This window comes from Epinephelus moara, chromosome 6 (genome assembly GCF_006386435.1).
Source record: "Epinephelus moara isolate mb chromosome 6, YSFRI_EMoa_1.0, whole genome shotgun sequence".
Taxonomy (NCBI): domain Eukaryota; kingdom Metazoa; phylum Chordata; class Actinopteri; order Perciformes; family Serranidae; genus Epinephelus; species Epinephelus moara.
In genome coordinates this window covers 36,659,141-36,731,229 of record NC_065511.1, presented here as the reverse complement: position 1 = coordinate 36,731,229, position 72,089 = coordinate 36,659,141, and the positions used below count along the sequence as shown (strand labels likewise).

Genomic DNA, 72,089 nt, shown 5'->3' with positions numbered 1-72,089 from the left:
ATGTTTGAATGTAGTGCTTTGTGGGAAAATTGCATTTTTGAATACTTTTAGTTTGAAATCCATTATTAAGCTCTTAGCAAAACTAGAGCATTTTATTAATAATAACTGAGTGTTTTTAACTGAAGAAATAAACTAGGTTCCACTCACATTTGTGACGTACTAAACCTACATTGAATATTTATGACAGAGCATATACTATGTACAATAAAATAAGATTCATAGGTCCAGAAGAGACACCTGAATCCGAGTTTTACCACAGAACATTTTTCAAAAGATATTATGCCACATTTTGTCCCCTAACTTTTACAATACTAATGACACTTTTGCAGGGTCTTACATCATTCCTAAATTTTCCAAGGTCTCCCGTAAAGGCCTGTGGGGGTGTACAACCCTTCAGGCTAAAACGATTGATATGCACACCAGACGTGGGCTGTAAAGTTACTGAAAATTGTTCTTTTTTAATGTGCTTGAAGATCTGAGGTTTTTGCCTCAGCGACAAATGTTGAGGTCATTTTCAAGTTACTCCTCTGTGACTGAAACTATCTGAAATGTCTTGACGATGTAACCCCAAATGGTTTGACACTCCAGAGAGAATAATTTACAAATGTTAAACTGTGAATGTGAACTCAGACTAAGCACGGCCGGGTGTTTTAAGAGACACAATTTCAGCCATTTACACCCAAGTGCTGACCTGTGCAATAGCAGTCTTTGCAGGGGGAATTCATTTTCCCTAACCTCACAGTTAAACACAGTGGACTTCCAGAAACAAGCCGCCTCCCACAAAGCTAAACCTCCATTACTCCCCCAATTTCACATTAGTCTTTACTTCGGCTCTACTTACCCTATTGAGATATTTGTTGTTGATCCTGTTGTCAAGGTTGGCGAACTTTGATGTGCCCTCCTGCAACACAAAAGCAAACAAATTGGAAGGTTTTAAGTTCATTCTTGAGGCGCTGTCATTGAGGAAACAGTTTTGCACACCAGGTCCATTCACTGTAGTAACTGTTCTGGAGCTTTTGATCATATTACATGATCCTCATCAGGTGAAGTTCACTAACATTTGTCAAGCTTGGACTTTAGAACTCCACTTTTAAACCAAAGTGGATGAGAAGTCTTTGAAGTGCTCAGAAAATTTGAACATGTACACTTCTATGACAGCTGGGCAAACTCTAACTCATCATCACGCATGCATCAGCATCATGCAATGTGATCGAACCTCCAGAACAGCTCAATGACTGTCTATAAAGATGGACGGCATGACGGCTCCCCAAAAATGAAGCCAAAACATCTCAATCAGTGTCAGTCCAGTAGTCAGTCCCTGATCTGGTTTCCACCCACTCCAGTGGGACACATCTGGCTCTTAAGCTGCTAAATGCTTCACTATGTTCACCAGCTAAGTGCTAACTTTACCTGTCTGCCCTTTAGTGCTTAGCAGGTAGTATACAGTTGGTTTGTTAAGTTGTTTTGCTGAAAACAGCTGCCTGCTGTGGCCAAGAATGCAGCTGATGAGAGCGGTGAAGGTGAACCACAACAGTAAAGCTGTGGGCCATTTTCATACATTTATAAGTATTTATTCAGCCCTTTGTAACTTCCAATTCATCAAATACCGCAGATGCAACTGTATGAAACACACCAGCCAGCAGCAGATTGTTAATAACACTGGCAACTACTGTAGTATAAAGAGCGAGAAAGTCCATATAGGGTGGGTAGGAGGGGAGGTGGATGGGTCAAACAAACCGCAGACTTTCACCTGGGAACCCGCTGCTCGTTTCCCGTGTGAAACCAAAAGTCAATGGAATCATTGTAATAACAAAGTGTGCTAGTATGTGTAGCATGCTACAGTGGTGATGTATTCCACATGATGTATGTCACATGACAACAAACGTACAAATTTGAAGCAAAACCATGATGTTTTTTTTCTAAACCTAACCATAGACTTTTGTTGACTAAACTAAAGGAAGAAAATAAACCTAAAAACAAAGTGTTTCACCTATGTTGTAAGTTTATTTTGAAAAAGACAGTATGCATGTAACGAGCAGAAACTGTACATTTCCTGTGAAAACAGAAGTGTATGTTGAAAAGAAACACAGCACATCATATTTTGACATTAAAGTCCATTGACAAAGTGGCGGTTTTTGACGAGTTGGGATGAGAATGTGATGATTTAGTTATGTTTACTTAAACCTTTTCTTTGATAAATAATAAAAACTCAGGGTGAGAAAGAGCACATGTGCAATAATAAAAAAAATCAAAAGACCATAAATGTACCATTAAACTAGAGCAAACCTAAATCCGTCATGACAACTGGTATGACCATGAATTAACTTTCATGACATTAATAATGTTACTTTTGATGCTCAGTCTCCAGATCTGTCGTGACAACCTGACACTGGCCAAAAAGACAAAAAGCCTGTTATAATCATACCATATAATAAAGTGTTATTACACTGTCAGATGCTTCAATGACAGTGTTGTGAATAATTCCTTTCCCCAAACTTTTAGTAAGTCTTTTATTAGTCTGAATCATTCATCTAACACTCTGTCTGCTAGTCGTAGTCATTTTTAGACAAGCTGGGAGATGAAGGGAAGCAAGTAACTGTGCTGAAAAAAATCAAAGGGCAACAGAAGGCGATGGTGTTTTTCTGGCATCAAAGCTCAGAGTGAAGCTTTCAAAATGAAAGCAAATGTTTGGATGAATTCCTTTGGGGGTATCATGTGTAAAATCGCAGCTAATGCAAAGGTATTGATGCCTGCACTGCGCGGTAACAGCGAATCACAACACAGCTAATCCTGTCAACTTCCCCAACTCTCTGACACAGTGCAAACTAAATATAATGTACGTCTTCAGATGGGTGTCTCACACTGAAGTAAAAGTGTTGACAGAATAAGGGCAGTTCTACTCAACCAGATTAGACTGGTTTCTGCTCTTTTAAAGCATCATAAATCTCTTCCACTGAATGTTGTTTTCAGCTGAGGAGAAGGCTCGGCTTCAGTCTGTGCAGATAGGAACTTAACAAATGTGGTCCAGTAGTGATTCTTGACAGACACATTAATATCTCATACTGCTGTTCGAATTATGGGATGCTCGTCACTAGGATGTGAGATATAGCTGCAGAGGAGTCACATGGTATTTCAGAGCTGCAGTCTGAGGCCTGACAGGCATGCTGGTTGTGTGGGTCTACAGATAGTAGTGTCAGTCGGTTGGTCAGTCCACCACTTTGACCCAGACTGACACATCTTAACATCTATTGGAATGCTCAGATGTAATATGGTGCAGACATTAATTGTCCTCAGAGGATGTATCAGTTCAATTTGTCCCAATATTCTGGTTTATGACCAAATACCAATGACTGCAATAAAAGATGGACAACACGTCTCCACTTCCTCCCACTGTATCAAAATGAAGCCAAAACATCCCGGATATGGGCACTAGTATCTTGTGCTTTTGGAGCCAGAGTTTGCGCAGTAGTGATAAGGAAGTGGAGCTGCAGTATCAAGTTCCCGCCATACACCTGTCTGACTCAGTCGCGAGCAGCGCCATCAAACAGAAGCACACTGATTGGCACAGAGGGCTGTCAATCACACCCCCTTGTTGTGGATTAAGTAACTAATTAAAACCAAATTTAGCAGAAAATTAACACTTAAACATACAGCGTGATAAGAACTAGCTAAAATGACAGACTTGTACGTGTACTTTTATTGTTTTGTTTGGCCCATGTCCCGTCTGCTAACATGGAGGAGGCGGGGTTTATGACCTATACTGCAACCAGCCACTAGGGGGCAATCAAAATGTTTTGGCTTCACTTTTAGGGAGCTGTCATACTGCCCATCTTTATATAAAGTTTGTGCCAAATACCTGCAAAACGAATGACATTCCCATCAACCTCTGCTGTACTTTGTGCTCCATGCATCCTTATGCATACATATATTGTATGATATCTTACGAAAATGCATACAACACAGAACATTTCCAGAAATGTTGATTAATGTGTATTGTCCTTATAATTAAAATAAATGAAATGAAATGAAGCCAATTTTTGTAGGGGCCAGACAGTGGTACTGCAGTGACTCCATGGTCTGTCACGTGAAACCATGTGGCCCAAAAAGACTTTTTCCCATTGACTTAAATTGGGAAAGAGACGTCTGTAAATCAATGGATAAATTTTTTTGAGCAAGCCCCATTAAATGGTTCATTTCATGATCAGGATTTAACCCATTTGGTCTGATAACATTCCAAAAATCTAGAAATGCCACAAGATTAAATCATTTTATCCCCATTCAAGTTAGCGGAGCGCTTCACTGGAAGTTGGCCGTTTGGCCAGCAGAAGTAAGACGCTGGGCTGCACTTGGTCGTGCTCAGCCGCTGTTAGTCTCTAGTGTGCCTGCTCTATGGGCCATGCAATGCCAAAGCAATGCTGATCAGTCAGGGAATTTTATAAGCGGCAGTTGAGCCATTTTGGCCTCACGTGCCACTGAGCAACTCTCATAGGAATAAATGGGGCCCTGCCACCAATGCTGTATCCAGTTCTCCTAATACAGCCATGGGTTATGCAAACATTACTAGCTCATGATTACGTCAGTTATATTTGTGGTATAACTGTGGTGCATTTCTCTTCGTAGGTATGCATCTGAACAGTGCATGAGAACAGCCTGTTGTGCAAATTAGCACACTATAGCATGCTAACATGCTAAAGATTAGTGTGCTAGGTTTACTAAGATTAGTGCACTGAGATGTTGAGCACAGCATACATTATACCTTTTAAACATCAACATGGTAGCATTGTGAGCATGTCAGCATGCTGATGTAAGTATTTAGCTTAACGCCTATAAGTACAGCCTCACAGAGCTTCTTCTTCGCCTGTTTTTCACATGGATTAACTCATACTATAAACAGTCATTTCTAAAATCAGGTCCAAAATTGATTGCAGAAGTAATTCAGTCCAAAACCAGGACCTGTGTACAGTAAACAGTTTCTTTCTGGATGCAGAGCTTCAGGAGTTTACATTGTACACACAGATGTAGACTCAAACTGCTGGCAGTGATGGGGAGAATGAGTCTTTCAAGATTTTTTTAGCAAGGTCCCTAAAAAGATAAGCAGAGAAAAGCATCTGAGAGCAGCCATGAGCGACAGAGATCTGAGTAAAAATAGGCCTCAAACAAGACATCAGAGAAGAGTTGCTGACTCCAGACCAAATCTGCACTCCAACACTACAGTCCTGTGAGTGTTCAAACTGGCAGCTTTCCAGCACAAGAAACTGCCTCTCCAGCCTCTAAGCAACCACTAAGTTACCCAACAAACAAGTGGTCAAATGACAAGCTGTCGAGAAAACACGCCATTCAGGCTCGAAGCGTTTGCTTTACAAACAAAACCGGTTCAGTGCTGCGTCGTGACTCGGGTAGAAAACCAGCCTCTGCATGCGATAAATAAAAGATTACATTTCTCACTGAACTTGTTCTGTTAACACTGTACGAGTAGATTATGTGTCTGAAAATGTACAGAGTGTTTCATTTCCACTGTCATTGTGTTTTTTGACAGGAACTTACCTCCTTCAGGAGTTCTCTGCTCTGTGAGTAGTTGTCCTTCTCTGAGAATATCTCTGACAGCTCCTCATATCTCCTCACTGCCTCTCTGTCAGTGACCAAAACAGTGAGCAAGTTATCATTCAGATTTCAATATTATCAAACTAATGAAATGTAATGATGATATTTTGTACAAGCTGAATTCAAAGAGTCTACAAACACAAAAACATGCACTGTATTTGGATACTAAGGTTTGAGAAACAATGACTCTAAAGACTGTTTAATATCACTCACAGAATAATGCTGATTCAGAGACGATGGCATGACTGAAAATGGATTGGCTTTATGTTGAGGGTACAACACTGCTGAAGTGGCACTTTCTGGTTTTAGTTTAGGGAAATCATTTTTCCTTCTACTTCTTCTTTATGAGGTTTACTTCGGAGTTATTTACAAGGTCGCCTTGGTATGTAATAAATAAAGTGTACTGTGAGTAACAGTTTCTGTAGTTGTTTAATGCTATGGAGAATCTGCTCTCCTGGTCCTCATTTACTTTTGAAACTATTTAAGCATAATTCAATTTATTGGAGCTGCAAATAATTATTATTTTCATATCAATAAATCTGCTGATTATTTTCTTGTTTAATCACAAAAAGTGGAGAATTACTTTTAAAATTATCCAAGATGTCCTCAAGTGTCTTGTTCTGTCTGATTAACAGTCCAAAGACACACAAAAATATTGATTTTCTTTCATATAATTGGAAGAAAATCAACAAATCTTCAAAATAAAGAAGTTGAAACTAGGGATTATTGGTGTTTTTGCATAAAAAAATCACTGAAACAATTAATCAATTACTAAGAAAGTTGCTGGTTATTTTTTAATCGATCCGCTAACTGATTAGTTCATTAATCGTTTCAGCTCTACACTACATCAAGTCAAAAAAAGTAATGTATACATAGACACCCTCCTCCCCTCCTACTCATAATAATTAGATGGAATCATGAGATATTGCAGTGCATTAAGCCTGAGAGGATCAGATTCTCTCTGAGGGGATCCCTTAAGACGTTGCACAAAATTTGGCATTCAGCAATACTGTTTTCCTCTGTGTGAAAACTAATAAAGAGAGTTGGGGAGAAAAAAAATACTGTAAAAATTTTATTTCACAGTTGACTGCTCTTACAGTGCGTTACAGCTGTATGTGTTCCTGTGCTGCTGTCCCTTTCCCCCTCTCCTGCAGCTCTGCCCAGGTGTGCTGCATTGCCTAACGAGGTGCAGTGCTCAGCGAGGTGCACCTGGCCCGGCAAGAAGGTGGTTCCTGTTCCAGCAGCAGAGCATGTCTGTTGCTAATAAATCCCATGGATTTGATTGTTTAAAAGGTGTCTTATGTGTTTGATTTGGGGCAATGGCCCCATAGGGCTGCCTAAGGGTGGGATGTGACAGAGTGTATGTTCACCAAAAAGATAATACATTAAATTGAGACAACAAAAAAAGAATTTGCTGCAGGAAAAGTCCCGAATGGTCCAAATGCTGATTAACAATTTCCACCTGTATGTTAGTGAAATCTCAACTGTTGCCTTTTGACCTGTGTGGGCACTTTGACATGCCACAGCAGCATTAATTTACAGCTCTGCTGCATTTACAGTGGGAGTGACACTCAGCCAGCGTGCACAATAACATATCATTATTCAAGGGAAAGATCCTCTATTTTGAGAATGAGGTGTCATTAATTCTTTCTGTTTCAAGTGACTATAATGTGAGCTGAAGACCTGAAGTGCCACTGCTGCAGTTCCTTGGTCACCAGCAGGGGTCAATAAAAGTCCTGAAGTACTAATACTGCAATACCTGCTGTGGTCATTCATCCCACTATTTTACACCTGAGTTATGATGCTGATTTCTCTAACTGTTGTCATTTAAATAAAATATTTACATGTAAACTTTTCAGTATTTGTTTGAGGGCACTCAAAAAGACAAGAAACTATGAATTTCATTGTTCAGTGAAAATCGTTCTTTGTGAATATGACAATAAATTCCTTTAAAAAAAAATAACTGAGAGTTGTTCCCCTGCAGACCTGTCAGTGTCCTGCCACGTCTTCCTCAGCCGATGGATGGGATTACTCTGCAGGGCAGACACGATGGCATACAGCGAGGAGAAGTTCTTCCTGGCTCGGCACTCCTGTTGAAAGCACACACACAGATGAACGCGCTCATTTGCATGCACACACACACACATAGTCACACTGTAACTGAGAACACCTGTGGGTGTGGGTCTGGCTGGAATTGAGTTACAGTGTCAGCCTAAAGCACTGAATAATGCATACTGCTAAAGAGGTTTGTCCCAAAAGAAACATCAGGTGGGCTTGGGACGGCGCTTTGGCAGCAAACCAGCGATACCTCGCTTTGCCAAAGAGGATGTTGGAGTGTGTGTGTGTGTGATGAAAAATGCAGCTCCATATAGGAGTGCTGGAGAGAAGCTGCGTTCTATTTACACATAAAGAGGCTCGGAAAGGAATAAAACTGCTCATGTGACCATAACAGCTGAGGATATGTTTACATATATATATATATATATATATATATACGTGTGTGTGTGTATCTGTTTGAGCCTATAACTAATATTGTAGAAGATTATTGTGCACAATAACCACAACACTGTCACAGGACTCTGTTAATCCACATTTCTCTTTTATAATACTGACGTTCTTTAAGCAGATTCAAAGCTTTACTTTTTGCCCTCAGGTTGTACATCACATTTTCCGACTCAGCACATTTCTAGTATGTACTGTTCATGCAGAGTACATTTCCTATTTCATTTCCTAAAGGTGTGCTGGAACTTCCAGCGTGAAACTATGCTAATTTTTAACAATCTGTCTTCTTATTTTCTGCCAAAAGTGCTCGACCACCAAATGCACTCAAGTAGAGTTGAGCACAATTTAGTGATTTGTTGCTGCTCTGTCCAGAAGAGAACCATAAATCAAGACTTCATTATTTTATTTTGCTCCCAGCTATTGATTAAAGTAGAATTACTACAACAGTCACAGCAGAAACCACGCAGACTGTGAATTTGTGATGGTATGTGCACAGTCAGAGCTGAGAATAGGATTATGGTTAGGGGATTAATGGGGGTTTATTGTAGAAAAATGCACAGTTGAGGATTTTGGAAGACTCGAAACCTCAATTGACATACCGTTAAGTATTTCATTTGTTGTTGTGTTTTTTTTCCCACATCAAATCCTGCATTTTTAAAGCTGTGACCTTTCATGTTTGCATACTGACCTCTGCCACGCTGATCCATTTCCCCAGCAGCCGGGCTCTCTGCTGGCTGCGCAGATTCGTAGGCCAAAGGCATGATGCTAAAACTGCATTGGCCAACTTGTTGAACTGTCGTACGGTGGCCCGGACAGACCAGCAAACGTCTTCCCTCCCTTTCTTATCCCTCTGGGACCACAGTGAGCCGAGGCAGTGGTACGGGACCAGACGGACAAACAGCTCCTGATAAGTGACAGCATATACATCTATAAATATCAACCGCTGTCTACTGGCGGCTCATGTTACTGTAAGAACCACTTTACTTCAGTGTAGTCTAAACAAACCACAGCAAAAAACAACAAATATATAAATGCATCCATATGAAAATGTCACATGTAAGCAAAAGGGACAGGTTATGATGGTGGAAAGCAGACTGTTCCTGAACGCATCTACAGAGTCAACACTGACTTCAAAGCAGAGGTACAGACAGTAGCATGCAAACATACTCTGTAAATGTCAGAACCAAATGACAATAGCTTTGCATTGACTGAACTGTAATTAAATCTCAGAATCACTGGTCAACATTTTGCTCCATGCCACCATTAAAAAACATGAGAACTCACTGTCTCTATTTTGGTGAGCTGCTCAGCGATGAGCGCTGCAGGGAATCCAAGGACGCTGGTGGGTTCAAACTTGGAGGCGTCAGGAGGAGGGCTGTTGATACCGGTGTGATCTGCAAAGGGTGAAGCTGTTTGTGGATTTAGAATATAAGAAACACTTTTGTTTACAGGCCCAATTTACCTTTACTATCCTTAAGTTGCAGGAATCAGTTTCTCTCAGAGCTGCACACTTCTCTGTGCACGCTGTAATAATGAAGTTGCTCTGCTCCAAAGAATCGTGGCTTCCTCAAGATAACAGTAGTTATCGCAGGAAAACCCCAGGAAACTGGTTAAATAATAATGCCCAATCTAATCTTAATGAGAAAATTACTTTGATATCTCAAGATACTGAAATATTTCACTCATGACCTCATGATTACAGGATGAGAAAAAACAAAATTAAGAGTCGATGCAGATCTGAAGCTGTAGTAAGACACAAAGGGGCTTTGAGCTAAACGGCAAAGCTAGCATGGCAACAGGTTCTCAATGACAACGCTAACATGCTGATGTTTAGCAGGTATTTTATAATTCTTACCATCATATTAGCATGTTAGCATGCTAACATTTTCGAATTACCAATCAACACAAACCATGGCTTTGTAGCATAAAAGTAATAGTGTCCAGATATTATCTGTAAAATGGTCCAATTTTCAGGGACATTAAAGGGGAAGTTTGGTATTTTCTTTTGGGCATTTTTAAGCCTTTAACTGATTGGACAGATGAGCGTGAAAGGGGAAGAGAGAGAGGGAGTGACATGCAGCAAAGGGCCACAGGCTGGAGTCGAACATGGAATGGAAAATACCCCTTTTGTTTAACCAGGAACAGGTTTGAAATCTGTATCACCAAGCAACCAGACTCCATTTAAAAAAGACAGTGATGTTAATATGGTAAAATATGCTCCATTCAAAGTCAATGGGAACAAAATAAAACTCACAAAACCAGTCTTTGGTTCATCTTTCCATTGTTCCAACAACTACCAACTCTGGTTCGGTTGAAATAAACCCTTAATTCACCCAGTTAGATGTGATAATATGCTGGATCAATACATGCTAAAATTACTGTCAATTTAAATGGAGTCTGGTATAACTGGTGATGGCAATTTTGGGGCTGTTTCTGATTAAATAAAAAGGATCTTACTCTTTAACAAAAAGGTCTATCCCTGTAGGGATCATTTCCATAATAATAAGACATTTAAAATTACAGTCTGAGCCTGTTTGTGGCAAAAACTTTTAGTGGACGTAAATTGATAATGCACAAATGCCCCAAGTGGTTGCAGCCTGTTTTGCCGTTGCTGGCTGCAGTGCTCTCGCTCAATAGTGGGGCAATTTTAAAAATTGTTGTTCTGAATAAGACACAAAAACATTGGGAAATAGGGTCCAGGTTGGAAAATTCTGAACTTACCCTTTAAACAACCTTTACAAACTCCTTGGTTTAGAGAGACACAGAAACTGGTCTAAAGAATATATACTTCTAAAGCTGTTTGATTCCAGCCCAAGTTGTATTTTTTGTCTTTTACAGGCCAAGTGTGAGATTTAAACAGGAGGACAAGTATATTTCTACATGAAAACTTTATCCAAAGAAGCCTTAACTGGTGTCATTTAAATCCCATTTAAAATACAGACCTTTATGGGCATCAGGGAGCAGAGCTTTCTCGCTGAGCTCCTCAGCTATCCTGAGGAGGCGAGCACGGAGGTCGACTGCAGACGAGGAGTCCTGGGGGAGGAGAGGAGCCAGGCGCAGCAGGCGAGAAGGCTCCCCTAAACTCTTAAAGTCTTCAGGATACTCAGAGAGCCATGTGCTGAACACTGTACACACCGCCCTGCAGGAATGAGAAGAGAGAAACGAAGAAATGAGAGAGCGTTAGGGGATGTTACTTCAAACTTTATGGACCATCAGAAACCTGATAAGCTTTTGTTTTCTAGCCTTGACCTCCAGACAGTTCAGAGTTCTGGGAATATAAAAGTTCTTCACAGTGCTGTGTCGGTAAATCAGGTCATCAGGGAAGGAAAGAAACATTTTCAAATTAATCCTGGAGTTTGCTGGGAGCAAAAGAAGGGAGGGTGCATCTGTTTCTGGTTTAAACCCTGAGGTGGTACAGGTCGACAGAAGCAGATAAACAAGCCGTTGCAGATTGGAATTGATTGAATATATTGATATTTTCCAACACATCTAAAAAGTTGCCAAGAAATCACGTTCTGAATGGGTTGAGACAAGATAAGCAGCGAGATGGGTCTACAGTATAATTTAGTGGAAGCATAGGGTCAGGATTGAGCTCACCTCACAGTCTACGTTCTCAACAGTAGTTGAGGTTTATACAGTTTAGCATCTTTTCCTTTAGTTAGCAATCCTCAACTCACCAAGTCAATGAAAAAGACAGGTTGAGATGGTTTGCATTCCCTGTTACTATCCATTGTTCTGGTGTCCTCTGCACTGGAATGTCACTTTCCGCTAATTTCGCTTGTGATAGCTCAGCACCCATTTACTGGCAACTAACCAGTTAATTTTTAAGAGGAAAGAAAACAGAAAATGACGTGAAACACAAGAGGCCTTCCCTTTTAGTCAGGCGCTCCATTGACTCAGTGAGCTTTAGCGCCACATTTCAAAGCGCTATCCATTTAGAGGTGGTGAAATTTAAATGTTTTGTTGTGTAGATGTCTTTCCCTTTATGTTACCTTTATGTTTATGTTAATGCAAGTTGCATTAACATGAAGAAACTTAGTGCCCACTGCCCAGCTCCATGGACGTATTAAAAGACCTGGATACAGCATTGGTGGCGGGGCTTTGTTCATTCCAATGCGCATGCTAACTTAAACAGGGATAAATTAATTAAATCTTACGTCTCTCTTAGACTTTCCAAATATTATCAGAGCGAAAGGATTAAGTTTTTAGAGTAGAACGAGTCATTTTGCGGGGGTTTATGTCGCTCAAAAAAATGTATCCACTGATTTATAGACGTCTCTGCCCAGTTTAAGTCTATGGGAAAAAGTATTTTGGGGCTCAATGGCATCAAGTGACGGACCCCGGAAATTACAGTTTGGTCACTATAAAAATTGACTTCACACTTCCTGCAGGCCTGCCTAGCCCCCAGTCTCCACTGGTTAGCTAACGTTAGCCATGGCCGCACTGCACTACGCATGATCTGGATTGGCTGGGAGCTAGCTAGTGGGGTCGCTCATTTGGCAATTAACAGTGATAACTGCGGACACATGGTAGCCACCCTCCAGTCACCCTACCAATATAAGCTGCTTAATTTTGAGCCGCAAAACCCCTTAAGCATTGTTAGCTATGTTAGCACCCCTATCCATGCTGACATTGCAACAGTTAGCTGCTAACTGTGCTAACAATGATAACAAGGTTATGCTGAAGGGGGTTTTGCAGCTAAAAATTGAGCTGCTTGCCCTACGTTTCCTCACTGGGGTGATCTGGGTGGAGACTGGAGGGTGGACACAGTATTTCCACAGCAATTCTGTGAGGACAGCGTTACTAGCGGTAGTCACCGAATGAGCGGCGCCATGAGCCAGCTCCCACCAGAACCAGTTGGTGAACAGTGCAGTAAACTGAAGAATAGCAAAACAAACCTATAGACGAAGATATGTAACCATCAAAAATCTTCTCTGCAGTTACAACCAATTAACAGTTAACCATGAACATCCCTACTTCTGTTGGTGTTCACCTGTTTTATGTAAATGTGTCATTCCAAAACAAAACAAAAAGGAGAGGAAAGGACAAACAATTTTTTGTTTGAAATGAAAACATGAACTCTGCCTGGTAATAAACATATTCACTCAAACCGAAACAAGAAGTGAAAGTGTTTTAAAGATATTTATGGCAGCCAGCTTCACACTTATGTTTAAGCACACACACCAACACACTGCATGTCACAGTAAAAGTTGCACAAAGACGTTAGGTAGCGTTTTCAAAAACTCACTTGTTGAAAGATTGTCTCGTCTGGCTCCTCTCACTGTCCCCAGGCGGATTCTCCAATCTGTTAACAAAAAAAAGGAAAAAGTCAGTAGAGCAGAAAAAATACATAAATATAATTCAGCTTCAAATGTGTGCATCTGCTGTGTCATGAATAATAGCTGTGCTTTGTGATGAATTTATTTATGGCTTGTTTTTCTCAAGATGCTTTTTAGCAAAGGTGTTGTCCTGATGTTTGCAGGTAGACAAAGAACACTGCCAGGAGTCTAAACTCTCCTTTGTGTTGCTTCTTTGGAAAAACTTTGCAAACAGCTGTTTCATACAAATGCCTCCATTGTTTAATAAATATTTTATAAGAGAACAAAAAGCCTCCACAAATAATGTTTTTTTTGCTGAATTATATTAGTTATTTTAAAGAGGCTCACAGGTGCTTTCTCCATTGTGGAAGTGCTTTTAAATTAAGTTACACATTTAATCTAGAGACTGCTGTTTGAATTAGGCTCAGCTTGAAGACAAACTGCGAAGCTCGGCTAACGTCTGTTTATCTTGTGAAAATGGAAATTAGGTGTACAATAAACTGATGAACCAGTTTTGCAGACTCTAATGTAACTATTTATCTGCACTCAGTATGTCGCAGTATAGCTCTGATGGCAGTGTCTGTCGATGGGTCCACCACTTTGGTCTAGACTGAAATATTTCAACAATTATTAGATCGATTGCCATGATTTTTTATATAGGCTATGGTCCCCAGATCATGATTTCTGCTGACTCACGTGATTCCCTGACTCATCATGAGGTTTACATTTGTGGTTTTGAGAAAAATGTCTGAACAGCTGGACATGAAATTTGATTCAGACATCCATGTTCCCCTTGGGTGGATTCTAATAATTTTGGTGATCCTCTGACCTTTCCTCTGTCGCTATCATCACGTCAAAATATTTCTTGTCCGACACTTTATTGTATGACCAAATACCAAGCCCCCTGTAGCAGCGCTGAGCTTTGAAGCCAATTTGACAGAGTGGCCAAATGTGGAATTTCGAAGTCCGTCACGCGATGCCATTGGGCCAAAAAAGACTTTTCCCCATAGGCTTACAATGTGAAAGAGACATCTGTAAATCAGTGAATACATTTTTGTTTTAGCATCACTCCCCATCTTATGACTTGTTTCACCATCAAGATTTAATACACTCGGGCCGATAACATTTAGAAAATCTGTAAGGGCCACATGGTTGAATAATCTGCATTCAAGTTAGCAGAGCGCTAAATCACAAGTTAGCCACTCAGCCTCTGTAAGTCTTGTGTGCTTGCTCTATGGGCCCCACGATGCAAAAGATCGGGGTAGCTTATACAGCAAAAATCAAGCTATTTGGGGCTTATGTGCCACTGGTCAACTTTTAGTGGAAAGAAGCGGGCCCGGCCTCCAACACTGTATGCAGTTCTCTTTGTATATCCATGCCAAATACCAAATATTGGTGCTAATTTATTAGCATTTATTAGCAAGTTAATACATTAGCACTAAACTAAGATGGTGAATATGGTAAACATGGCTGCAAAAGTATGTTAGCAGCATGTTGGCACTGTCATTGTGAACCACAGACTGTATTAAATAATTAATTGCTTTGTAGACTCTTGTTTTGAAGCCTCGAGTTCTGAGTAAGTATAACCGCAGCTGGAGTGCCTCTAGCTACATGACTAGCCCAACATACCTACATGTCAGTTCATAATCAGCCCCCTTTGCGCCCAGAAGCTCTAATGAAACTGCGATTAGCTAGCTATAAAAAATAACGTTAAAACATCACATATATCTTGCTACTTATAAAGTGAATCACGTTTTCATGTATTATAAGTTCTAAAATGGATTGTTGCTACATTTGGTCTCATTTATTCGCAACACTGTAGAATTGTAGCAGGGTTCAGACAGCCATCGCATTGGTGGGTTTGTCTCGTACTGGTGGTGGGCGCAGTTCGGAGAGTGTTGTGTACTATACATGTCTCTCGAGTTCGGCATTTCAGCCATCGCCATCTTGGGTTCTTGGAGCCATAAGTGACCATAGTTAGATGAGAGGGTGGAGCAAGTTGTGTCACAGACAGCCTGTCACTCAAAACAGCCACGCACTTCAATATGAGTTACTTTAAGCTTAATAAAAATGTAAACGGGTGAGTTACATAAAAATTCAACCCTCGTACAGTTATCATGTAGGGGGAAATTAGCTATAGAGACTAAAACTGTTTTTGTACCAGGCTTTGACCATGTTAATTTCTGTTAGACGTCGGGCATTTTAACATGGGTGTCTATGGGGAGCCAGCCTCAAGTGGCCATTTGAGGAACTGCAGTTTTTGGCACTTGTGCCATAGCTTCTTTTTTCAGTCCAGGAAGCTGCTGCTTGTTGCTTTCAGTCTTGTTAAATTAGATTTGTTGGATTTTGTCTTGAACGCTCCATCTCTTTTCATCTTCCTCCACCCAAATCCCACTGGACATGATCAGTCTGAGATTTCAGTGCTTCACACTACACAAACCCAGCCACAGACAGGATACTGACAGCTGCTGTGGTTGTTGTGCATCGTTGCACCTGGGGCCACTACCAAACCAGCATGTTATTTTTTCTGTCTTTTTAAAACTCTCCACTGAAAAACCATCTCTTCCCAGACAAACACAACAAACACTGTACTAAAAGAAAAACACCTGTCAGTAAGGATGTCCAGCACTCTCCCTGTGGAGGTGAAGGATCGATAGGTGGAGAAGAAGATGGTGATGAAGGAGGAGTCTCCCATGGAAAAGGAGTGGAGCAGGTGGAGCACCAGCTTTTCTTCAGTCCCTGCTTTCACACACTGGGAACGAGAAACCCCTGACTGGAGTAAGACAGGAAGGAAAAGAAGGGAAGTTAATGTTACTGCAAATCGGAGGCCAATTCAATCAGTCACCTCCAGTCAGTCACACATGACTTACCGTCACACTATTGGGGGCACTATGTTGCTGTTTGACCACCACTGTGTAGATCACTCCATCGTCCTCTTCCTCCACCACAGTGGACTACAGAGCGGAGAAACCAGGTTAAGACAGCGTTCATGTGTTGCAAAGCGTGAAAATCAGTATGGACTTTGAATTCTTTGAAGGATACTTGTGAGGAATAAACTGTTCGGCTCAATGTCGTTACAAAACCTGAACTGATTCCAAGTACTAAATTTAACCTCGTCCTCTCACTGAACTAAACAGACTTACACCATTAGACTAGACAGTCTCATTAAAATGATTGAGACGTAATCTGTTCTGCTAAAGACACCCAATATCCATGTAGAAAAGGACATAAAATCAAGAGGCTTTGAACTCATTCCTCACTTGCTACATGGAGCTCTAACGATCCAGTTTTAGCCTGAGGGAAAGTCCCTGACACAGTTACCCTATTTCATGCTCGTACTGGCTCACAGGAACATTATCCTGTGCATGTTACATGTACAACACAGTCTGGCCTTACCAGATCCAGAGGACAGTACCAGGTGGTCTTCATTGGTGAGGGCTCTGCCTGAAGAAGAGAAACAAACAAAACAGGTGCTTAACTTTTTTGTCTTTAGAAAAAACTTATACCAAATAAGTAAAAAGCAACACATTATCTAATCATTAACAGTGTTGTAATGGTAGTTGATGAGGTGGGTGCACAACTAGGTAGACGGGTAGGTTACAAAGACGTTTGTGGGTATACTCTCCTATATATTCCAATGGCTTTATGGCTGACAGGTGGGTATGCTGTAAAAGGCCAGAAAAAGACCTGAGCATACCTCGCACACCTGCGCACACCCTTCACCACACCACTGATTATTAAGTGTACAGTCTGAGGAAGTGGTTGTCAGTATTTGATCTGTGACTCTTAATTTTTAAGGCAAACTAATACTGTCCTAACATCACAGACTGTATATGCACTTCAACCAGACAAGGATTTTCCTTTTTTAGCTTGTTTCAGTTGATGAATCATGCAGAAAGGACGAAAATATGTTATTTCCCCAGAAAAAGTCACAATTTGAGAAACCCTCTAAATAGAAATCAACAAATTTGAATAGACAGTGCACAACGCGAACACCCACTGGATGAGAAAACAATAGGCACCACAATATGCAGCTGAGGGCGCTAACAAAATGCATGCAGCTAACAAAAATATACATATTTCAGTGTGTCAAAGGACTTTATTAGCACCATATGTCCATGGGTGGATTGTGAGACTATGGGTCCCAGAGCACAGACATGCAAGAGGCCTCAGCACCTCTCTGACCACTCTTTTTGTTGTTGTTTTGCAACTCATTGTAGACCATTTCTCTGTGGTTTTGTGTCCCATTGTGGTATTTTTGTGCCTCTTTGTAGTTTTTTGTGTCTTTTTGTTGTCATTATGTCTCTATGTAGTTGCTTTGCATCCCTTCTTAGTCATTTTGTGCCTCTTAGTGGTTGTTTCGCCCTTGCTCATAGTCATTGTAAGTCTCTTTGTGTCACTTTTGCAGCTGTTTGTAGTGGTTTTGTGTCTCTTCATAGTTAGTTTGAGTCCCTTTCTGGTCAGAAGCACATGTTAAATCAAGTGAGATTTTGCAGGTGAAGGCCAGGGGGCCCCTGCACCTGTGCCCGATAGGCCCGGTCATTAATCCATCCATGTCTACCAGAGAGATAAAGAGAACGAAAGCATTGACAAACTCAATATTGTCAGTCTGCTTCAGTGATCCTTCTCCTGTTGACTTGAGGAAGCAATCCTGCTGAATAGCCAGAGGTAAAATACATTGACATTTACATTTACTTGATCAAATCAGCAGGTGAGATCATCATTTAACCCAGCAAAGATCATACCAGGTCTTGCGTAACTTAGTTAGCTTCAAGCTCTACAGTTTTTCCTGCACAATTAGCAAATGTAACTTATTTAATACCCTCAGCTTTTTGAAAATTAGCTACATCGGTAGTGCATCTCACAGAGCAGCTTCTAGGCATTTTCCTGTTGTTTGCTAGCAGATGTAAGTGACAAGGGGTCACCTTAACACAGCATAATTAATTTCTTTTTAAATCTTGTTCGCACAAGAGTAAAAATAATAAAAATCTTTCAGGACTTTGGGGGCTCCATTTGCACCAGATGCAGCAAAGATACTGAATTTTAGTGAAATAGCCTAATGCATATCATACAGCCCACACATTTTCGGCACTTTTATAAGCCACGACCTACACAGAATTTGCTCATACTTTTTTATGCCATATATCATATCTAATCTAATATCAATCATTGCTTAACAAATAAACTTGGATTGGCTAATAAGAATTCGAATGGTGCAATGCAATAAAAGATATAATCAAACAGTTTTATCTTATCATCTCAATTTGGTTTAGTGCTTGTTGGTGCAATCCCGCATTGTGTGGGCCAGTCACGTACGAACAAACCCCAAAAAAACATCCCAGATTACAAAAGAAGAAATATGCCTGCTATGTAATAACACACTCATACCTGCTTGAGTGTTTTTACGATGAAGCCCTTTCATGCAGCCTTTCAGTAAAACCACTTCAACTGCCTGCGATTACAATCAATGAATAAGAATTTGTCTTGGCAGCATCAGTGCCCACTCTTATCGCCGACTACATATTGACACACATACAGTTTTTGGATAGCAGGATCCTGCAACCCAAGTCATGTCGCAGACAGCGCTTGACTCATAGCACTTTAATAGTAAGAAGAAGTGTGAGAAGTAAAGTAGCACAGTAGACATTTAAATACTGCCACAACAGCCACAGAGATAAGAGCCAGATGCCACAAAACTGCTTTAACTAATATTATAATATAAGCAACACATGTTTATTGAGTCTTTAAGGCCCAGAGGTAGATAGTATATTTACTCAAGTGCGACAGTTAAGTACAGTTTTGAGCTACTTCACTTGTGCATTTTCAGTCTGTACAACTTTATACTTCTATTTCACTACATTTCCGAGGCTGTGTTACAGTTATTGGACAGCTGCTATTATCAGTTATCTTACAGACTGAGATTTTACATTAAAATAAGCACATAATAGGCTTATAAAACAAAACATTTTTTAAAGAACAAACCAGTGGTTCCTTTACTTTATTTTGGCTTGTGACCTCTTACAAAAAAAAACAGTGTGTAGCTGATAGGGCTGGGTATCAACTGACCAAAATAACCCAGTAACAAGCAGTATCAAAGCTCCTCCAGTCAAACGATACCTGCATTTGATCCTTTTTGTACCCAGATCTTGAAAAAAATGCTATTTGTATGGTTTTGCTCGCATCCAATCACCACAAGCATTCTTCCGTTTAACGCGACATGTGATTGGCCCACTACCACAGCAGCTACAACACATACAGTCTGTGGTGTGGTGTATTTGACGGAGCTGGCAATTCAGCAGAGATGCCACCAAAACATTCAAAAGTATGGCTACACTACATTACCTTGATGGGCATCCAACAAAGTAGAAAAAATCAACTAAGATACTGGGATTACTTAGAGGAATTGGTACTGTTATCATCATTTTTAAATGATACCCAGCATTAGTAGTTAGGGCCACTTGTCAAGTGTCATGACTCTATGTCTATGAGTTGTTTCCAGTTCTACCAAAGAGACATTTTCCCTCTGAACTTTTCAGATAATTTTATGTAAATACCCATTTGAGACTCAGAGAGATAAAACTATGCAATATGTCACCAAAAAAATCCAAAATATATGTAGCTGAAATGTGTTTTTACTTCTTTCCTTTCCCATTAATCACCTCAAAACCCCTTAGATATATGTTGTGAACCTTAGTAGGGTCAAACCCAAGGTTGGAAACCACTTAAATAAGCTAACTGACTGTACGTTCAAACCAACAGCGACCAGAGCTTCCAAAATGGTGGAAGTCATTCATTTTCAATGAGAGCCCGGCGACTTAGGTGACATGGGCGACCTGGTCGTCAGCCACACGTCTTGGGCGACCAAGGCAACTGGAGCGGTCCGGAGGGGAGTTAAAACTTGTTTAACTTTATGGTAATGAGCTCTGACGCGGTTCTGCGACAACCAATCGGAATGCTGACGTGCTTCGATGAAGCGGGTCTCAGAGAACAAGCCATGTAACTTTGGTAACTTTGGTTCCTACAGCACACTTGTTCCGACAATGGATATCGAGAAGTTGATTGAGAGACCAAAATAAAAATAATGAGGCTTGGGACCGTGTCGCGGAGGTAGTTGGTTGGTCTGGTGAGTTTTAAAGTGTGCAATGTGGGTAATAGAGAAGAGAATTGCAGGCATGCAAGTCTTCCTTGCTTGGTTTGAATGGCATGACATACGTTTTCTGTTTTCATTGACCATTAGGCTGACTATAAGCTTTTTGACTGGACAACAGCAAGCAGCAACTACGCTGCTTACAAGCCAGTAAGAGAGAGAGTAAGAGCCAGATCGAACGTTCAATGATTCACGTGATGAGCGACTAGAGCGACCAAAGCTGCCACAAATATTTTTGACAGTCGTGCTTCTTGGGTGTCTGCGAGAGACTTTGCCTCCTTGGAAGCTTCTGGTCTGAAGATACAGTAACTATAAAGTGGTTAAACCAAGCTCCACCTCGACCAGCTACAACATTAAAATGCTGCTTACACATTGATGCATCGTTAACTATTTTGATACTTTGAGTACATTTTGTTGATAATACTTCACTACATTTACTTAGGTAAGGTTTTGAATGCATGACTTCTACTTGTAATGGAGTATTTGACATTGCAGCATTGCTACGTTTACTCAAGTAAGGAATCTGAGTGTCTTTTCACTCCTGTTAAAATCCCACTTTTTTTGACTATATGAGTCTGGGGAATGTTCACATTCGTAGCTGTGAAGTGTCAGAAATCTGCATTTTGTGTTCCTCAGCTGACACATGCATGTTTTACTCATGCAAACAAATCTTTAACAGCAAGAAAAACATAAATAATTCAGATGTAGTCCTTGTCTAGTGTAAGTTCTTACAGAAACAAAGCTGTCAACCAGATTTAAAATGAGAGCCTTGTGCTGTGAATCGTCGGCGGTGGGTGGAGCTGCCCTGTTGTTGACGTCTACATCACAGATTGTGCATTTTAGTACTACATTGATCAATATCACTTTGCACTTCTCCTGACACCGACGCTTTCGCAACTGCGACTTTTTTCCATCATAAAAAATGCATGAGCAAGACACTGTGTGAAGTCATGCCTGGGCTGTACGTCGTTGTGAGTCAACAGTTTTGATCTACAAAACAAACGAACAACGCCTAGGAAACAAGACAAATACACCAAAAGCACAACATCTTATAAACCCTTGTGACTGTTAATTAACATCTCAAGGTAAAGCTAATGACCTGCCTTCCATTTTCATTCATTTTGCATGTGCTGACTTGTGAGCTTTCTCGCATGCAAACTCAAAGTCAAAAACATAATCATACAGAGAGTAGATAGTGAGTTGTGCTACCTCCCCACTGTTTGACCCATGGTGTAATGAGTTGTAATAAGCATATGTTAGCCTCCATTAGCCTCTTTCAGATTACCTTGGCTTGACTTGATCGAAGGTCAACACGCCAGGCAGGCGCTTCTTGAATTCAGAAAGGAACCCAGAGCTCTGAATAACATAGTCTGTGTATCAAAGCTGTTATTCTACCTGCTATCTCTTCTTGCCTCTACGCATATCTGCATGTAATTCTATCTTAAATCACCCCAAGCACACACTCACAAGAAGGGGAAAAAGTGTCACACAAGTTACCTTTCCCTCTGCAAGTCCAGACAGGTAGCAATCCCTGAGCTTCCTGGAAATCTTCAGGATGAAGGTACAAAAAGGTTTTTCTCCATTTTCTCTCATCTGTCGCTCCCTTTTACTCTCTCTGCCTCTCCTTCTATACTGGACCGCCAGCTATCTCAATGTCAGTTGACCTAGATCTGTGTGTTTAAGTCTTTACCGTTTGCCTCTCAATGTCTTGTGGCACTACAACACAAAGACACACCTGGAGCAGGAGCTAAGTCCGGCCCCCGCAAGCCTGCATCACCTGGGCACACCCATTACACACACACACACACACACACACACACACCAATAACAAACAGAGATAGGGAAATGTTGGTGTTGATAGTGCAACCCTCATTTTCAGTGAGTCGGTTTTACATTGACAGACTGCTCACACAAACGCAGACCCTCATCAATAGATACATGTATGGGTACTTGCCTGCACACACACACACACACACACACACACACACACACACACACACACACACACACTGAGGGACAAAGCCCTGAAGCTATTTCCAGAACAATACCCCCTCTCTTTCAATCGCTCCCCTCCGCTCTCCTGCTCTCTTTGTCTCTCTAGATGACCTTCCCGTACAGATAAACCAGTTTGACTGAGTATCCTGTTTAATACAACACTGCAGCAAAACAGCTGAGACGACCGCCATCTGATATCAGGTAGAAGCTGGACAGCCTTCATACTGTTTTTTAATCAAACGCCTGGCATGCTGTTTGAGCAGTGAGAGGTCTGTAGTCTTGTAATGAGAGGTAATAAATGTTCACACAGCAACTGAACCAGGAAGCACGCTGTGTTTATTTAAAGGGCTAATGACATCGCAGAGTGAGGCTGTGTTAACTAGGTGAAGACTTCCACAGCTGTGAGTGTGTGTGTGTGTGTGTGTGTGTGTGTGTGTGGAGGGCAGTGAGCTTATTACTGTGTCAGCTAACATAACAACATAGCATGAGGCAGACACAGACCAACATAAGCTTTGGCGTTCATTTGGAATGAAGTTTCTGACGTCTGCCATGCTACTGTAAGTCCAATATTCATTCTCCACTCATGTTTTTGTCTCCACCAACTCCTTGGCTACTAAATGCGCCACTATGTTCGCCAGCAAGTTGCTGGTTTACCGGAGCATCTAAAACAGGGGTTGAAAGATGCAAATATTCTCGGTGGAGCTGAAGGGAAGTGCAGAGTCGGGTGATAATTCTCTGATGAAAAAAATATGGACTAGTGCAGCTTTAAGTACACAGAGAAAACAATTTTCTCCTCAAGTCAGGTCCAGATAAACAGATTAATACTGCAAAATCTGACCTCACATGCTGACAGAAAAACCGGAAATGTGCAAAATATGTGCAAAAAATAATCTATATAACATGCAAAAAAACAATCAGTAAAGTGTTATTCAAAGCACTACAGGAGAGTGGTAGTTAGTGGTGTCATAAATCTGTAATGGCCATTAGTCATCCTAGAAAGCCAGACTAAACACAAAGTAAACTGTATTTACTCTGACTCAAAACATTGGCAGTCTGGCATCACCTATCATTAGGTCCTGCAGTACATACAGAAACTCTTTGACACAATCCACAATTTTAACTTAACACTTTACTTTGGTGACAGGAGAAAACACTGAAAACTTATGTCTGTAGTGCTCCAATTTTTATATAATAAGTCTAAGTCTAAATCTCCTTAAATCATATCTCAGACAAGAAGAGACACAAAGATCTTCGTAACCAAGGGTGTCAAACTCATTTTAGTTCCCTGGTCAAATACAGCCAAGTCATATCTCAAGTGGGCCGGACCAGTGAAACCATTGCATAACCTTTAAATAACAACACCTCTAAATGTTTCCCCTTCTTTGTTAAGAAGTGTGAAAAGAAGTAGAGTCTGAAAACGACGGACGAACAGGCTGAGATTTATTTTTTTCCACAGTCAGTCACTCATGTGCATTTCTCCATACAGTTCCACTCCTGTGTAGCAATGCTGGCATCACCACACCAAACTAAAGTGGAAGCTATTGAAGCAGGCGACGTCATGCCCTGCCGTTCAAACCATTTATGCATCCAGAGTTTTGGCAGTGCCTGAGCAATAGGCTTCCAGCAATAGTGTTTTAAGACAGAAGTAGGATACAGATTCTTTTCAGATTCTTGGGGCGGCAGTAGCTCAGACCATAGAGATTTGGCTTGAGAACCAGAGGGTCATCGTTTCAAGTCCCCGTCCACACCGAATATGGAGTATGAGCTGGTAGCCGGAGAGGTGCCAGTTCGCCTCCTGGGCATTGCTGACATGCTCTTGAACAAGGCACCAAACACTCAACTGCTTGGGGCAGCTGCCTCACTCTGACATCTCTCCATGGAATGCATGCAACAATATTTTGCACAATGCTCAATGTCTTTAAATATGACCACAATAAGTATTCATTGTTTTTTCAGACAGCTGTATCCTGGTCAGGCTGGCAAAGCCTTTGAAGCAGCAATGTACACGACTACACACTGTTAAACTTACTCCAGGAACTTGGCACCTCCTAGCCTTTGCAAGTACATCATTATTAGGTGTGCGCAGTCATCCAGTGGGCCCGCTTTGGCACCCTTTGGCAGGCTGGTTCTGGTCGTGTGCCATATGTTTGACACCCCTGCTCTAAACCAACATTTGTCACAGTGCGTCAGGATGAGATAGCGCAGATCATACAGCAATAAGAGAACAGATAATGACCACACTAAAGCCTAGTTCACATTACACGATTTTCACCGCGATTTTGACGTCGCAGAGGATCTTGAGGGCCACCTTGGGTCGGAGGTGAGTCGGCAGATAGTTTGATAGAAATGTGAGGAGGACAAGCCGCAGGGTTGCCAGGTCCGCTTATTAGCCGCGACTTTGGGCTTGTTTTTTTGTAAAGTCGCTTACAAACATTGGTTGTCGCGGGTTGCATTTTTTTGGGCTTGTTTCTAAAGTGGAGTTGCTTATTTGGGCTTGCTCTCTAAACATCACCTTTCTCTATATATATTTGTTGCTTCTTTTGGGCTTGTTTCCATAGTCCTGGTTGCTTGTTTCTCTCCCAAGATCTGGCAACGCTGACAAGCCGGCAAGCAACAACAACAATGGCAGCGTCCACAGGATCACGGGTAGCGCGTTGTGTTTGGACCCAGGCCCTGGAGGCAGATCTGATTCAACAATGGGAAGAATATTCATGCCTTTACGATGTGTCGTCTCCAAGTTAAAAAATGTAGTTTGGTGATGTCACCGCGTTATCTGGGGCTCTGTCGGTGAGGGCTCAGTGGAGAAATCTTGTGGTGTGCACACACAGGTCGTTACGCAGTTGGCGAGACTCCCGATGAAAGAAACACACATCGCCAGGTATGAACACTCAAAAGATTACGACAGTCTCTGCGACGCAAAATCGGGGTGAAAATCATGTAATGTGAACTAGCTTTTCGTGGCAACCTCTGGAGGTAAAAAATGAAGCCAACACAGAAGTGCCACAAGCTGCAGTTCTTTGAATGCCCACTTGAGGCTGGCTCCAGAAGCCAGTCAATCCCCATAGACGCCCATGTTAAAATGCCCAATCTCACAGCAGAAATAAACACGTTTACAGACGGTGCAAAAAACAGTTTTGGTCTCTACAGCTGATTTCCCCGTTCATGCAAATATTAAGGCTTAAAGTCGCACATAATTAAGGGCGGGCTGCTTTTAGTGACAGGCTGTCTGCTGAAATGTCATCAGCTTTTCAGTCAGATCCACCCCTCTCTCCTCACAGCCAAATATGGTCACTTCTGGCAAAAGAAATGATACAAACCAATGGGTGACGTCTCAGTAGCAATGCCCATCATTTTTAGTCTATGAACAGAACAAATAAAACTTGATTCAGAACACTTCCGTGTTTCTAACTCTGCTGTGTGTGTTATCGATTCGTGTGCAGGCAGTTTGCAGTATGATTAATGCAGCTAACAAGTCTCACCGAGATCAAAAGAAGTGTAAATGAGACTTTAAATATAGCTTGTTTATGTATAATATAGCATCACTCCCCCCTCAAGGCACAGTCTTAGTGCTCACTTATAAAAGAGTGAAAGTGATTAAAGCTCTCACTGATCACTTGTCTGGCCTGTGTGAACCTGTGGGCCTTTATCATAGACACAAAGAAAACTAGCCCTTTATCGAGTTTCTTTATTCCACACAGAGCTGGGATATTGAGATACTCCAGATAAAAGTATATTCGGTGGAGTGTGGATTGAGTTTGCCTTCTGAAACCAGGCTGAATCTGGGTCAGAGGAACCAGCCTTTTCCTGTGGAGGAACTTTTCAAAGCATAATAGATGTGTGTAATTTAGAGTTCAGCTGCCTCATAGGCTTTTGGATAAGCATCATGATTATAGGCCACTGCGGTGGGTGGCATGAGGCGGTTCTGGCGGGTCCAAAAAAAGGACACTGCAGCTGTTATTTTGTTATTTTAAGGTTTAATCAAAACCAGCATTTATTTTTACCATATGTCCCATTGTTGTTGCCATATGTTGCCACTTTGTTTATGTTCTTTTGAAAGCGGGGATCTTCTCTCGCTGCCCTGAGCTCTCCTTTCTCTTAACGTCCCCCCACCCCCCAGCTTCGCGCAGGAAGTACATAATAAGTGGAGACAAACACAGGAAGCAGGATGGCTGTCGTGTTGTGAAGCTATTTTTCTTCCCCTCTCCTTCCATCACAGGCCGAGGCTACGTCAACCTCCTCTCTTGGACAACTACGTCAGTTATTGGACGGCACCAGAAAAGCAGCGGGCAGGAAGCCGACTCTCCATTTTCTTCACCCCCCTGGTCTGAAAAACAACCAGCTCCAACCTTTTTCCTTAAATAAATCCATAAAGCTGGGCTTCCGCTTTGCCAAAACACTTTGAACAAATACACACACCGCTGCCGTCCTTATTTACAACTCTACACAAGTCTTTCCACTGAATGGGGGGGGGGGTCATAAATACATCTTCTGAAGCTTTTTTTTTTAAAAGATAACCATTGTTTTTTAGAGTAGTCCACAACCCAGACCCCTTCCTTCCTATCTTTCTCTTTGCTCCTCTTCTCACGCTTTCATCTATGTATCCCTTGGTGCCCGTTATCTGCTCTCTTTCAAGTAAAACTCTGTGGCATTCAGGTCAAAGCTGTTCACTCCCCTTAAAAGGGAAAAAAATCTTCCCTGGGATGCTATTACGCTGTTAGATATCATCAGTCTGTGATGTTCTGCAAGTTAATTTGAAGGGAATACTCTTCAGTGTGCAAACTTTAATCTGGCTCCTCTAATTCTACTTCAGTGAGTAGGGATGGGTATCATTAGGATTTTATTGATACAGATGTCCATTCTAATACTGCTTATCGAGACAGAGTCTTATCATTATGCTTATTGATACTACTCCCCATAATTTGGCGCAAAAAAAGTAGGGTAAGAGGTAACATTAACAGATGTGAAAATTTCAACAGTTATTTTCTAATTACTTTTTAGCCTATATAAAATGAGGGAAGAGCAGTTGCTACAAACAGGCACTGTGGCCCGAGGCAGTGCGGGTCGTCCAGTAATAGGATCAGCAGTTCGATCCCCGGCTCCTCCACACTGCATGTTGAAGTATCCCTGGGCAAGATACTGAACCCCAAATTGCTGTGACTGTGTATGAATGTTTAAGTGAGTAGCAGGTGGCACCTGCCACCACCAACAAATGGTGGTAATGTGCCTTAATGCTGCTTCACTACCAGAAGCTAAGCTTAAACAATATTACAAATTACCAAAGAACAACAGTCATTGAGCTTCTCAGAAGCTAAAGCCCCTTTTACACTGCCAGATTTTCGGCGAATGTTGGGCCGTTTTGCCGGCAAGCTGCGAGCGTTTAGACACACAGAGCCGGATTGGCGAGTTGATCCAAGGTGCCCAATTTTCCGCCTCATAGGGTAGTCATATTGGCGGAACCTTTTTGGTTTAAAAAGAACGAGGCGCCCTTCCGCAACAGGAGTGGCTGTTGATGACTTGTGGGAGGAGCTGTTGATGACACCGCACATGCGAGCCACTGGCGGTGGATAAACAGGAAACAGCTGATAGCAGGAATTAGCGAGCAGCTAGTAGCAAGAGGGAAACACAAACCTGACAGACACTGTAAAGATGAGCAACTGGGGAGACAAGGAATTGCGCGCCCTCCTTGTCCTCGCAAATGAGGAGGCCATTGACCGTCAGATGACTGGGACGGTGAAGGACGGGCCGACTTATGAGAGAATCGCCGAAGGACTGACCAGCCGCGGCTTCCCTCCCACGTCCCTGTTTACGTCACATGCTGAGCTACACGCTTTGTTACTTGCTAACGCCCCCCATTGCCCCGAAAATGGCGCATTCTGTATGAACAAAAGTAGGCAGGCGGCATTTTGCTGCACAGATTGGGCTTTCCTGCAAATTTGCACAATTCCTATTTAAAAAGGCCTCAACAGAAATAGATAACAAAGAAAATAACTTGAAAATGTGTTTAAATAGGCCTCACGGTTCTTGGAACCCATCCCTATCAGTGAGTGATTTCCATCAAAATGTCCAGTTCCTGTCAGAAATCATTTTATGGGTATGTACAGTAGCTAGCTAGCTAGCCAAAGTATGTGAACACCCAATTATTACACATTATTACAAAACCATAGTCACAAATTTGCTGTTATAACTAAGGCTGCCCCTTTAAAGTCGGACATTCGTCTCTGGATTTGGCTGCAGAGTGAGCGCTCTTGACTTTCACACCACCCTTTGGAACAGACGGCCGTAGACGTGATGCAGCTGCTGCATCTTTCCACAGCAAGGCTCTGAGATAACATAATCTCCTCTCTTCTGCTTGGATGTGGTGAATTCACAGCTCACAGTTACTTAATACAACATAGTCTCTGGCTTTTGTTTGAATCTAGTGTCAACAAAAAATGTTGCACATTTCCGACCGGTCGTTGGCACCATTAGCTTGTTTCCTATATTACGTTATTGCCTCTGTCACACTGAACATCCAGCTGAGCCCTGGTTAGACGTAAAAACTTTTATGGGGAAAAATATTTGTATTAAAGAGCTGAATGTGATTTGATTGACATAATTCTGAGCCCTTGTTGCAGCCATTTCCACCAGATATTGGAGCTTGGCTGCAGGGATTTGCACCTATTCAAACACAACATTAGCGTCACTGATGTTGGGCGATAAAGCCTGGCTCAGAGCACCATTATACTCTCACAGAACTGCTTGTAGGATGGTCGAATAGCTTCAGAGACCTCCTACCGCCTCACACCTTTTCGATGTCACAGTCGAGGGGGCTTCGATATCTGTGACTTCCTATAACGGACAATTCAACATTCACACCCACTTCACAGAGATAAAAAAGGATTCAGGGTTTGAATTTTTCTTTCTAGCTCTCTCAACACAGTCAGACAGCACGTCGTATGTGCGAGATATTTTCTGACACAGCCTGGCCCTCACAGTTGGTGTTTCAGCTCATCGCAAAGGGGTTGGACGGGGTTGAGGTCAGGACTCTGTGCAGGCCAGTCAAGTTCCTCCACATAAAAATGGGCAAACCATTTCTGTATTGACCTGGCTTTGTGCACAGAAGCATTTTCACTTTACTGAACTGTTGCCACAAAGCTGGAAGCAAACACACAAACTAAATGTTCACTGTATGCTGTCATATGAAGATTTACCTTCATTTGAAATCAAGGGTACGGATGCAAACAGCTCCAGACAAACAGGAAACTAAAGTATGTGTAAACACATCAAAAAATTTCCTCTTCCCTCCTTGTGAAGACCACATCCGTGAATCATTCAAAAGGACTCTTTTTTTATGAAATGTGATCCCACCCAAGTGAACCATTTTATAACAGCTGGGCTTCTTATTCAAAAAGCCTTGTCACTGTATTTGCATTCAGTTCTATTGAGGCTACCTTCAGTACAGAAACATGATGCTGCCTTCTTTGTGTTGAATTTCTTGCTGTGTAATTGCTGTGTAGTATCTGTTATCTGTATTAACCATACATGTTTCAAGCTTGATTTTCACCTCAATCGATGAAACCGAACCTGAACACACACTTTCTTTCTTTCACCTCGAAGCTTCATTGTTCACTCAAGGTTTTCACTTCATGCATTCTGACTCACACATCCAAGTTTCCCTCATTAAAGAATCAGCAAGTGGCCGTATTGGATTCTACTCAACAGACTGTCCTTGGAGACGGCCTGTGATACTGGATGCTGTTTATGGGGAGAGCAGGTGTACAGCACATCGACCGGCCAGACCACCACATACATTATTTACTGCGAGCTGCCGCCATGTGACACGGGCACGGAGGAAGTCTGCTCATTCGGAAACAGAGTCAGTGCAACTTCTTTTTTTAGCAGCCAGGAGTTTCTTGAGGCCCAGTGTGAAGTAAAACCAGAAAGCCATGTTTAGGTCAAGTGTGGTTGTGGCAAGAGTTGGTCAGTAGGTCATCATGACTGAGGGGAAACGTTGCGTTTCCTATATAGCTATTGTTGTGGTTTTTAAGTTTTCTACCATATGACAAGAAATCCTCTGCTGTCGAATGTTCTCTGAAAGGCCTCAAAATAAAAGTCACAAGTTCAGCCATCTGAAGAGCTTCTGATAAGGCTCAACAAACCCCACTATCAAGTCACTAAACATTAACAGAGGTGAAAGATCATGGGAAATTCACCTCTGCCATGAACCTTTTCACTTCCTCAGTGTTAGTTCAACTTAAGTCCATATAACAGATGTTATCCTGGAGTCAGTGCATGTCAGTAACAAACTGCATACAAAGACACATATTTTTATGCATAAGAGTGCAGAAAAAATGTCTTCAAAATACAATAAAATTAAAATAAAGACTAAAAGACTGAGTCTGCAGCCATGCTAGCTGCTCTGTGAGACACAGTAGTGCTTTGAGGTATCTGCTAACATCAACATACTAACATGCTCACACTGACCAAGTCATTGTATTGCAAGTCACAAGTTAGTCTCAAGTCTTTGCACTCGAGTCCCAAATGAAGACAGGCAAGTCTCAAGTCCTAACCTTTGAGTTTAGTGTTCTAAACAAGTCATAATGTGCTCTTCACCGAATGTAATGCCATTTTAACAACAAGAGTTAGAAAATTAATCAACAAAAATCCTCAATGTTTTGTTAAAGTTTGTTAAAACAAGTGCTATTGGGGCGTCGGTGGCTTAGTGGTAGAGCAGGCGCCCCATGTACAAGGCTGTTGCCGCAGAGGCCCAGGTTCGAGTCCAGCCGGTGGCCCTTTGCTGCATGTCTCTCTCTCTCTCCCCCTTTCACACTTAACTGTCCTGTCCATTAAAGGCAAAAAATGCCCAAAAAAATATCTTTAAAAAATGCTATTGAACTTTATGCACATTCCTAGCATGTAGTACTATTTACCAGTACCACAACAGAATACATTCTGTATATTTCTCTCCTGTCTTAATATATTCAACTCCTCTCACGTTATAAAAATGTCGAGAACTTTTACTTCCCCAGTTCCCTAATTTGAAAGATTCTCACTTATCTCTCACTTAATGCAAAAAGGTTCGGTGCAATAAGCTACGGCTTCAGACCTTCACCTTTTCGGTCAGCTTAACTTGCTTTGGTTTGTCACTGTTTCAGAAAGTAATGATTTATCATTGTTATTATTTTTATTACTATTATTAATATTTCTTTTTTTACTTGTATATATTTGCTGTGAGTTAGAAAATGATCAGAATAAACTATACTACTACTACTACTGCTTTAGCCCAGTGTAGGCAACCTGTGGCTCCAGAGCCACATGCAGCTCTTTAGCCCCTCTCCAGTGGCTCCCTGTGGCTTTCACAAAAAAAAAAAAAAAAAGGAAATTAATAGCAATAATAATGAAATTAATAATTAATCATCTATTTAACAGTGTGTGGACAGATTTGTTTGGATTCATCGCTAATGCTGCCAAGTTAAAGTACCAGATTATTATTAATAGGCCACTGCAGAGGAGCCACGTTGTAGCAAAACATATCAATGAATGCTCATTTAGACCTATTTGTAATGTTTATAGGCTGATTAAGACTTAATAGGCTGTGTTAGTGATATTTGAGTAGGGCTCAAATATGTTTTGCTGCTCCAGACAGATTCTTTATCTTTTGTATAAAATGTGCTATATAAATAAAGTTAATACTATTATTTTCTGTAAGACTAGTGTTCCTTTGAAATCATACTGTATGTTGTTGCATGTTTTATGTCTGTTGAAATAAAGAGATTACCATTGACATTAGTTCATCCAGGAAATGAAGTAAAATGAATTGATTCATGGCTCAGTTTTTAAACAACATACTTATTAAACTTTGGGCTTTGGGTATGAAGTCAAAAGCCTCAAGGCTAAGTGAAGTCACAAGTCGAGTGCTTTAGTCGAGTCTTTGGATTTTACAGTTGAGTTTTCAAATTTGTAACTCGAGTCCAAATCATGTGCCTTGAGTCCCATACCTCTGCACAGTGACAACATGTTGATGCTGAGCAGGAATAGCCAAATGTGAACCATGTTCACCGCCTGAGTTTAGCTTGTTAGCGTGCTAACATTTGCTAATTAGCACTAAAGACAAAGATAGATGAAGCTGATGGGGATGCCAATAATTTGCAGATATCTGGTCTGAGGGAGTTTTAGGTGAGTCAGAATTTTGCGATGATGTTAGCACTACAGGAATTTATTGAATTTATAGAAAAATATCAGCATTTGGGTTGCCTTGGGGGAAGAGCACTAAACACACACACACACACACACACACACACCATCTTCATTTCCCCCCTGTCTGAATCACAGTGACGTTATGCCCTGAGGGTTTTCTGAAAGCCAGCCGACCGCATCTGCTGTTTATTCAACAAACTGGTCGGCGAGCTCAGCTTGTGTGGTTTCACAGAGGACCGTCCTAATTACTGTTAGCTGTGACGGCCAGGACAGTCATGACAAATAAAAAGTTCTCCTAATCCCCTCTCAGCTCCGTCACATTACTTTATTGTGTGAACAGAGGGAAAAACTAATAAAGTGGGTAGTAGGAGATTGTCAGCACTCAAACACCGCGACGGGCTCCACAGAACAAAGCTGTGAGAAATCATCTCACTCTCTGTAACACACTCCAGTGACAAAATGATGGATGTGTTTCAATGAGGCAAAAGGAAAAACACTCACCTGTGAAGTTTCCAATTCATCGCAGCTGCTCCCCCTCCTCGATTGGTTGCTCGGGGTGCTGCTGTCAGGCGTTAAGGGCCGGTAGCCAATGAGAGGCACTTCGCTTGACTCCACCCCTGGCAGGTCACAGCCACCTGTTCGCATGTTACGGGGGAGCATGGTGCCGGGCAGCTGCCACAGACAGGAAGGATATAAGATGAGAAGTGTGTAATGGTCTCTTAGGCAGTCGTTCAAGCAAAAATCTTGAGAGTCTGTTGGGACTAAATAAGTGACAGCATGAATTAGTGCTCAAAATAATACAAAGTAACATCTGAAGCCTATTATACATTATATACATCCTTATAAACCACTCTATGGAGTCCTCACAAAGACCAAGAGAGCACTGGCTTCCTGCATGCAAAATAATTAATATTAAAATACTGCTGTAGTTTTATAATTCTCTGAATGGCTTAAGGCCAAAACCTATGTCTGATCCGTCGCTACTGTACATTACGAACTGTCCACACCTCTCAAATTATCTGGGTCAGGTCTGCTTCTGTCCTCAGGGTCAAAACTAAACATAGAGAAGCTCAGGTTCTATCCACCACATATCTGCCACAAACATTTGCTCCAACTTTCTGTCCTTTAATTTGAGGCTTAAGACTTTTCTATCTGTCACTACCTTTAACTAAATTAACTTTAAATGAACTATTCACTCATATCTGACACAGCACTGCATTTCTCATTCCTCTGTTTACAGTTTCATTCAAGTATACCTCATATTTATCTTAAAGTTGCTTATTAGAATTTGCAATTTATGTCTTTTTATATCACCTCGTGTTCATTGTATATCTTGTCTTAAAGGGACAGGCTCACAATTTTCCAAGTCTGTATTAAAGCAGTAATTAGGTGCCCATATGAACACTGAAACAGGTCTTTCTTGTTACAATCATTCCTCCAGTTCATCATGGCAATTAAAAGATCCCTCTCCAATGTGCTTTCAATGTAAGTGACAGGGACAAAATCCACAGTCCTCGTTCTGTGTAATAAAACTTTATCTGAAGCTGATACGCTAAGCTTTAATATCCTTTTATGTCTCATGCATAGCACTTTAAATTGCCTTGTTGTTGAAAGGTACTATACAAATAAAGTTTCCTTTCCTTAGTGGACAGGTTTCTAAACGCTGACACGTGGGTAGATTAAAGATGGAATGACTGAACTTTTTATGATCACATAACAGTCTAATTAGGGCAAAAAAAGGCTTGGGGCGACATCGAGGTATTAAGGTATTTGGGGTACTTGTGATGTTCAATACAATGAAAAATACAGCTGCTCCTCTTTTTATTAAACTGATACAGAGATGCTGTATCGAGGTGATGTATTGCAGTGTACAACACGTACCACCAGAGGTCAATCTAGACAGATGGTGACTATGGGGATAACGTTACAGGACTGCTAAAAGAAGACCCGCTGATTGGGGGTGTTTCCACATTTAACTTTATCTTGAGATGACAACTGCAAAAAGGAGTTTATTAGCCACATGATTTTATTCATCAGATCATCTCCATTGGTAGGTGGCCCCGGGGTAGACACAGATCACGCTGATGGATTACATATCTGAGACTCTGCATGAATGACACCCCAGAATCAGGTCGAATCAGCTGGCCTGATTCTGGCTGCCAACACTGCCATCTGTAGCCCCTTTTACACTGCCAGATTTTACACGAATAACTGCGAGCGTTTAGACACACAGAGCCGGATTGGCGAGTTGATCCGAGGTGCCCAATTTTCCGCCTCGTAGGGTAGACATATTGGCGGAACCTTTTTAGTTTAAACAGACCGAGGCGGCCTTCCGCAACAGGAGGGGCTGTTGAAGACTTGTGGGAGGAGCTGTTAATGACGCCGCACATGCGAGCCACTGGAGGTGGATAAACAGGAAACAGCTGATAGCAGGAATTAGCGAGCAGCTAGTAGCAAGAGGGAAACGCAAACCTGACAGACACTGTAAAGATGAGCAACTGGGGAGACAAGGAATTGCGCGCCCTCCTTGTCCTCGCAAATGAGGAGGCCATTGACCGTCAGATGTTGGGGATGGTGAAGGACGGGCCGACTCATGAGAGAATCGCCGAAGGACTGACCAGCCGCGGCTTCCCTCCCACGTCCCTGTTTACGTCACACGCTGAGCTACACGCTTTGTTACTTGCTAACGCCCCCCATTGCCCCGAAAAAGGTGCAAGTAGGAAGCCGGCATTTTGCCGCACTCCCCGATTTTGTTTTTATACTGCCAATGCTGAAAGAAGACTGATTGGGCTTTGCTGCAAATTTGTACAACTCCTATCTAAAAAAGGCTACTGGGACATGCTACATTGAATTTTATCGCCAGCAGCTAAGCTTTTTTAGTACACAAATTCCATCATATACCGGACACCCCACTGAAATGTCAAGATGGTATGAAAATATGAAAAAATAGACACGCCTAAACAAAAATACATGACAGTCATTGAGCCCCTGTGTGTAACTAACCAACTATGTATACTCTGAACCTACTGAAGATCAACCACAACAACTTTGACAACTGTAATAAAAACAGTACAGCCACCTCTGAGTGCAAATTCAACACATTTTAAGTGAAACTAACACACTACAGTGCGTTAATGGCAGCTTGGAGGCCATTTCGTGGTTAATTTGTTTAACACATTCATCATGCCCCACAGCAGGTCAGGATTTGCATTGCAACCCCTCCTTCCATTTCCCTTTCCCCGCTTTGGTATTTGGATTGCCAGGAAGATAGACATCTAGTAAACATTGTTTCAGGAAGAGAGTTGTAGGAAAGACAGAGAGATGGAGAGGCTGATACAGTATAAGCACTATGGAAATGAGAACTATAGATTCTGATAGTTGTGCTAATAGTGCATTGCATGTAAATAAATGAAGTGTACGATGAAGTTTCTTTTGACTTCCTTGCGAGCAGATTGGCAGAATGGCTGTCAGGCGGCTGCTGTAACTGAAAGTCTATCGAATCAATCCCCTAAGGAGCGTGCTGACACTTCAATCCTGGTGCAAATTTCCTCTCAAGAACCCCCCGTCGACTCTCACAGCTCTGGATAAGTAAGAGCAGGAGCTAAAAAGCCTCGAGTGAGATATAAAAATGTGTTGGCACTCCCAACTTTCCATTGTGCTTTTGTCTTGGACTCCTGCAGCTCTGTGGCATTTGTGCAACACTTAATCTCTCCTACAGTGACCACTTGTAATTTCACTCGTTGTAATCATGTTTAAGAGTCTAGTTTGCAGTCTGCATGAGAGAGGGAAAGACACATGCAGGCTTGCAGGGAAAAGAAGTCATAAACAGTGTGGCTCATGCCCTGACCAACGGCCATGCAGAGGTCTGAATGCCTGCTATTCACTGGCTCTGACCAAAGCAAACAGCCCACATATGACTGAGGTGATACTCTACAGTTGTAACTAGGTTACAGTCAAGTCACACCCCATAATGCTCCTTTTTCTGCTTTATGCCGCCATAGGGTGGTGCTACAGTTATGCTCAGTCCTAATGATAGCTTCTGTCACAATGTAGGCTGGCTGATGAGAATAATACCTGCCAGTGTGAGGGCTGTAAAAGTTTGTGCGTGCTGACACTCCTATTAAAACACACACACACACAGTGACAACTGGTGACACTTGCTTCCTATTTATGAGTCACTCAATAACATGAAGGCCCCTGGAAATTTAAACAAGTATGCAATAGACTGAAGCAAATAGAGGAAGAGAAATGAGGGAAGCTGTAAATCAACTTACTTATAGCCAAGTGTCATTCGCAGGATGTGCGTTATCCAACTGTGGGGAGCTGGATTCAGGCAGCATTGGGTGACAGCCGGGTGCTGCTGGATCCGTGGCCGGCTCAGCTGAGGAGAGTCGCGCCCATCTGTACCACCGTCACCAACGACAACGACGAGGGAGTCTCCGTCCAGCCGCCTCGCCCCCCACCCTCTGTCTCTCCCCTCTATCAGTGTCCCCACACCGCTCGTCGGTCCAGCCTACAGCAGCTGATAGCCCACTTTAGCCAAGCTGCAAACTCCCTCCGTCTCCTCCTCCTCTCCTCCTCCTCCTCCTCCTCCTCCCCCTCTGTGTCTCTCTGACGTCGCAGTTCCTGTATGTTGTGCGCTCAGCGCTTTGGCAACAGCTCCGTCTCTCTGGGTGGTACACAGTGTGAGGATATTGTACACTGCACCGGCTTCAATGCACCGCTCCTCCGGGGGAAGTGTGACTTCAGGGACTGAATGGGGAACAATCCCAGCATGGACGCATTTCCGCACGGTTGGCTCGCGCGTACGCACGCACGTAGACTACACACGCGCGCATTTGTGTTGCCAGTGATGATCTTTAAACCTGTAACCTCTTCACCTCATATAACCTAATCCTCACCTTCTATAACCATAAATCCAAAAGCACAGAGGTTAACTTTATAACTTCATTCTAATAAACTTTGTTCCAACTTGCCACCAAACCTTAAATATCTCACAGGCTAACTTTTTATAATCACATAGCAGTCTCATTAGAACAAAAAAGGCCTGGGTGGTGTCAAAGTATTGAGGTACCAGGGTATTCACAAATCTTAAAGGTATGATGTTCAATACAATGAAAAATACAGACGCTCTTCTTTTTATTAAACTGATACAGCGATGCTGTATTTAGGTAATGTATTGTACTGCACAACGCACGCCACCAGAGGTCAGTCTCTACTGGTGGAAAAGGCAGCTGAGCTTAGAAAGATAGTGACTATGGGGATAACGTTACAGGACCACCTTTACCTTGAGATGATGACTACAAAAGCAGCTTGATTTTATTTATCAGGTCAGAGGGGAACAATCCTAGCATGGATGCATTTCCGCACGAGCGGCTCGCACATATGCACGCACTTAGGCTACACGTGCGCACATTGATGGTCCTTAAACCTGCAACCTCTTCACCTCATATAACCATAAATCCCAAAGCACAAATGTTAACTTGATAACTTTATTCTATTAAAATTTATTCCAGCTTAATGCCACCAAAACTTAAAATATCTCATAGGCGTAGTTTCAGGAGGAGGACATATATTTCAATGAAATTAAAGACATTTCTGCCATTCAGTGATGCAGAAAAATCACCAGAAGGCAGGAAATTAAGTGTTTGATGCTCATATTTCCTGTAATATTTTACATTTGTCTGAAATGGGCCAGTCTGCAAAATTAGTACTTTTACTTTTGGTACTTTGAGTACATTTTTTCCACTTTATTTATCAGTTTTCACATTTAAGAAAACATGTATACAACAATACAGGAAAAAACATTTTTTCTTTTTTTACCCCCTAGGAGCAGTCAGATAAAATCTAATATGAAATAATAATGCGCCCCCAAACAACAGTAATAGACAGAGTGTGTATGTGTGCCTGTGATTTAGAGTTAAGATTCTACAGCAGATGTTGAGAACCAACAGTACTACAACCTCACAGCTGTTCAAACAGATATGTAATAAAAGGTTGCCATACACTGCTAACACTGTCCTTATGTCCTCGTAAAGCAAACCTTATCTTTTCTAGCTTCAACAATTGTAGTGTCCCTTTGGCCCAGTCTTTAAAAGGGGGGGTCGCCTGCTTCGAATTAAGTAACATAAGTCCTCTGGATAAAAGGGTTACATATTAATTAACTTTAATAATAATAAACTTTATTTATATCGCACATTTTATACAAGAAATGCAGCACAAGGTACTTTACAATAAGGGCAGACATTGAACATAAGCATAACCAATACAACTTGACTGAACCTTAGGGAGATGATAGTCTTCACACTGAATACCAAAAATTGCTGTAAGAGGATTTGGATCAATTGTTCTTCCAAGCATTTTGGAAAGGGCTTCAAAAATGGAGAACCTGTAAACTGAGAGACCCGGGCAAGACCAGAATGTATGAGCTCGTGCTGCAGGTGAGGGGTACATCTTTAAGGGTACTTTGAGTATATTCTGATGCTACTGCTCATGTTCTTTTCCTTAAATTACATTTTTAATGCAGGATTTTTATTTGTGTGAGAGAATTTCTACACTGTGGTATTGCTTCTTTTGCTTAAGTAAAGATCTGAGTGCTTCCTCCACCGCTGCATAACTTATCCTGGTCCTTCATCCATACTCAAGGTATCAAATATTTCTACTTAATGCCACTTTTTTATGCCACTACACTTGAGGAAAAAAAAGCACTGTACTTTTTACTCCTCTTATCTGACAGCTTTACAGCAATCACTGGTTACTTTGCAAGACATACTTTATGCACAAAAAAGATGAGCAACATTTTATATCATGTAATGCATTGTTACAGATGTAATTACACAAAATAAAGCTCAAATTAGCAACACCTTGGAACGCCCAGTAACTCAGTAGGTAGGACCTTCCCCATGCACAAAGGCAGCGTCCTCGCTACAGCAGCCATGGGTTCGATTCTAGCCCAAGGCCCTTTGCTGCATGTCATCCCACCTCTCTCTCCCCCTTTCACACTTCAAAAACTGTTCTGTCATTGAAGGCAAAAAAGCCCCAAAAATAATCTTTAAAAAATTGCTCCATCTTGACCAAATACAACAGTACATATGCTGCTTTAACAGTAAATGCACCAGTAATAAATAGTACCCATTATTTATAATACACTCACATACATTTTTTGTGCATAACGAGTACTTTTACATACTTGCAAGTGAAATTTTGCATGCAGCATTTTACTCGTAATAGAGTATTGTCACACTGTGGCACTGGGACTTTTCCTGAAGTAAATAATTTGAATATTTATCCACCCCTCATGTTGTGAATGTTGTAAAACTGTCACCACTCTGTGGCTGTTAGTGCCAAATGCTTTACAACAATGTCAAAACAAAGTGCAGCACCACATAGAGACATTTCTAAATGTCTGAGGCGAGATGCAGGACGAAATGTCCATACATGTTCACACTGTTACGCTCTGAATTATGCTATGGCCATTACAGTCACAGCACAAAAGGAGGGAATGAGAGTGCTGTTAATCTCTTCAGGGGAGCTCCAGAGACTTGGACAATCTATAACCTGAGACAGTGGTTCCCACCTGGTCCAGCCATGGGGTCCAGATTTCTCCTTGGTCATTAGTTCCTGGTCGCACAGTGGGATATATTCAGTGTCATTCTTGTGTTTGGCCATGCCATTGAGCTAGTTTCTCTGTCAAGTAGCTGTTGGTTAGTCACTCATGCTACAGCAGAACACGGCAGGTCCGTTCAGAATTAGTCTGTGACCAACTTCTGGACTGCGACCCACCATTTAGTATATATGGTGTGGTTATAATATAATGTCTGATCTTTGACTTGCTAAAGTGATGTGAAAAGTTTAAGCAACTGGTTTGTATCTGCACGCAAACACACATTTGTCTCCTTTTAGACAGCTTACTGACAGCAACTGTGTGTGTGTGTGTGTGTTTGTGTGTGTGTGTGTGTGTGTCCGAGTCCCATGACATCTCATGACACTGATCCAAACAGTATCATGCTTACCTCTCCTAACCATCTCTGATTAATTAGCTGATGTTCTTATCAGTGAGGGGCTGACTGACATTAGACATGTCTCTGTTGTTGCCTACCTCCACTGTTGAAGGACGAACAGAGCCGTCTGCAACCATTAAGTCATCCTGACACACTGATTACCACAGCCATCATGTGACGGTGATGACCAAGTGCATTATGGACAGGAAGCTGAAATGTGATAAGAGCTTTTGACAACACACTCACTGTGTGTGTGTCACTGACACAATGTCCTGAAGAGGTACAACTCTCCAGTATTTCAAGACCAGTGGTGGAAAAGGTACAAGGATCCTACACTTAAAGGGACAGTTCACCCCAAATCAAAAATACATGTTCTTCCTCTTACTTGTGCTACTCATCAGGCTTGATTGTCTGGAGTAGAGGCCAGGTGTAAACATTAATGGCGACCTCTACAACTGAGCTGTAACATTAGCTCAGGTGAGCCAGCAGCTCCTCTCATCTATGAGTAGATGCACACTTAATTCTGCACAGTGACACTGTTGGCAGCAGTTTGACTGAAAGAAAATAGTTATGTGGATTTTGAGTAACTTGGTCATGATTTCTAGAAAGGACATTGCTGTTTAGTTTTTCAAATTCACTCTTTTGGCTATTGGAGAGATCGATGGACAGACCTTTAATGTCATTGCACAAGTACAAAGAAACTGGTGGCTATCCTTGCTGGGGCAAAAGAAAAAAAAGAGTACGACAAAGGCAGACATCTCTACGGCCGATATCTCCAACACTTTTGGGGGATTTTGGGGTGAACTGTCCCTTTAAGACAAGGCAAGTTGTAGCACAGTTCACCAACAAGTGAATTTAAACTGCTCTACACAAAACATCAAAAACATCTAGACAAAGTACAAAAAAAAACACACCATAAAGGGACATTTAAACACAACTAAAACGGTAATTAAAAAGCAAGAGAACAGAAAATATAAGCAAACTAAAATAGAAGAGCACAGGTAGAAAAATGCAAGGACAAAAGTCACAGTGCAGTGTTAAAAAATGAATAAATTGAGGACAAAATAAGGAGTGCTGCACTGGGTCAAGGCTCTGTGTAGTTAGTTGTAAAAAAAAATAAAAAAAATCAGGTGCTCTTCAAGGATGGAGCAAAGAGTCGCTTAGAGATAATTATATTTATTTGCCATTGTACCTATTGTCTTGTTATTAAATATGTTAATATTTATAGAATACATTTATGTCATTTTCATTTGCAATTTCTGTCAATGTGTTGTTTTTTGGTCTAGTAGGGTTTACACCGATATATCATATGACCTGTGTCACGTGACCCTCACATGGGCTCTTCAATTTCGCACCTGTTTCCAACGCATTTTACACCCTGATGAAGACTTGGATGCACTTTGCTGCCTGTACTATGGACTTTTACACTAGGTGAGCTGTCCAGTCGTTTTTTATCTTTAAATGAATAAGTTGATTTTATAAAAGGCAGCGGCAACAAGAAAGTTCTGAAGGCCTCATCAGTAAAAGTAACAATAGGCTACCACAGTGTAAAAAACTCTTAAATTTAAGTCCCACTTTCAAAATGGTTCTGAAGTTAAAGCACAAAAGTGCCATTAAAATATACTTAAAGCATCAAAAGTAAAAGAAGTCATTATTAGTGATTTTTATTAGTGATGCATTCATGTGTAAGCATCACTAATGCTGCATTTGGTAAAAGTGGAGCTACTTTAATTACTTCACATACTGCTCTGTAGTTTAATATATATTATTAAATCATAATTTATGAGTTGATTAATATTCTGCATTAATAATCAGAATTTGCAAAGTAGGTTTAACTACTAACTAAAGTTGTCAGATAAATGTAAAAAGTACCAAAAAGTATTATAGAATGAAAATACTCAAGTAAAGTAGAAATAATAATAATAATGCATTTTATTTATTGGTGCCTTTCAGAACACTCAAGGACATCTTACAAGACAGTAAAAAAAAGCAATGACAAACAATTCAGTAATATACAGTAAGAGTTAATAAAATGACCAGACAAAATCATAATTACAAATATTAGGTATAAAATCATCATCATCAATATACAATATACTTCACAATTGTACCAACAGTCATCATATCATATCATATCCCATCATATCATCCTAAACTTAACGCTGAACTCACTGACCCTAACGCCCCTCAGACAGACCGACTGATCGCAGTGCAGCTGTTGTCCTTGTATTTGCGCGCCACCCAGTGGTAACAGCCGGAAATTGGCACTTCACCACTTGTTAATCTGCCAGGGGCCATTTTGAACCGCACGGCGGTGTTACCACACGCTTGACTGGTGTGAGTAATGTGTAAGACATCAATAAACAAGAAAAGACACAAAAACAAACAAACAAAACCTTGGCATGGAGACATGTGCCTGTAGCCAAGACGCGTTACTCCTCCAAAGCAACTTAACTGTGAGTATGATCTACTGTCGATGACGCGTAATTAAGCCTTGTTATAATCTAATAATGCGGCTGAGACTCTCTGAGGGCAGTTTTGGCTTCATGTTTGTGTTAAAGCAGTAAATAGACTTTATATTATTTATTATGCATGTTTAGTTTATGAGTGGATCTCAATTTGTTATGGCTAGACGTCTATATTGTTTGTGGCAAGTATCTTAAATTGCATGGCCTTAGTTGGTGTAACCTGAGCCATACTTTGTTTTGTGTGAACAATATTTTCCATAACACGTTAAATTACATGCCGGATGTCTTGTGTGTGAGAGAGGATGACCCTCTGGATGTCACATCTGTCCTGCAGATGTGGAATTTGTCCAGTTTGGAGTTGGCTTGCAGGCTTTTTGCAAGAAGTACTGGACAGGTTATTTAAAATTAAAAAATGTGTAATTGTTTTAAAGAAAAATTATGAATCTCTTTTTAAGATCTGATGTCGTGCACATTAATAAGCTCATTATGCCTGGGAGTGATATAAAGAAGAGATCATGTCCAGTCATGTTCCCGTCATGCAAACACGCCATTTAAATTCCTTTAAGTTTGTTAAGACAGAAACCAATAATCAATATTGATGAGTCAAAGTGTTTGGCTCTGCTTGCTCGGGCATCGGAAACTTTTCTCCACGGGTTTCCTAAACTTGGCCGGTCCCTCTTGTTTGAGTTCAATTAATGAGGCGGCTAAACTCATTAATTGGCCACTTAATTGGCCCCTGTCGCTGCGCGCGCTGCTTCCGCTGGCTTTTAGCGCACCGCCATCCCTCCCTCCCGCCGCCAGACATCACAATCCCACCTTGTCACAACGATTTAGGGTCAGTCTCCCAGACGGGAAGGTGCTCTCGCCGTGGACCCCCCCTCCACCTCTGGATCCCCCTCTATCAGTATCTCCCTCCCACTCTATCTCGGTGTTTTATGTCTGCGTCACAACAAGTCTGTCGAGAGCGAGAGGCAGGGATGATGGCGTCTCTGGCGGCTTGATTCCGGTGCTGCTCTGACAAACCCGCCTTAATAGCATCAATAGGTGGTGGCGGAGAGGAGGGGGGGATAGGAGAGCAAAGGCGACGGGAACATGACGAAACGGCATCGTGGAGGACGGACAAACTAGGGCTGAGAGACGGACGGACAGTCAGTCGCCTTTCCCTCCTCCTCCTCCTCCTCCTCCTCGCTGACGGCTTGACTGACACACACAGGCGCTTGGCACAGACAGGGACATACATGCACATCATCCACTTTTTGCAAACACGCAGGCTGCGCATCCGAGCGGGCAGTAATTGGGCAGCGGAGATCCACAGCAGATGAGGGCATTTCATGTCCAGCCTGCCCAGGAATCACTGTGACCCCGACGGAAAGGAGTTCGACTTGACAGGTACCCTCCACCGGCACAGCTTACTGTACAATTTGCCTGATTTCCCTTTGATTCACAAAAGGCTCCATGCACTGTTATGTATCCTGCGTCTGTCTTGACTTGAGTGCATGCACTGGAACAAATGCTTAACGTGCAGAGATAATGCCTGCACAGTCATTTCATGCATCTATTCAAGTTTTTAAAGATGTTGGGGGAGAGAAGAAGAAAACAGCAAAGTGCCTGGCAGATGCTTCAAGTAGCTGCACAGTGATCTTTGCTCATTCAATCAAACTGTATTGCAGCAGTCATCATGCAGTGTTTTTTTTCTGTGTGTGTGTGTGTGTGTGTGTGTGTGTGTGTGCGTTTCATGTGTGCAGTAATCATTTGTCTTGCTCTCTGGTTGTGTACTCACTCTCATCTTTCACTGTGGTGGATACAGACTGTCGCTATGCTCTGATCTAAAAAGGAGGAGGAGGAGGAGGAGGAGGGATTTTAACCCCTTTGCACCGAAGCCCGCCTGTCTGAGAGCCAGCCGAAAAACGCCGGGGCCATAAACCCCTCTGTCAGCAATGGCAGCAAAGTATTCAGCGAATAAATCGGATTTCCATTTCACATGAGCCCTGCTCTCTCTCCCCTCTCTGTCTCTCTCCTCAGGATGGGGGGAGTAAGTGAAGGAGATGATGTGTTGGCTCGATGGAGTGATGGACTACTGTACCTCGGCAATGTGAAAAGAGTAAGTGCATGTGGGAGTATGTGTGTGTGTGTGGCAGGAAGACTTTGGAGTGTGTGTGCGTGCAGTGCGTGTCAGCGAGTGCGCTCACCTGGATTTTGAAAAGACTTCCATTTAGTTTTGTCAATCATTGCCGCTCACCTGCTATCTCCCTCTCAGGTAGATGGAGTCAAGCAATGTTGTCTGGTGAGATTTGAGGACAACTCCGAGTTCTGGGTTCTGAAAAAGGACATTCACTCATGTAAGAAGGACTCCTTTTTACCTCTCCCCCGTCTCCCCTCAGCTAGAAGAGTTAAATAGCTTCCTGTTGGGAGCACTTTGTGTTTCTCAGGTTCAAAAAAAATGCTCCTAGATTGGGTTTTTGAATGCACAGACGCTCAGCAGAACTCAAACTAAACCTGTTTGTTTGCACTCTGAAACTTTGCCTGAGGAGTTGAAGGAATACTTCACTAATTCGTTCCCCTTGTGAGCTTAAAACTTTTCATTTTTTTCCACCCTTTGTCTCGGGATATCTGAATTGTCGCTCCAAGAAAAATGCCAAAAAGAAATTGCAGTCACGTTCAAGGTTATGATGCTGAGCGCTCTGAGTATTCTGATCGGGGCACGTTGAGTTGTAATTGCTATATTAGAGTCTATTTATGAATTTATTAGACTAATGACTCTTGAGGGAAATGGCGCCCCCACTCCACCTAACATCAAAAAAAAAGGGGAAGTTGGACGCTTGTTAGGACCAGGCTGAATATCCGCCCGTCAAATGAAGTGAAATCTGAAAGGGTGCAGCAGACACTGAAATCAATGAGGTGGCAAGGATGTGAATCAATATACATAAATTAATGCCGTTGACTGCTCTCTCTCTGTCTTCCCCTCTCACATTTACTTCCTCCCCTCCCCTGCCTCTCTCTGTCTTCCTCTGTTTGCCTCAGTCGCTGCTGGAGTGGAAGAAGTTTGCTGTATTTGTGACGCTCCGCCTCTTAAAGAACCCCTCATAAATTGTCTTAAATGTCGCCACGGTAAGGAAGCATGCCTCATCATACGCTGTCAAGCTGTGGTTCTCCACCAGTTCTTGCACTGACCTTGAAGATTTGACACAGTATGGTAAATAACAGCATTGCCGTTTAAGAAAAAAAAAACAACGACGCAGAAAACCATCTATCGTCAGTGATAGATATGAGTTGTTGCACCTGCATCCTGGCTGGAATGAAAATGAATGAGATGCCCAAAGACAGGGAGCTTAATTCATAGACTTAAATGCCACAGATGTCTTTACTTGGGCTTATTGCTGATTTAGAGATCCCCTCCAGACATATTTTAAGACATAAAAAGTACCCTGCATTGAATAGTAATGTGTGTCTGGTTTTCCACAAAAAAAGTTTAATTAGGTTGTTAAAAAATTCTTAAAACTACATTGGCTCCTTCTCCCTTATTGAAAAATACAGAATCTATGAATATATAAACATTATCCATTTCAAAATTTTAACTGCTGGACACAAGATGTCTACTACACTGTGAAGTCCACTCTCAGTGTATGTGCACTGGTTCCAAACACGTAAATCATGGTGTGCACGCCTTAAAGGAACAGAGTGTAAGATTTAGGGGCATTTAGCGGCATCTAGTGGTCAGGACTGTAAATTGCAGCCAGCTGAAACATCTCCTGGTTAGAATTCCCTCAGTGTTCATTGTTAAGGATGTTTTTACCGGGAGCCGAATTATCCTCAGAGGTCTCCTCCTCTCCAAAACAAACAAACTAGATGATTAAAACTGGTGGAAACACTGAATAAAGCAGTTTCACGTTACAAATCGGTGTTCCTCCTATGCTGTTTGGCACGTCACAGACAGGCTGTTAGCCCAGCGCCTGCTGATCCATTGTTAAGGAGGTTTTAACCGGGAGCTGAATTATCCACAGAGGTCTCCTAAACAAACAGAGGCAATGATTTAAACCAGTTTAAACACTGGATAAAGCTGTTTCATGTTACAAATTAGTGTTTGTTCAGCGCATCTGAGACAGGCTGCCACCCTGTGCTCACCTTTTTTAACTGATAACTTAAGATGCAGACGCTCAGGAGGTTTTTACCGGGAGCCGAATTATCTGCAGAGGTCCCTTCCTCTCCAAAATCAATGGACCCGATGATTTAAAGCAGTAAAAACACTGAATAAAGAAGATTCACGTTAAAATTCACGTGTTTTTCTGACGCTGCTTGTTGCAAGGGGGCTGCTAATGACCCTATATGGAGCTAGTGTTAGGTTTTTCCGTTCTAGGCTACTGTAGAAACATGGCGGTGCAACTTGGCAATCTCCGTGGATGAGGACCCGCTCCCTATGGAGATATTAACGGCTCATTCTAAGGTAACAAAAACAAAACAGTCCTTATTTTTCAGTTGATTATACACTAAAGAAAACATATCTATTGCATTATATCCATTTCTGCCAATATCTCCCCCTAAATCCTACACACTGGACCTTTAAACTCAGATTTAAAGTGAGAACAGAGAATGTGAAAACAGCCTTATGGTGTCAAACCCTGCACATTCTGCACAGTGAGGGGAGAACATCCAAGTGAAGTAACTGAATAAAACACATTTTAAAGTGAAGGGAGACTTTAAAAGTATGAATGATGAAATGAAATACACTGAAGTGCAAGTGGGAAGAAGTTTTACAAACACCGAGCAGCAGGATGCACAAGCAGGAAAGGGCAACAAATTTCACCGTCATGTCTTCACGGCTCTGTCAGACTAACAGGTTTGCTGACAGTTTGTTTTGAGGGGAAAAGCAGACAAACACAGTCCCTGCTCCTCGGATGCAAATGCTATAGTAAAATGTTTTGCATGCTGCTGAAACAAACCAGCAGAGCACTAAACATGGAGCTGCTCTGCCATTATTGTCACTCCGGCTGTCTGTCTTGTGAACACGAATTAAACGCTCTGCCTCCTCCTCCCATTACAGGTTATCATCCAGAGTGCCACACGCCAACCATCGAACCGGAAGCTGACAGCGATTCGTGGATATGTCGGCAATGTGTCTTTGCAGTCGCAACCAAGGTCAGGCTGCTAATCTCTCCGTCTCACACTCTGGGGAAAAAACATTCAGTGTGTAATATGGGAGGAATCCAGTCAAATATATCAGGCTTGGCTGCCACTATAGTGTTGTGTACAGCAGAAAATGGGTTTATCGGAGGCAAAAGCGCACTAATTCCCCCAGTATTGACTTCAATATTAGATGTTCTACATTGTGTCCAAGAAATCATGAGGAATCAATAGTTATGAAGCTGAAAAACTACGCTGAAGTTGAGAGAAGTACATTTAAAGTCAATCAATCACATGTGCTCCAGTTCTGTAGATATGAGATGAGAAAGCACCCGGTTAATTGTCAATCGGTCAATGTCCATATCTCATTGTCCAGACTTCCGCTGCTTCGGACACTATCTCTCACAGCTGACCTACAATAAAACGAGACGAATTGCTTTCTCCCCACCGAATGCGATCCGTCTCCCTCGCTGCTCTGACATGACAGTGATTTGAAGGGGTCACCGACCAATCAGTTCTGTCCTAAAAATTGTGTTTTCAGAGAGGCGGGGCACTCAAACGGGGACGCTTCGCCCGGCTCATGCAATTTATGAAACTCCGGCTTCCCTACCAGCTGTCGTCTTTAGACTGGGACCCGCAGCATCTGACCAATCAGCAACAGTGCTACTGCTACTGTGCCGGACCTGGAGAGTGAGTGACACTGCAGAGGCCAGTTTAAAGTTTGAATGTACAGTTTATGTGTGCTCTGAAACATTTGGCTTTTTTCTCACAGAGTGTTATCACATCTCACTCAGAGTCATCCTGTGGATTATTTGCAAATTGCATGCAGCATATCAGACATGTGTCAAACAGTATTAGCAGGATTTCTTTGAGTTTGTTTGGACTTTCTTGGAATGATATGTGAGAGCTGCATCAGTCCAGATACTGTCAGGTAAGCTGTCAATCAAAAAAAAAGTGCACCAAACTATCTTTATAATGCATTTTTTTGTGTGTTCTGCTGCTTTGCTTTTGTTGCACTCTTTTGCTTACGTGCCAAACCTCATCCACCTGGCACATAAAGCGTATAAAACAAACTCCCTACTGCCGTATCTTTACGAGTCGAGGGATCCAGAGGGAGTTTCCACCTGAAGACACATTTCAGCTCAGAAAATGAGAACTGTCAGCTGCAGTCATCAGCCTTCAGTCTTCCCTCTATAATGCACAAATACAAGTGTGTCTGGTGGCAGATGTTGGACACGTTCATTCATTCATGTGTTTAAAGTCTGGTGGTGTTTTTGTGTCGTTGGACTGCAGGTGGAACCTGAAGATGTTACAGTGTGGCAGCTGTGGTCAGTGGTTTCACGAGGCCTGTACGCAGTGTCTAACCAAACCACTGCTGTATGGAGACAGGTGCGTTACTGAGCATGACTGTAAAAATATTCTTATATTCAGAGTTAGTTTTTGCCATTGCATATAAGCACTGAATATAAAGGAATTTGTCATAACCATTAATCTTAGCAATTTTAACAGTTCACTCAGAGTATGTTCATATGCACAGTAAATTCAGCTAGACTTGAACAGGCATTTTGAAGCAGATATTAATATTTCAGAGTGGAGAGTAAATACAATCTGATAACAATATACTGGCTGATATCTGTTAAACATAAACATTTTGGCACTGATCTCTCACATTTGGTCAGTTAGCACTGTAACAATAATGGTTGAAAAGTACAGTAAACTTGATATGATACGATACGATACGATATACTTGTCTCCGTGGGGAAATTTGTCTTGGACTCAGGAGCTGCACAAGTATTGCTGTCTCACAGTAACAGAAGAAATGAAGCATACATCGTAAAAACATGAAAACACGTACAACACATAACAGTATAACTCCCTTTAAATATGAATTCAATTGAAATATGTTAAACCTGAAATTAAAGAAATTAAGACTCATAAATTAAGAAAAATAAAGGATGAAAAACATTTTTTTTAACATTTTTTTTAATGCACATTGCTTATCCGTCATCATATAAATGCCAATATCGAATTGACTTTCATTTATTTGCTGATGACAGGGCCGAGGGATACGGAAAAAAATCAAATGCCACAATATTTTCGACCAAATACCTGAATGTTGTTAATGCAACGATATTGTAGGTTTGACTTTTATTGCTTTCGCAAAATATTTACACACTGAGAAATTTTTGATGCATAAACATCAGTAATGTGGGTATAATGACTACATGGATAAAGGCAAATAAAAGAACATTCTGGTAAGTTCAGAAAATTACATTATTTCACTGTAATGCAGCCTTTAAAACAGGAAAACACAACAGTTACAATATTACAGTATCCAACATCTAAAATGATATCTAGTGTCATATCACAGTGTCATTTTAATATCGACATATTGCAAATTATTGCCCAGCCCTAAGTCCGAGTATGTTTATATAAACACCAAAACTCAGCCAGACTGTTTGGGGGTTTTTGGAGCAGGTATTGATATCTCTGAGTAAAATTAAGTACATTCTGATAATCAGATATTGGCTGATATCAGCTTTTTTACACAAATCTTTAACATGAACAAACTTTTTTTGGCACTAATCTCACATTTTGGACACAATAAGGATAGTTGAACAACACAGTAAATTAAAGATGATAACAGTTAACAATTAACAACCCTTTAAATAAGAATTTAAAATAAAGAATTAGATGAAAGGAAAAATAAAATATTAAGAATACATAAACATGTAACAGTTAAAACTATTTTTACTGCACTTTCCTTTTCATACTTGTAAATATATATGCCAATATATTTGTGATAAGTCAGTATTAGCCGATAATATCATGCTGATGTATGAGTCAGGATCTAGACTCTAGAACTATTTTTTGCATGAGACGTGACTTTTCTGTTGACCTGGTTTACATTGATCTGTTTTTTTATTAGTCTACCACTCACCACATGTCGTTGACTCTGTTTGGTACAATATTAAGGTTACATTGAGCAGAAACCTACTTGTGCTTTAGTTTGATTGCAAACTTAGTATTTACATTTTCAAATAATCTGTCGACAGTTTATTTGATTAATTGATTAATCTATAAAATGTCAGAAAAAATGAGAAAACACCCATCAGAGATGACGTCTTCATTGCTTTTTTTATCCAACCAACATTTAAAAAACCCCAAAATATTCAGTTTAAAATCATATGACATAGAGAAAAGCAGCACGTTTAAGATGCAGCTCGTCTCAGCTGTAGATTCCAGTCTGATTAAGAGCAACAGATGAAGACATGACAGCTTCACTTGTCAGAGAACTACCTTAATTAGCTTAAGACTAAATTATTAGCGTGCATGTTAATGTACTCACTGACTTGTGCAACGAGAACAAGAGCTCCTCGCACACTGGGAGCAAAGGGACAGTGACAGACAGCGGAGCAGACATATCACCTCTCTGGTAGCTGCTCAGATATGATACTGGGAGGATATGCAAGCTGCTGATCGCTGTGCACTTTGATAGGCTGCACCTCATGCGTGTAATAAAATGTATCCATCCATTAAGTCATTATTGTCATTAACCATCTGCGTTAGCCGACTGGGTTCTACACCCATCCTGACACCTTGTTATTGCCGAACCTGTCTAAGGGGAGAAGAAAAGGAGGGATTAGATTTAGATTGACAGTCGGGGAGAGCGAGGCCGGATTGGTACAACATCTGCTGAGCAGGTGATGGAGGAAGAGTGAAGACTGAGTTCACAGTTGGAATAGTAAGCATGTGCTGCCGTCATACTGTGTCTGCGCTTCATCTTTCCCGGTGACCTTCAGTGAGCACATGCATATAGGAGGACGGATGCACACGTTGTTGTGGTAGGAGCCGAGTTTCAGGGTCACCCAGAACAATATTATTATAGAGAAACTGATCCACCTGTCTGTTTGTTTTCACTTCAGGTTGATTTATGTGATAAAATACCTACAGAGGAGAGACATATATAGACTGAGAAAAACGTATAGACGGAAAAAAACACAGTGTTTATGAATAACTCGGACTAAATGATGAGAAGTCTGCACAAAAATGGACAAAAATAGTTTTCACAGAGTTAATATGTTATAAAAGAAGACAGCGATGTACAGATTGTGCGAGTGAGGATGAAAGCAAAGGACAAAGACAAAATAAAAGATGACAGCTGTTTCTTGAAACTAAATAACAAACAGGCCCATCGAAAAAGAATAAAGAAATAAAGAATAAATGATAATTCACAGAATCCCATGATGCTAACTTTTATTTATTTATTTTTTCATGTGTCTTTTTAGGTTTTACCAGTTCCAATGCTCAGTATGTACAAAAGGACCCGAGACCATCCAAAGACTTCCCATGACCTGGTGATGTTTGCAGTGAAAACACGTTACAGTTATACACAGTGGTTATTTAAGAATAATAGACAAAACATCAGGAGTTAAATAATGAATAGTTTATTATTTTTCTTCTTTAATCACAGTATTTTTCAGTATATTTTATGTCAAGTCTGAGAGAAAACTAATTGTAATTAATTTTGATAATATATTAATATTTTACTAAAATGTGGAGTTTCAATCCAAGCTCTCAAATGTTCGAAAATATTCTCAAATATGCAAAAATGTTTACCAGTTTCATTTCTTGTCTTATTTTGTATTACACCTGTGTCTTAATATCTGTGTTTTTTAATGCAGGATGGATTTGGCTCATTTAGTGCTCTACCATCTCTCGCTGTGCTGCAAGAGGAAATACTTTGATTTTGACCATGAAATCCTGTCCTTCACCAATGAGAATTGGGACTCGTTGCTCCTAGGCGCGGTATTGATATTTCCTCGTTTAAGCACCATGATGAAATGATGTGAAATGCTGCCAGCCCTTTTTTTTTTTTTTTTTTTTGCATTTGAGACTTAAAGCCAATTAACCGCCATTAAAGTAAAATTTAAAGTTAAAAAAAAGTGTGACCTCTACATCAGCTTAAAGGGGAACATCACTAAGTTTAAAAAATTGCATATGACATTGTGTGTTTTTATGATCCAGGACAGTGGTTAGTTCCCAACCTTTTTTTTGGCTGACGCACCTCTGCAACCTCATCAGATGAGCTCATGTACCTCTCATCATCCGACGGGGTCCAAATGCGTTCATTTCAATTGATTTTAAAGTGGATGCAATTTAACACGATTACCCAGGGTTATACAAAAGTGAATATTGTTACAAAGTTTTTTCATACAATTAAATGGGTTGGGTTGGTTTGCATTTGTAGCTGGACATTTCAACTGTTTATAAATCTCTTTTAGATACTCAATTAATCATTACTTTTAGCTAACGTTAACTATTTTATTCATCCATTACTTTCCGTCAACAAATTTTTTAATTATATCAATTAATTTTAGCTATTTAAACTGTAAAAGAGATAACAGTTTAATCCATGAATCCATTACTTTTAGCTACATGTAACTCTTTCAATTGTTTATCCATTACTTTCAGCAAAGGATTAACAGTTTGTGGATTACTTTTAGCTAACGTTTACTATTTCAACCTTTTATCCATTACTTTTAGTAAATAATATTTTAACCCATGTGGGGCCCACTTGGGTAAACCCACCCATGACAATTGACATGGGGCCAATATGGAGCCTGTTAACAATTCCTATAGGGCTGATTGTTTAGTCCATTTACTACCCACATGTGCCCCACATACAAATTGTTGTCTGGGAAGTTATGTTCTTAAGTCATCAAACATCTTCCAAACATCTCACACCAACTTTATCTTCACCTGAAGTTACGACATTTTGTTTTGATGTATGGAGAACAAAACCCAACGTCTGGAAAACGTCATAATGTTAACATCCTCACAATGTGAAAATCTTAAACATTTAAAATATCGTCAACACGATTTTCATTTCAACAAAAACATTAACGTAAGTCCAACGTAACAGTTCAATGTCTTTCTGATGCCACACTGACGACGGAATAAACAGTTGAAATAAATTAAATTTATAAACAGCTGAGATAGAAGTGTTGAATTTACAGCTTAAAGTATCGTTAACTAAAAGTAAGGATAAAAAGTTCAAACACTTAGCTAAAATTAATGGATAAAAAACTTTCCTTATACAGATATTTTTAAACTCGGCAACATAAGTATTCTACGTTGGTCCCAGTGTATTTCCTGTTGGGATGTTTATTAATGCAGTAGCTGACAGGAAGTAAGGAGGGACCAATGGAAAGGGCTATAGCTACAAGTATTGGAATGGTTAGCTAAAATAAATTGATATGGCTAGAAAAGTAGTTAGCTAAAATAATTTGTAAATACTTGAAATAGATAAAAGTGTTGGATTAATAGTTGACATAGTAGTGATGAGAACTGGATAAACAGTTTCAATATTTAAAATTAGTCAGTATAATTAAACGTTGTCTTGGCATTGAATTTTGGTCACACAACGTCTCAACCTAAATTCAACCAAATATCAATGTCCAACGATGTCGGTGCCCAGTTGGGCTACTTATAGTCTCTATATACAGACTCTACATTCAGTAGAGTAAATGTAGAGTCTGTAGGCAAACCCCGGAGATCTTGCCACCGGAAGAAGAGCGGAAGAGCCCTGGTTTCCGGTTGTAGGCTGTTTGTAGTCTGCGTGATATTGACCAATCACGTTTGAGCCGGCTGCAGTTGTTGCCAGGTTAAACGCTCCGTGCGGTGAACTAACGAGGCGGAACATAATTGGTGTCACTGCAAACTCTGAATCAATCACAATGGTTCAGCATATTTACTTATATATAAACGGAAGTCGGAAATGGAAATTCGCCTCCTCCGCCCAAATCCAACCGGAATGCCAAAAAATCAGGGGTCTGCCCCCAGAGGCTGTATCACCGTCTGCCAGAAGTCAGACGCCGAATACAGCCGACGGGTTCCGAGAATGGGCTACTTATAGCTGTTTAGGGCAGCTGTTTTATCCACTGATTTTAGCTTTAGTGTTTCGCATGTTTAGCCAACGTTTTTACCAACTTCAACCATTCAACTAACTTTAGCTTTACCTTCTATCCTATAGCTAACATTTCAACCATTTACTCATCACATTTAGCTAACTATTCAACTCTATCTTTTTAGCTAACGATACTAGCTAACTGTTGCAACTGTTTATAAATATCTTTTGGGTAAGCTTAACTATTTCAACTATTTACCCATTGCTCTGAGCAAAGTATATAATTTTCTATATACTATATAACTATGAGCGAGGCACTGTCAGTGATACAATTGACCGAGGTTGGTGGGAGGTGTGTGCAGTCATCTTTGCATCTGATAGTTTAGCCTACTGCTTTACACGGCTGAAACAGGAGCAAAAAAACACATTCCAGGACTGCAGTGACAATCAGACAATGCAAGAATCCAGATTAAAACAGAAATCAAGAAGAAGCAGGGACAAGTATCCTGCTTGAAAATCATTGATCTGTCAGACACTAATCAGCATTTGCAAACATGAAGGAATTTTGCCAAATCTTCTAGAGTGCTAAGGCTCAACATTGTGATAGCCTACCACCAATTTTAAAGTCTGAAGTCTCTCCACAGACAATAAACAGGAAGCCAGAAGTAGAGGTGACTGAGAGACACACCAGGGGTGTTTATTTCCTGTAAATCTATCCGAGGCTGTGGGTTTTCCTTTAAGCTGTTTTATAAAAGACATTTTGAAATGTATTGTTTGTCCTGTCATCACATGGCGGCAGGGTCTTTCAGCCACGTAGCTGCAACGAGTACTTTTCCCCGTCAACATTATTGCTGTCAGCGACTGTAAAAGAAAATTATTCCATGCATTAAAGGTTTTCTGTCTGACGGCCGTCCACTGTGTAAACACAGCTTTGATTTTTCATTCCTGTCTGTCCTCTAGCTCTCTGACACGCCAAGGCAGGACCGCTGTCACAATCTCCTCAACGCTCTGAACTCCCACAAGGACAGGTAAGTTACCGCATATGATGAGAAGAATAAACAGACCACACATGACTGGATTGATGAGTAGCGCTCCATGAATAGAGGCTTCTTCTTAGTGCTCAGTAGTCTGCAACGTTGGACATGCGCGGCTGAAATGAACGAGATGAAATGTGTGACTTTGAATAAAATGTAGCCGCTAATTAGACCAGATTAAATTGAACACTTTTTGGTGTTTATTTTGTCTTGTTAGAAGAGGACACAAGTTGTTGGTATTAAATCACAATAACCAGTCTCAAGGTTTAATTGCTTTCAGTGGGTTTTCATTGAACTTTGCAAAAAAAAAAAAGTCATCTCTAATTATGTATACTTAATTACACAGTCACTGACTTTGAAATGTTCCTGAGTCTACTTTTTCATCAGGAAAATAAGTACATTTTGTTACACGACATTAAATTCATTATTAGCATCAAAGAGGAGTAATGGGGAAAAAACACACACATTTGGTGATAATATATTTCAAGAACCAGGCTGTGTCTTTAATGTCGCCCCAGGTTTGTCTCTGGGAAGGAGATCAAGAAGAAGAAGTGTCTTTTTGGGCTTCAGGTCCGAGCCCCACCTCCGCTGACGTCCGACTCGTCGCCCCTCATCACCGACCCACCTATCAACATCACGCACCGGAGAAGGTCAGAGTAAGGACAACGTCTCTCCTTTCAGCTCTTATCTCAATAACGGCTCTGGGATTCCCACGGGGGATATAGTCATTACGCATGAACAATTAACTTGCAAATCAAAGGGCTGCAATTTTCATATGCCAGCAAAAGTATCAGTGTCTTAATGTTCTTCTAAAAGAGCATTAAGCCCCCCTGTGTGCTTACGTTTGTACATCCATAAGTGTGTGTGTGTGTGTGTGTGTGTGTGTGTGTGTTAGTCTGTGTGTGCACTCGTCCTGTAGTCTGCAGATTTCATAGACACTCTTTTCATTTTAAATAATTTCCTACATTTAGCTGGAGCTTATTCAGACTGAATTATAATGAAATAATTTGCAGTGGAGCTGTCTTAAAGGGAACAAAAACTCATATTATATGAGTCTCTGAAACACAAGTGGAACATTTTCTCACAAACAATATTCATATCTCAGTAATTTATCTCCTAGTTCCCTTTGCTCATCTAAATAGCTACAAGCTGCAAGTTTCAAGAGACTCTGGTCTTATTGGCTGGAATCACTTCGGGCTTCTCCTCTCTTTCTGACAGACATGTCAGATTTTCATTTTGACTAGAGTGAAGTCATTTTGCTTCTTCCCAAATGGAAAATGTTTCGATGGCCACATCAGAGGCAACAGATATTAGTTTATCAAGTATTAGTTGGAATGAGCCTAATGTGAATAATAGTCATACAAGTGACTATTCTGATCATAGGTTTCACTTCTTTTACAGTTATCTCCTCAACTGTAGATGACAACTATAGTATTCTGGTCTTAATCATATCTACAGCCCAAAGATGTTGAAACAGGCAACTACCTTCAATGCACCGTTCTGCAACGTTCCTAAAACCTGTCGGTTCACACCAATGCAACTAGATGAGATGGTGTATCATCTCTATGCAACAACTCTCTGTACTTCTGTTCTGATTTGCAGCTTTTCAGGTTTATTTTGTGGCTGAATATAATTTGTAGCTTCTTAATATATGAATGAGGATAGTGATAGTGAGATAGTGAGACCAGCACATCGTGAGCACAGACATAGAGGGCTCAGCGGGGACGGGCACCTGCCGCAGCAAACGAATGCACCGTCTGCAGTCATTTTGACTTGACCATCGGACTTCACTACAAGCTGATTGGCTGCTGAAATTGGTGACGTGCTTTATGTTCTCAAACTAGCTGCCGGTGATTTGACCAGTCGTGGCACCATCAGCTGGCTTGTGTTGATCTCAGACCGGCTAGTTCACACTGCTGCAACTTTTCTCTGCAACGTTCTAAAACGGTTTGTCTTGTCGCAAATCATTGGTCTGAACTGGGCTAACCAACCAACATTTTTTGGATGGAGGTCCCTGAAAATAGATTTTATCAACTTAGAGGTCCTTGACACAAAATAGGTTGAGATCCACTGGTCCAGATGTAAACTTCTCAACTTAACTGGCAACAAGTAATAAAGAATACACGAGTCAAAGTCACACTGCGGATTTAAACTGGTCATCGGTTGATAAGTTTGTCAATTCTACACAGAGATGTCAGATCTAATGATTTAAATGACCCCTTGTAAGAGACTTGCATGGGTCTGATTTTCAAGACCCGCTCCTAAATATTGCACCTGCTCCGCCATGACCCCACCATGCAAATCCTATAATAACCATACACTGTTCAAATAATTTGGTTAGGCACTGTTTTTTAAAGTGATAATTTTGGGACATTTTATACACGTGAAACTCAGATAATGTATTTTCAAATAAAGGCAATTCTGGAAATACAATTCAAATGAATATTTTTCGCTTATTCTCAGAATACTGAGCAGCACATCTCCACAGTAACACGCCTCTTAATAACGTACCTGACTGAAGTGGCTCTTATCCTCCTATATATACATGACACGGACAGAGCCGACACACAGTGAGCAGTCACAGAATCAAAATGTTAAAACATTGAATTAAATTATTGTTTATTCTCATTTTATTTTCATATATTCATCATCCAGCACCTGCAATCTGACCCCATGTGCTTTGTTTTACTCAGGACCAATCCTGGAAATAAAATTAAGACAAATACCAGCCGCAAATCACCCATTTTGCGGGTTGTGGTTAGGAAAAGATAATGTGATGGCTTAAAATACCTGTTTTGTGGGGGCACAAGCAGGAAATGCAGCAATGTCTCGTTGAAAAACAGTGATGATGAGCTAAAACACAGCCAGTTTTGTTTGCTGGTCCTGGACAGTGGACTGCAGCTTGGCAGGCATCTCACAAAGATGACACCATCCTCTCCAGCTTCTGATGACAGAGTCAGCTTGTATTTAGAAATATTGATATGATACATATGACACGTACAAATGTAAAATGTCTGTGGTTTGCAGAAACATATAATGCCAACACTTTCTTCTGGCGACTGGGCCGCCACGTGTCATACCAGGTCAACATTTCCCCTCCACCAACACCGTCTTTGACTGTGTGATGTAGACTAAATTTCATTTCAGATCTTCAGTCTTAAGTTAGCTGTGGATATTCACAGCCCGCAGAGGCTGAACCGACACTCCGTGAGCTCTCCTCTTTGTCTCCACCCTGAGGTCAAATCATCAGGTTTATATGCAAAATAATGGAAACGGGTTTTCATTGAATTTCCACTTGTACAAACAAGAAATATCTGAAGTCTAACGGACAAGTTGTGACAAAACATATTGAGAACATTAATGCTCTCCAGAAGTTAAACCCTTTTGTCAGACACCACTCAGTCTTTTGCTTCTCAGGCCAAGATGTCAACTTTATACTTAAAATATCTCATAATCAAGTGGGCAGACTGTCATGCAATCTGATTTTGTAAGATTATTTGTGGGCATTTTTGCCTCTATTGTACCCTTGAGAGTGAAAAGGCAGATCGGAAATAGGGAAAGACAGGGAGGTATGACATGCAACAAGGGTCCACAGGAATTGCACCAGCGACAGTTGCAGTTATGTGGCATGCCCTGAAGCCATTTGGACACCAAAGTGCTCTAATCACCAGTTTGCTGAACACATTCATGCTAGTACAAGCTTAAATCCTTTCACTCTTAATGACTGTGTTCTTCTCTGTGCCTCCAGGACAAAATATACATTTAAATTCCTTCTACCTGTACAGCTCTAATTAGAGCAGAAAGAAGAGTGTGTTGTTCATTCAAGTCAGCAGTTTGGAGTTGTGGGTTGTAATGGACATTGTAGCCTCTAGGGGCCACTTTGGCGGTTTAAGACCTCAAGTTTTCATAAACAAATCAGGAGACAAGTTCAGTTTCAAGCAGAAGAAGAAGACACGGAATCAGGGAAATCTGGATTATTTTTTACGTATTTTTCAACCTCCTTGCTGTCGATGTTTGGGCTCATATTTGACAATATATCTGAAAATGTTGTACTGATATAATACATCAAAATCATATCATCTCACTGCTGTCATCTTCTTGTGTTTTACACCTCTCATACTTTTATGGAGACACACTAATAAACTAAACACTGCACACTGGGACTGCATGTGTAAGTGTTTATGCTTGTGTTTTAATTTATGTGTGTTTCTGTTCACTTCAGCCCGTTGTCACTACCCTGCCAGAGGAGAGTGGGGGGGCCGGAGTCACGTAAATCAAAGCGTCGCATCATGGAGACACAGGTCAGTGCCTCTGTCTCCAGCTCAGGGCGAGAAGGGAGGTCTGGGCCACAAAACCTCTCTGATTATTTTTCTCTTTTTTCATACATCCAGGTAAACAGCCCTCTGCGATCCAAATAACCTGTCAGTCAGACGCTGTGATGAAGGTTCATTTCGCAGTCTAAATCAGTCTGCATGTCTTTTAACACCCAGTGTAGCTCAGTATTTCTCTTCTCCTTTCTTTTGCCGTACTTTAATGCCTGCCGATGCTTCAGAGTCTATGGTTGGAGTAAAGGTAGCGCGTGAGAGAGATGAAGTGTTGTGCGTTTGGCTCAGTTGAAATGTATAATTCAAATACAAACTTGGCTGCACAAAAACCTGCTCATGTGTTTCATCAACATCTGCAGTTCAGCACCACATTTATCACGATCATCAAACCCAATTCCCTGCGGATCACAATGAAACAGGCCGCATCACATGTGGCAGTTACTATTTTTACACGGCATTCTTAACGGTGAATGCTCATTGTACTGTGTCCTCCTACACAACACTCTGATCCGTGTATTTGCACACATACAGTAATCCTGGAACAATACTCTCCACAGAGCACTCGTTTTCACTCTGGCACATCCAGGCCCCATTGTGCCCCTCTGATTGATGCTAATCTCCGTGCGTCTTGGAGGAGCAGGTTCGTTGTCGTGGGGGAAAGTGAGATGGGAAAGAATGCTGATATGCGTAGCCTGGGATCACTTCCAAGTGCACTTTGCAGTCGATTACAGTTTGGCCAGGTGGCGCTGGCACCTTGGCAGTGCAGCATTGACAGAGCACATCCATTTAAAGGCACAGACGTCGAGTAAGGCCACTGAATAATAATCTCCCATCCCAACAGCAATGCTAGAGAAAGGAATGATAATGGTCCGACTGCGGTGCCATATGTCACAGTCCAGCGATGAGAAATGCAACAACCTTTAGGTGGCGTCTCCCCAGATGACGTTTTCAGTGATTGATTGCTCTGATGAAGCTCTGATGTTTTTACTTTTCATGGGTCGTGAGTCTGTGTGTGTCGGGAGAGCTGCCTCACTAACCAGCCAGCTCCATGAGATGGAGGTGATACATTTAAGCAGGACATCATACGGCTGTGTCTGATGATGTGACTCACATCCATTAATGCTATTAGTGCAGATTTATAGACATACCTGCCCTCTGGGAATGCAGGAAGGTGGAATTCAAGCTCTTAAGTGTTTTTTAAGAATGCGAAAAACATACAAAACGCACATCAGCTCAGTTTTAAAATGTTTTCCTTCAGTTAGCAAACCTCTGTCTAGACATATTTATTACAAAACTGACGTTCTATATGCACAATTAACTTTATGCATGTCTGAGCACGGAGGTGTCACAGCTCGATTGACTCCTGAGATGATGTTGGCGTCCAGACAACAGCTGATCTGTGTGTGTCTCCTGTGTCCAGGCTTGTCCACCCCCAGTCCCTGCCAACTCCATTGAGCTACTGCCATGTTGCCATGGCTACATGGGAGGGGCCAGCCTTTACAACTCCAGGAAGTCAGAGGAGGAGCTTAGTTTGAGGTAAGGGGCGTTGCACCATTCTGGTTTCTGTATTGATACAAAAAGTCTTACAGCAAAATATGGTCTACATCAGCTATGTGGAGGCAGTACTCCTACCTTCAGGGGCTATGAAGTAACATGACATAATTTTTATAAGTGTTTTGAGATATTCACCTCTGAGACTACAGTCACCTCAGTGCAATAGAGATGGGATTATTTCCGATAAAATAACCAAAAAAATAACTAAAATAAAACTCTTTTAGCCTGACTTGTTTAAATTCAAACAAAACTGTGTGCATGTACCTCAAGGAAAAGATGTTGTTTTTCCATTTTTTTGGGTGACCTGAACCTCTAAATGATAGCCTTCTCTACTGTTATGAAACAATGCAAATATTGGATGAAAATATTATTCTATTTTAAACAGAAGCTGCAAAGCAATCATTGTCTTCAACCTCTGTGTTCAACCACAGCTCTCCCCCCAAGCGGATGTACGCCCTGTACCACACCACGTACAACGGAAACACTCCACTCTCCAGGAGTCTGCATCACTACAACAGGTTTTACTCATCTATCATCCTCATTTGTAACTCCTGCTGACATTTATGTAGTCACATGTTGAATGCACAAAAATCCAGGAAGTAAAGCAAACGTTGAAGAAGAGTACACTTGCAAGATAAATGTGACACTTTCTAATGTCACAATGGAGGGACAACTACGCAGGTTGATTTTAGTGCTGCTCATCGTGGACTATATTGCTGTCATTGTTCATTTTAGTCAAACCATACAGTTTGAAAACGAGGCGCGGCTCCAACTAGAAAACAATGTTTTGATGCATTGGATGTGCTGAATGTGCATATTAAGGCAGTACAGGAGGAGGTGCACATTAATAATCCTCCAGGACTGTAACATGCTCATGTTTAACCCAAACAATGTGTCATGTGACTGCAGTTGGTTCAGATCCAGGTCGGAACACGTTCTCACCACAAATGAACCGCACCAGAGTTCGGTTGTTACTGGACCGAGACCACCTCTTCAAGAAGGTCTCAGTCCGGTTGTTTTGGTGCACACCTGAGTGTGATTACTGAGTTCACTCCTGCCCAAATGAACCGCATTTAGGGGGCAAACAAACTTGAGTTTGATTGAACTGAACCAAACACTGCAGGTGTGGAAGCACCCTTAAACAGCTGATTTAGACATCACTTCAGCTGTTATGTTTTCTTCCACATTAGTCAAAGTATCCTTGGGTGTAAAAATGGTCTTTTTGGGTTAACATCAGGAGTTCTCAAAGAGTACAAATTTTGAGAGCCAGTATATAATTGAGGGCTGCACAGGAGAAATGCACATCTCAGTTACACATTTAACTGCCAACAGTGCCTGACAGCACAGCCATTGATGACAGAACGTAATTTGCACTTGTACTTGTTAAGGGGGCGCAGTTTGACGCAGTAGACGAGCATTGTACTGGGTTAAATGTAAGCTACTGAAAGTGAAAGTAATGAAATGGATCATAGATGATTAAAATACAATGCATGCTTTTCATGTCATGTTCAGGAATCGCACAAAATGTCTCTAAGGGCCTTTGGCCTGTTGGCCGCAAATGTGAATTTGAGTGTAAAGCAGAAAATTTGTGAGTACTAAATTACAAGGGCTGCACTTTTTCCTAGTCAACCAATAGTCTTCATTTCGGCCCATTAGTCGACTTGTCACCCGCATGTTCACGATATTAATTTGATTTTTAAATTATATATTTTAGGCGGGGCAACACAATGGTTTGAGTTCAAGGTCTATGCTAATGGGCATGTAGCTACTTCCATGTTTCAGATGATACGTCATGTTTGTAGTCGACCAATGAAGATGAGTTTACATATCACCTTGGGTTCGTCCTTCACCTTCTCAAAATGATCCCACACTTTGGATTTCCTGCCCGACATGTTATTAACTAGCCTGTGGAATAACCGCAGGTACCAGCCCTGGAAATTAACCTGACTCCTGTCTGACTGCTGAGCGTGGACACTTCCTGTGTCTGTCCTTTCAAATTAAATTCCCACATGGTCCAGTCATATAGGTTTTGACTTATTTTGGCGAGGAGCAGCTCCTGATAGAGTTTCACGCTTTTTTTTTTTTTCTGCGACCAAACAACCAATAAAATCCTGCCAACTAATGACCTTTCTGGTTGACTAACATTTGGTTGACCACTAGGGGGCAGCTTGGTAATTTACTCAGCCAGCAGCATTTCTTAAGCTGCTTTGTTCTTATATTTGTAAATGAGTAGTTCCAGTCTGCATTAATTAATTCTGTCTCTTTTCCTAGCGTGGAGGACACCTGCAGAGTACCGCCTCCTTGCTACCCATACCCCCTCAACGCCAATGGCAGCCATCACCATCACCACTCCCACCAGCATCATCACAACCACCAACACAACCACCAACACAACCACCAACATAACCACCAACACCAACACCAGCCGGGGCAGAAGCAGCTGGAGCCCGTCATCCTACGTGATATGCCCCCATACCAGGCTGGCATGGGTGGTGGGGGTGGCGTAGGTGGAGGAGGCGGAGGGGGAGGAGGTGGCGGTGGAGGAGGGGGTGTTGTAGTCGGAGGCGGGGACGGGACAGTGGCCAGGAGCTGGGGAGGAGGGGAGGCTGTGAGGATCTTGGCGAGACGCGTCACACCGGACGGGAAGGTGCAGTACCTCGTGGAGTGGGAGAACGTGAGTTTGTACTGACACAGAGAGTAAACACGAGACGCAATGACTGTTTTGCAGTTGCCACAGGAATACTGTGTATGTTATACGTGGCAGTGTTTAAAGTACAAACAAAACAAAAAAAGGAAAAAAAGAAACCCTACATGTTGCAAATCCAGGTTGCTCTCATAGTATCACCTCTATTCTACATCATTATAACTCACTACTCGTTACTAAATGTCCCTCTTTGCTAGTGTTTCTCTGATATTTGTACTGTTAACTTTGGAATATGCCTTTGCATTTATCATGTTTAACAGTGATGAGGGAAGATACTTAAACCTCCTGATGATTTGTGCATTCTGGGGCCACATCAAGAAGAGCACGTCATTAATTGAACTCATGTCTTGATATACAGCACTGTACATAAGTGACTGTCGCACGAGAATAAGAAAAGGAAGATTACTGCTTCTTCATCGTTATTTAATGTTACTTGTTACGTTTTAAGATAGTGTTACCTTCATTCAACTGTATTTTTTCATAAATCAAACTATAAACCTCCACTGACACAACATGTTGCTAATTTAAAGGAAGAGTTTTACATATTTGGAATACGTTTATTTGCCTTCTCGCCGAGAGTTAGATTAGAAGATTGACAGCACTCTCATATGAAGACAAACCAGGGGATGGTCAGCTAGGCATAAAGACTGGAGGCCCTCTAAAGCAGACTAATTAACAGCGGTAGGTTTGTGGTTATGTGCTGGACAAAACCATAGGAAGTCACTGTGGCCGGCCGAGAAATAGTCCTACATGTTTCTCCCTGCTTCTAGCCTTTATGCTAATCAGTCTCCTAATCTCTATAAACTGAAAGACTGTTTATAGAGATAGACTGATCACGTTTGAGTGGCAGGTAAGCAGTGCGTAAAGGTCTGTAAATGGCCACAATCTTGACACCCATCGGCTATTGTCTCGTGACAATGTAGCTTTATATTAGTTTTTCAAAAATGATTCTGGATTCATATGCAGATATCGACTAAGGTATCTGTTTATTGAGATTAACAGATATAACAGGTGCACAGAAGACAAAGTCTTAGCCAGAAATATTGGCTTTTGCCCCCTGAAGCTTATCGTCGACAGACTTACAGCTGATGGGTTCCGAAATTGACAGTCTCTTGGCTGTGTCTTCAAATTTAACAGATTAATCTCTACGAACGAATATATACATATGAATACAGAATCTGACGGACAAGATTTTGGTAGCAGAAGTATTCCATTAGTAGTCCGAGTAGTATTGATCAATCACGTTTGAGCGAACTTTGGTTGTGTGCAGGTAAACAGTCCATGTGCAGAGCAAAAGAGGCAGAACGCATTGGCCGGAATGCAATCTCAGAACCCAACGACTATCATCTAACACCTGCGCTTTTTAATAGCTTTTGTCTAATTTATCTGCATTGTTATGCAGAAATCTGTTGATAGAGATTCGCCGAAATGTTGTCCAGGCCTGTCTCGAGTTGCTGATCAAACTGTAAACAATGAGCGGTGCATGGAAGAGAAAGTCTTGGCTACACTGCAACCCCAGAAATATTGCTTGTTGCCCCCAGAGGCAAAATCATTGTCAGATCGATAGCCGATGGGATTCGAGATTGTTGATGATCGATCCTTGAACCCAACTCTCGGCAAGAAAGCGTATAGGCGTATTTCCCAAAGTATGGAAGCATTTCTTTGGCAAACTGTTTTAATAACAGGGCAAAATCTTTTTTTTTTTTTTTTAAATTAGAATAATGTACAACACAACTTGACTTGTAGCACAAAACACAGCAAACAAAAAACGAGATATGAGGCTACATGTGTAGTTAGACCCTACTTTGCATAGTCGTTGAAGGCTGAAGGTTCATCCATCCATCCATCCATCCATCCATCCATTTTCTAACCTCTTATCCTCTTGGGGGTTGTGGGGGGGCTGGAGCCTATCCCAGCTGACATTGGGCCAGAGGCGGGGTACACCCTGGACAGGTCGCCAGACTATCGCCAATTCACCATTTAACCTATCCCCTATCTGCATGTCTTTGGACTGTGGGAGGAAGCCGGAGTACCCGGAGAAAACCCACACTGACACGGGGAGAACATGCAAACTCCGCACAGAAGGGCTCCCCCACCCGAACCAGGAACCCTCTTGCTGTGAGGCGACAGTGCTAACCACAACACCACTGTGCCGCCCCGGCTGAAGGTTCAGCATAGTTGTAAATTCATTTTTATATTTAAACCCTATTAAGTCCAGAAATCTAGACGTTTAAATGCCTTGACCCAAATCAACTAATCAGAATTAGTAGGTACTTTAAATAAGAAGAAAGTTTAAGATTTACTCCTTTGTTCTTTTTGAAGGTAACGAAATCGCTTGCAATATTTAAAAAACTTTTGCCAGCAGTTGATATGGATATTCAAGGGATCAGGAAGCTAAACAGCCCGTAGTTAACATCACACTTCCATCAGCCTTCACTTTTATAATAGCTCATTCATCAACTGATTGTTAATGTTCACATGAAAATTAGCCCAGAAAATAAACAGTGATGAATGGTCCGTCCTCAGTGAGAGGCAGGATGACAGCTGGGTGGTGGCTGCTGGCTGCTCATGAAAAAAAGCAGTAACCTTTTATTGGCCAGGATGAGACGGGGTAGTACAGCCGGTCTTGTACAGTATTTTTGGCCACACAGATGGTAGTTTAATGCCTTAAGGGCACTTTGACAGTCGTGGCTGAGCCCCTTTCTTCTGCTCAGACGGCAGCTTGTCTGACTTTGGCTTCATAAGATACAAATCTCTGGAGGTTTTCTTATCTTTTCTCATCGCTGTATGTTAATAAGAGATTGTATACATGTTATTACGGGGTTACTTATTTGTTATGTTAGATTTTGTCATACAATTTACATTTAGACGACTGTACGTATTAGAAATAGGAGCCACCAGAGGGCTTTTGTTTTATAGATAGAATTATATATTCACAATATATTGCTATGATCGAATAACTTTATTTTATTTTTTTGATGTGGTTGCATAGTGCCTATATGGGTTGTGTACCTGCCGATTGGTCTGCTGACTTCAGTCGACCAATCAGACGACAGATAGATGAACGAGGCCATGTTGCTACTAAACAAGAGGATGGCTCTTTATCAGTTGACAGATACAAGGAACAGGTATAATGTTGAGTAGAGTTTTTTTTAACCAGAACAGGACTGTGATGTTACTGTACATTCCAAACAACAAAAAAAGAAGTATATATGTTATTGAAATGTCTGTTTGAAGTCATCAGAAAGGAAATTATTTTGAAAGGATGTTTTTGTTTTCAGTGGGTGTTAATAGATGTCATAAAGATCAGCTAAAGGTCCAGGTTCAGTTTCATGTCGCAGGGAGTTCAGTCCTTGCGTTCAAAGTAACAGTACAGGTAAAGAAGACACTGATAGGCCCGACTCCTAACTCACACCCATTTCTTCCAGGGTCTAACAGTCTATTATTTAAAAGGTACATAAAGTACGAATTCATAAGTCAAGGCCCGACTTCTTCTCAGATGTGCTTATAGAGGCGAGTGAGTTGCTGAAGTTGGATTTTATCTTCGTGCAAACAGGTTACATAAATCTAGAATACTGTGGTGCAAGTTTCAGAGTTTATATTTTATACAGAGGTTTATTTCAGCAATCCGTTCGATAAAACTTACACAACGTTACACATTTGTCAGTTTTATCTTTCAGGAAAGACTGTATTACAGGTTTAGTTTAAAAAAAAAAGAGCAAAAGACAAATACAGCATTTATACTGTTATACTCAAACCAATGCAAAACTCTCAGATTTTATTTACAAACCGACCTCTCTGTTGAATCGCCCACTTGGAGTGTTATCACCTGACTGAATGGACATTATCAGTGGCTATCAGCCTCATTGACATGGGTTAGAAGGGACCTGCTACATCTACTAGTACAGTGGTCTTCAAACCTCTTACACCACGTACCACCTCAGAAAATACTGGGCTCTCCAAGTGCTACCACTATGGCCAGTACAGTAGCGTAGGTCTACCCTGTTTAGCAACAGAACAAATTTTATAAGAAGTATTCTCCTCCTCATCTGCACCTCTCTTCCTGATAGTTCGCCATGATTGCATGGTTTTAAATAATTCATTTTAACTCGTGCAAGGCTCGCATGGATGTATGAAGAGAACTGGATACAGCGTTGGAGTCAGGGCCACGTTCATTTGTATAAAAGTTGCTCAGTGGCACATGGAGCCAAAAAAGCTCGATTTCCAGGGTATGAAATTACCCAGATTTTCTGCAGCATGGAGCCCACAGAGCAAAAGCACTAGAGGGCAAGCGGCTTACTTCCTGTTTAGCCCTCTGCTAACTTAAATGGAGATAAAAGGATGTAATTGTGCAGCTCCTTTAGACTTTCGAAATGTTATCAGACCCAATACATCAAATTGGGATAGTGAAACAAGTCATGAGAAACAAGTACACTAATTTACAGACATCTCTTTCACAATGTAAGTCTATGGGAAAAAGTCTTTTTGGACCCTGTTGTGTAACATGACAAACCCAGACGCTGTAATTCCACTTTTGGCCACTATCTAAAATTGGCGCTGTTTGTCAGGACTTGTACGTTCATGAATGTTGTTACATAGGAGGCTAATAACAAAAAAATATTACAGGGAAGGCAAAACTCACTTTAAATTACACTTCATGAATCTTGTAGTTGAAGTGTCCTCACTCAAATTGTAGTACTTCTATAGCATATTTAGATTGACTTAAAGCATTTTGGATGATCCTTTGTATACCACTAGAGGGAGCTTGTGTACCACCAGTACCATTGTTTGAGAACCAGTGTACTAGGAGGTTCATAATGCTGCTATCAGCCCATTAAATGACCATGTTTATTGTTAGGCAGCGACCTCCAGTGGCCGTAGTAATTATGACAGCAGCAAAGGAGGAAGTCAGGTGATGTAATGTTAGTACAAATGGCAAGAAAGTCCATGTAGAGAAGAGGCCATGGTGATGGTTGGGTCAAACCTAACGAAACTGCTCCCAATGACAACTGATAACAGCCATGTAATGGGCTGATAATGGCATTTGGAACCTACTAGTAGATGTAGCAGGCCCCTTCTAACCGATATCCATGAGGCTGATAATCACTGATAACACCCATTCAGTTGAGTGATAACACTCAAAATGGGTGGTTGACTTATCTTCTGCGTCCATTTCAGGCCAGTGAAATTATGTTGATTGCAATTTTCATCCTCCTCAGTGACTATTTGACTGTAGTTTATTAGGAAGGCGTGTGTTGAACCTTTCTAGGCGATGGTGATGAATGTATTTGTGTGTTTTCTATGGTATGTCTATACCCGTCAAGTGCTCGTTATAGGTTGTCCTCGAGGTGGAACTCGACCCGATTCGTTCAAAACAAAAAAGGAGGAAATAAAGACATCACCATGGAGGAACATCATTTATTTTTTTGCGAGAGGTAGTCTTCTTTTTTTTTTGATTAGTAGTCAAGTCCAAGTTCAGTTTGATGTATTTTTGGAGAAATTACGTTTGTACATGTATACTCTGCGTTGACACCTAATATGTAACATGAATAATAAAAAAAGTTTCACCTCATACAATGTGTGTTTTTATCAATCAGTACATACAGGTAATCATTCATTTAATACTTGTCTTACAAACTTCACTTTGTTCTTTCAGTATCTATTTGTCTTTCTGTCTTGTCTACCAATTTTAAACACTTAAAAGGATAGTGCACCCAAAAATGAAAATTCAGCCATTATCTACTATCTATCTGTCTCACAGTCTCGCGCAAGCGCACACACACGTGAGGCAGTCAGAGCTACAGGCTAAAATGAGGCTAAAAACAGAGTTCAAATGACGTTTTTCCAAACAACTTTTTATGTCGGGGCTTCAGGACACTTGGATCACTACGGACAAGCAGTATGGAGATATTTTGTGGTTTCAATTATGTGTTTTTGGACGTTTTAATCTGGGTCGCCATAAGCCTCCATTAGGTGGAGTTGTGTTGCTACCTCCTCTCCCCTCGGATCTCTGCGAGTGATGTGAGGACTCTAAAACTTCACCTGAGCCTCCCTCGGCATATGGGTGAGTAGATAATGGCTGAATTTTCATTTTTGGGTGCACTATCCCTTTAATTATTTTAGCTGTTGTGTCTTATAAGTAAACAGCTCTTCCAAAACCATCTACATCCTTTGAAACGACTGTAACAGGCAGACCGTGTATAGCTGTCGGATTTTGGTTGGTTTGGTTAAGTGCTGAATTTTGTGTTGAGCACCAACCAGGATCCTGAACTCTGACTCACCCAGGAGTAGAAGAATTTTTGTAGTCTAAATGTCCTGATCTGAAAGCAGGGTTAGTAGAAAGTAGTAAAATACACAATAACCTGCAAATAGTTCAACTGAATAAAAAATAGAAGACTGAAAAACATCTTAAGCTGATACATTAAGAAACCAAATAGAAGAACTTAAAACATGGAAGTTCATTCTTGACCTTGGGATCAGGGTGATGAAATAATCTCGACTCAAGGTCCTTTTTCTGAGCTTTTAGCTTTGACCCGGGTCTCACTCAGATGTCGTCGAAATTCTGCACTTGGGCAGCGACTTGCAGCATCGGACACTCATGAAAAAAGCATGTTAGCATGATACATGGTCAGTCTCCATTATAGTTTAACAGTGCTAAGCAGCGTCATGGGGAGAGGCGGCGAAAGTCCAAGTTGGGTGGCTGGGAGTGGTGGTGGATGGGTCTAACAAACTCTGACTTACACCCGAGAGAGCGATGTTCGCATCCCCTAAGATTATAAGGCCAAGTCCTGTTCTTTTTTCCTGAACCTAACCATGTCCGTTAGATGGAAGGAAAAAAAATCTGTCAAATCGTGGTGTTGTACCAATGTATTGCTTTTATTTTGAAGGAGACTGTATGTAAACTGTAAATTCCCTGTGAAAACAGAAGAGTATTTTGAAAGGAGACAATGCATGTAACAGGCTGAACTTGACACGGCATCCAACACACCCAGAGTACCTTTCAGGTTGTATCTGGACGTGGAAGGTCCATGACCAAACATCGATATTTAACAAGGTCGGAGTGAGAATGTGTTGGAGCTTTCAACACATTAAGTATAGTAAATTTCCAGCAGAGTTTTTAGTGCTGTTTTCTGCTATAGAGTGAGTGACTAACGCACAGCTACTTGACAGAGACAGCAAACTAGTTCGATGACATGTCCAAACGCTGAATGTATTTAACTATGAGACCTCAAGCTAA

General features: G+C 41.3%; 2 protein-coding genes across 6 annotated transcripts in view; one reads left to right on the top strand and one right to left on the bottom strand.

The window, feature by feature from the left end:
- The window catches only part of rgl2 (ral guanine nucleotide dissociation stimulator-like 2), a 45,731-nt gene extending 8,464 nt beyond the window's left edge, over positions 1–37,267 (bottom strand). The window contains exons 1-12 of one of the 5 annotated variants that reach the window (XM_050046199.1): positions 37,014–37,267; positions 33,241–33,500; positions 16,818–16,865; positions 16,292–16,375; positions 16,028–16,194; positions 13,352–13,408; positions 11,046–11,242; positions 9,388–9,512; positions 8,792–9,007; positions 7,588–7,691; positions 5,545–5,629; positions 842–901 (exon numbers count right to left, since the gene is read on the bottom strand). In XM_050046199.1, coding sequence (XP_049902156.1) covers positions 842–901; positions 5,545–5,629; positions 7,588–7,691; positions 8,792–9,007; positions 9,388–9,512; positions 11,046–11,242; positions 13,352–13,408; positions 16,028–16,194; positions 16,292–16,375; positions 16,818–16,865; positions 33,241–33,399 — 1,302 coding nt within the window. In that variant the 5' untranslated portion in view covers positions 33,400–33,500; positions 37,014–37,267. Of the gene's footprint in view, positions 1–841; positions 902–5,544; positions 5,630–7,587; positions 7,692–8,791; positions 9,008–9,387; positions 9,513–11,045; positions 11,243–13,351; positions 13,409–16,027; positions 16,195–16,291; positions 16,376–16,817; positions 16,866–22,065; positions 22,283–33,240; positions 33,501–37,013 lie in introns of those variants that run through there. The other 4 variants (XM_050046198.1, XM_050046200.1, XM_050046202.1 and 1 more) reach the window with 4 other exon arrangements.
- A 6,733-nt stretch (positions 37,268–44,000) lies between these two features.
- phf1 (PHD finger protein 1) lies at positions 44,001–70,402 on the top strand. The gene is made up of 15 exons (XM_050047916.1): positions 44,001–44,596; positions 45,230–45,308; positions 45,465–45,546; positions 46,229–46,315; positions 48,246–48,340; positions 48,867–49,015; positions 49,619–49,714; positions 52,615–52,683; positions 53,011–53,134; positions 56,196–56,263; positions 56,788–56,919; positions 60,492–60,570; positions 62,015–62,130; positions 62,580–62,666; positions 64,420–70,402. The coding sequence occupies exons 2-15, from the start codon at positions 45,231–45,233 to the stop codon at positions 64,835–64,837; spliced, it is 1,680 nt and encodes a 559-aa protein (XP_049903873.1). The 5' UTR covers positions 44,001–44,596; position 45,230; the 3' UTR covers positions 64,838–70,402.
- Positions 70,403–72,089: the final 1,687 nt, after the last annotated feature.

Excerpts from the sequence above, each read along its gene's own strand:
- phf1 (XM_050047916.1), top strand. The coding sequence starts at position 45,231 with ATGGGGGGAGTAAGTGAAGGAGATGATGTGTTGGCTCGATGGAGTGAT. Across the intron at positions 56,264-56,787 it reads CTGAACTCCCACAAGGACAG|GTTTGTCTCTGGGAAGGAGA; the intron begins GTAAGTTACCGC and ends ATGTCGCCCCAG. Across the intron at positions 62,667-64,419 it reads AGTCTGCATCACTACAACAG|CGTGGAGGACACCTGCAGAG; the intron begins GTTTTACTCATC and ends CTCTTTTCCTAG.